The sequence below is a fragment of the Ictidomys tridecemlineatus genome, chromosome X (genome assembly GCF_052094955.1).
Source record: "Ictidomys tridecemlineatus isolate mIctTri1 chromosome X, mIctTri1.hap1, whole genome shotgun sequence".
NCBI lineage: Eukaryota > Metazoa > Chordata > Mammalia > Rodentia > Sciuridae > Ictidomys > Ictidomys tridecemlineatus.
The window spans coordinates 53,610,560-53,682,648 of NC_135493.1; the positions used below are offsets into that span (position 1 = coordinate 53,610,560).

A 72,089-nucleotide genomic window follows, 5' to 3' on the forward strand; every position below is an offset into this window, starting at 1 on the left:
CTGAGCCACAACCCCAGCCTATACATTGTTGTCATTATAAATTTGGGATGCCAAAGATATTTTCTGTCTTTAAGTTCCTTTGTTGATATTTATCCTAACAAAATGAAACTGAGGCTTATAATATTTTTCCTTCTATGTCTGTATTCAGCATGAATCATTCATTAACAGTGGAATGAATCTGATGAACTTTTGGATGTTGTGCATGGATATGGCATGGTAGGCCCTGACATTGGTGTATCCACAGGACACTAATTTTTAAAAAAAAAAAAATAGTAAACTGTAAAGGATTTAAGAAGGATGGGTGGAGTAGAGGGAAAGGAGGTGAGATGCGGGGCTGGGGGAGTACTGGGAACTGCATTGGAGCCAGTTGTGTTCCATGCTTTTGTGATAATATCAGGGTGTGTCCTGATACTGTATATAACTAAAGAATAAATAAAAATTTAAAAATTTTAAAAAGACATTTTTGCTAAGCATGTGTGAAACACAAAAGTATAATGCATAATTTCTGCCTTTAAAGACACAACCTCTAGGAATTCATACACATATAGCATTTAGGAGGGAAAAAATAATTACCAAGATATATGATACAGCAGGAGTTACAACAGAATTTGTTTTTAAAATGAGATTCTCATTCTCTTGAAGTGAGTCTTAAGGGATATTGGATTAAGTTGCATAAAGAGAAAGAGAATGTGTGAGAAAGAGAGAGATAAAAATGCATATGACAAAAAGAGAAAGAATGGAGACTGAGTTAGGTACATAGAAAGACCCTGATGGGCAGTACGGAAATATAAAGTTGGAATACATTTGGGTCTTATTTTGAAGGAAGTCAAATACTAAAGTGAGAAGTTCAGACTTAGTATTTCTTGGCTCAGTCTAGGCTTACAGTAGTAGTAGGGCAGAAAGGTTGAATTAAGCCTAGGGGAGAAAGCAGCATTAGGGTTTTCGTTCATTCATTCTAGCAAGTGTTTGTTGTGTGCTGTTTAATTGGGAGAATATTATGGGGAGTAAAGATTCTAAGATGGCTTCAAAGTTTAATATTTTAAAACAGAAAAAAGTGTCTATTTTTCCTGAAAATTCTTTTATTTCTTTTTTTAATTGGTGGATTATAATTAAACATAATATGGGATTCATTATTATATACTCTTACATACACATAACATAATTTGGTCCATTAAAGAAGTGTTTAAATTAGGAGCTTTACTCCACCTTCTGGTCCTATCAAATTTAAGACTCTAGTCCCCAACAGGTGCATGAGCCACATAAGAGGGATGGCAAAAGAGAGGAACCATATTTGTGCAATGAATGTCTGAACTGACCTTCAATTCCCCTGTTCTTTTTCTTGCCTTTGAATCATTCAGTTTTCAAATCTCCTTTCTTTCCCCACCTCCTTTTCTGCTTCACCTCTCCAACTTCCCAGCTTGTAGCTAGTAACTCTCTTTCTAGACATTGCTCACTCTTAGAGGTTCACATCTTCTTAGGGAAAGTCTAAGACATTTTTCCTTTTCTGGTTTGCACTGGAGGAAAAACTGGCTTGGAGAAAACCTAGAAAGTTTGAAATGGGGAAGTTGATCAATCTGACTGTGATTCCATTGATTTTGTAATGATAGTAGGATTCATTATTACAGACATAATTCCTGATACACAATTGAAAATATCAAATTGAACATGAAGGTACAGGGCTAGGGTTGTAGCTCATGGTAGAGCACTTGCCTTGCAAGCATGAGGCCTTGGGTTCAATCCTCAGCACCACATAAATAAATAATAAAGATATTGTGTTCGTCTACAACTAAAAATATATTTTTTAAAAAAGGAAAGTTACAAGGTTGTAATATAGATTCAGGGTCTTCACCAGTGGTAATTTAAGGTTTTCCAGAGATAGGAGTGTCCTTTGTCCTTACTCAAAAATGAACATCAGGGGCTAGGATTGTGGCTCAGTGGTAGAGCGCTTGCCTTGCATATGTGAGGCACTGGGTTCAATCCTCAGCACCACATAAAATAAATAAATTAGTACAATGAAGGTATTGTGTCCATATTCAACTAAAACATTTTTTTTTAAAAAATGAACATCAGTGGTGAGTAAAGAGGTCAAAGATATAATATTTATATACTAAATCTTATCCCATTAAAAATTTGTAATAACTCTATGAAACTGAGCCAGATATTTAATATCTCTTATGATTTTTTTCTTATTTTATCAAAATGATTGATGTTAAGTATAAATATCAGGATATATATATGTATATATGTATATATATGTATATATGTGTGTATACATACACACATAAATACATACATTTATTTATTTATTTATTTATTCAAGACTGATTTCTTCTCAGGCCCTGTATACATAGACCAATCCTTATGTTCATGACTGGTTTAATTATTTCTAAAATTGGCTGATTCTGCTGTCTTTCGCATCGGCATGTGCAGTCTTGCTCTCACAAATAACTGTGATTAGAAAAATTGCATATGTTAAAAAGAAGGCCAGCTTGAGGAAATTTGGTCTATAACACACAGATCTTCTACTCAGCTAAAAATAAAGTAAGTATGTAAGGGAAAGATTAAAGAGAAAAAGTCCTGTCATTCTCTGAGGGATGTGTTTTGAAACCACTGGTAACAATGCCTGATAAAACAATAGACTGTAGAAAAAAATCTACATTTTTATTCTTTTTATACTAATTATCTACTAAATATAACACTGTATTAGAGTTCTCTTTTTAAAAAATCATTTTTATATACCATCAAGCAGAGCCATAAATATATATCCCAGAGGATTTATATTTTCCCACCCAAGGAGAAATATGAATAAGAAAGGAGAAAATATGAATAAGTTTAAGGCATGGGTGGGAAAGGAGAAATATGAATAAGTTTAAGGCATGGGTGGGAAAGGAGAAATTTGAATAAGTCTTATTGACTCCTTTGGATCAGTGGATCATAGAATTACAAGGAAACAAGAAAAAATGGTTTAATTTGAATGAAGAAACAATGTCACAAATATTGTGAGAACTTTAAGGTTGTACAGCTGATAAATGTTGAAGTTCAACCTCAAATCAAGTTCTCCTGACTTGTTCCACAGTGTTACACTAATCATTGCATGTGGACCATGAATGAATTCAAAGCAATTATCAAGTTCCTATTATGTGCTTACCAATGTGAAATGTGTTGAAGAAGCAGCCAATGCTTTAAAAAAGATTTTTAAGTTTTAAGACACTGACTCTGTCTACAGGAGCTTTAAACAAGGGCTAATGCACAAGAGACATAAGCAGTTATTGAGTAGTATTAGGATTAATATATAATAAAGTGTTTTATCACAGTAGTAATGTTGACTAGTGAAAAGAGTAGACCAGAAGAATTAGATAGGACAGGAATAATGAAGAACCTATGATCTGCTCCAAAACTACTAGATATAGCTCTGAGGAGCAAGTCTTTGACAAAGCCATATGTTGCCACCAATATACCAGAAACAAAAGGATATTCTATATTCATCTTCCTCACAGGGTACCAATAGGAAAGTTGATGAGTGTTAAAGGTAGCGAAGGATTTTTTTTTTTTATTGGTTGTTCACAACATTACAAAGCTCTTGACATATCATACTTCGAACAATAGTTTCAAGTGAGTTATGAACTCCCATTTTTACCCCAAATACAGATTGCAGAATCACATAGGTTACACATTCACATTTTTACATAATGCCATACTAGTGACTGATGTATTCTGCTACCTTTCCTATCCTCTACTATCCCCCTCCCCCATCTTCTCTTTCTATCCCATCTACTGTAATTCATTTCTCTCCTTATTTTTCTTCCAATTCCCCTCACAACCTCTTTTATGTAATTTTTTATAACAATGAGGGTCTCTTTCCATTTCCATGCAATTCCACTTTTCTCTCTCTTTCCCTCCCATCTCGTGCCTCTGTTTAATGTCAATCTTTTCTTCCTGCTCTTCCTCCCTACTCTATTCTTAGTTGCTCTCATTATATCAAAGAAGACATTTGGTATTTGTTTTTTAGGGATTGGCTAGCTTCACTGAGCATAATCTTCTCTAATGCCATCCATTTCCCTGCAAATTCCATGATTTTGTCATTTTTTAGTGCTGTGTAATACTCCATAGTGTATAAATGCCACATTTTTTTAATCCATTCATCCATTGAAGGGCATCTGGGTTGGTTCCACAGTCTAGCTATTGTGAATTGTGCTGCTATGAACATCGATGTGGCAGTATCCCTGTAGTACGCTCTTTTAAGGTCTTCAGGGAATAGACCAAGAAGGGCAATAACTGGGTCAAATGGTGGTTCCATTCCTAGCTTTCCCAGGAATCTCCATACTGCTTTCCAAATTGGCCGAACCAATTTGCAGTCCCACCAGCAATGTATAAGAGTACCCTTTTCCCCACATCCTCGCCAGCACTTGTTATTATTTGACTTCATAATGGCTGCCAATCTTACTGGAGTGAGATGGTATCTTAGGGTAGTTTTGATTTGCATTTCTCTGACTGTAGCGAAGGATTTTAAATCCTCCCCAAATTAGCTGTATTCACCTTTTTTTAAAAGAGAGAGAGAGAGAGAAAATTTTTTAATATTTATTTTTTAGTTTTCAGTGGACACAACATCTTTATTTTCTTTTTTTGTGGTGCTGAGGATTGAACCCAGTGCCCCATGCATGCCAGGTGAGTGCGCTACCGCTTGAGCCACATCCCTAGCCCCTGTATTCACCTTTAATGTATAATTATTAAAATTTCTGCCAAAGCAAAAAAAGTAATTTCCTCAACTCTAAAATCTTAGATCTTATTATCAAATGATAAATATTATAGTCTACTTTAAATGGCACATAACTTTAGAAAAAATACAGAGTGGCTTTGAGCAAAAGATTTTATATAGGTGGAAATATTCAGTGCTGCAAATTGCTTTAAATTAATACTTACCACAAAAAGACTAAAGTGAAAATCTATACTTAGCACATGATTTAGGCAACCAAAAAGAAAAAGAAAAAATAGGCAAGTAACATTACTGCTTGCTTTTACTTATTTTAAACAAAATGATTACGCTGTGGTAAAGCTGAGTGGTAGAGTGCTTGCCTAGCACATAAAGGACTTGGGTCTGATTCCCCACCACAAATAAAACAAAAATAGAATAAAATGATTAGATCAAAGATATTAAATCTATAAATGGATAAAACTTGTTTCAAATAGAAGTTACATCACCTATTGAGAAATTTTAAAACACATTTTTTGTTGCCATTAAATCAATTTTTAGCATTAATATATCCATTTTTATCTTCACATTTTTTTGTGTGTTTAATTCACTGCTATGTTTCCTGAGGCCTATAATTATACTGGCACATAGTAGGAGCTCATTAAGTATTTGTTTAATTTTGCTACATCAGGCTCTTTTCCCTCTTTAAAAGTAATAACATTTAATTTTGATTGTTGCTTAGGCCACAAGGACTACACAAAGAGACTAACAGCAATGTGAAAACATACTTTGAAAGTCATTGCATAAACAATGCTAAAATTAGACATAGTCCTGTGGAAAAACGTCATTTCTCTTTTTCCTGTGGAAAAATTTAGGATCAAAACTTGCAAGACCTTCCAGAACTTCAATGTGGGTCAGAAAAAAAAAATGAGGGGGAGGGGGGAGAGAGAGAGAGAGAGAGAAGGAGGGAGAGGGAAACATGCACAGAGGGAGAGGGATAGAGGAGTAGAGGAAGAGGGAGAGGAAGTAAGGGAATGGAGAGGAAGTAAGGGAAATGAAGAAGAGAGGGGAGAGAGACAGACCCAAGAGACTAAAAAAAGACTACCAAGAAACAAAGTAGCATGACACAGAATAAGAGAATCAAAAACGATAACTCATTATCACTAACCTCCAAGAGAAAAATGAATAAAGAAAGCAAAAGCATCATGAATACTGTTCCCCAAATCAGAAAACTAAAATTGTATAAGGTTGTTGCCAACCAATATTCCTTACATATCTGTCTTGAAATATATTAGAGGCAATGGACTACATAATTATGCACACTGGCTTTGGAGTCAGGCAGATCAGGGTATACATTCAGTTCTGTATCTCTAAACAGAAGACTTTCAGGGTTAGTGTGGTATTAGAGATAATATTGATAGCAACTATTAATAAATATAGCCTTTTCCGTTTCTTAAATTAAATAGTGTTTAGATTATAGATACTCATGATGTATTTAGTCCTAAAAGACAAATTTTCTGCCTCAAACTAATATTCACATTATTGGCACTATGAACCTGGCAGTGAAATGTTTTTTTTTTTTTTTAGAAGAGAGAGAGAGGGAGAGAGAGGGAGGGAGGGAGAGAGGGAGAAAGGGAGAGAGAGAGAGAGAGAGAGAGAGAGAGAGAGAGAGAGAGAAATTTTTAATATTTATTTTTTAGTTTTTCTGCGGACACAACATCTTTGTTTGTATGTAGTGCTGAGGATCAAACCCAGCGCCCTGCGCATGCCAGGTGAGCACGTTACCGCTTGAGCCACATCCCCAGCCCTGGCAGTGAAACCTTGTTAGAATATTTTTTTAAATATTTTTTTAGTTGTAGATGGATACAATACCTTTATTTTATTTGTTTTTATTTTTATGTGATGCCAGGGATTGAACCCAGTGCCTTATGCATGCTAGGCAAGTGCTCTACCACTGAACCACAACTCCAGCCCCTTGTCAGAATGTTTTAAAGCTAAACTTTTATCACTAATAATTTTCCCCAGGTTAGTCACCAAAGACAACTACTATTAAGAGTATAACCTTCCAAATATATTTATACATATACATTGAATAGTTATAGCCAAATTACTTCCCTGAAAGGTATTGGCAACTCAAAACTCTCCTTGTGATAGTACTCTTACTCTAGCTAAGTGTCTAGTACTGTTGGCACATTTAAATTTTCTCTAATTGGATAATTGAAAAATTTTTTATCCTAATGTTACATTAATTTGTATTTTCTTGATGACTAAAGAAGTTGGGGATATTTCTACTTGTTTTTAGCCATTTTCATTTACCCTTATTTGTTATGCTTATGTATACCTCTTGCCCCTTTTTCAATTGGTCATTTTTATTTTGCAGAAATTTTGTATATTATTTTGAATTTATGATGCCTCTTTCCATTAAAGATGTAAAAAAGTAATATTTTATACATTCAAATGTTTTCCATTATTTATTTAATTTCTACATTTCTTCCATGGCTTAAGAAGCTTTCTTCAACTCCAGATAATAAAATACTCTCAAGTTTTCCTTTAAATTTTCTCTTCTATTTTTTGTATAATATAAATATTCTAATCATGTATATTTATATAGGGTACAGGGTAGGGATTTAACTTTGCTTCTAAATGGATATCCAAATTTACCAGCCCCATTAAATAATTTTTCCCACAGAACTCAAGTTTCACCTTTCTCAATTTATAAATTGTTATATTTCTATGAGAACCCCTACTGTGTTCCATTGAATTGTGTGAATATTCTTGCCACATTACCACTCCTATTTTTATTATTTTTAAAAAATTATCAACTCTTCTTTCTCATTTTCTCTGTCTCTTAAAATTTATATTCAGCCTGCCAAACTCTATAAAAATTTACTGTTGGGATTTAGTTGGAACTGTATAGTATTTACAGATTAATTTGGTGAAAACCAACATCTTTATAAAGTTGAGCCTTTCCATCTAGGAACATGTTTTGTTTCACTATTCAAGTTATCTTTTGTTTCAAAAAACTACTGATGTCACTGTTATAGTCTTTTGGTAAGACAATTTGGCCCACATATATTTCAGTAAAAATGGATGAATTTTATGACCCACTGATTCCTTATTAATCCTGAAGAAAATCCAGTTCTCTCTATAATAATAAAAAAAACCTTAAATGGTCATTAGTAGAAAAATAGATGAAGAACATATTACCATCCATACTTCTGAATATTATGCAACAATGAGATAGAATGAGGTAAAGCTAAATGTTTTGGCATAAAGCATAACCAATATATATTGGTAAGTAAACAAAGCACATTATGGAATACATACAACATGTATGCCTATGTAAAATACACACAAAACAAAAGCACATATTTCAACAAGTACATACATGTCTACAAATACAAAGGAAAATATTTGGAAGGATACCAACTATAATAGTCCACTTTTCACTAATATAATTAAATATCTGAGGCTGGGTACTTTAAAAAGAAAAGATAGTTGTTTAGTTCACAGTTTGGGGGGCTGAAAGTCCAAACAGCACATCATGGGCTCTGACAAGAGCCACATTGATTGCATCACATCATCATGGATGGCCAAGGTAGGAACATAGGAGAGAGAGATCATATAACAATACAGAAATTTAGAGGTGAAATGATTGGATTACAAGAGCCTTAACACAATCAGTGCATTAATCCCCTGATATGGATTAACTGGATGGTAACTGGAGGCAGGTAGGGTATGGCTAGAGGAGTGAGTCATTATTGGTATGCCTTTGGGGTTTATATTTCATCCTTGTTGAGCTGAGTTCTTTCTCTCTCTCTGTCTCTCCCTCTTCTTTCTATCTATCTATCTATCTATCTATCTATCTATCTATCTATCTATCTATTTATCAATCTCTTCTTCCTGGTGGCCATGTCCTGAGCTGCTTTCCTTCTCCACACTTTTCCACCATGTTGTTCTGCCTCATCTCAAGCCCAAATAGCCATCCATGGATGAACTCTCTGAAACCTTGAGCCTCAAATAAATTTTCTTCCTCTAAAATTGCTCTTATTAGGCCTTTAGGCCACAATGACAAAAAAAATCTGACTAAAACACTCACCCTGCACGAAAGTCACCTTGAAATGGGTCAAAGACCTGGGACTGAGACTGAAAACTTTGCAAATGCTAGAAGAAAACACAGGGAAAACATTCCAACATATAGGTACCGACACTAGCTTCCCCAATAGAACTCCTATAGTTCAGGAAATAATACCAAGAATCAATAAATGGGACAGCATCAAATTAAAAAGCTTTTGCACACCAAAGGAAACAATTGACAGTATGAAGAATCAGCCTGCAGAATGGGATAGAATCATTGGCAGTAACTCTTTTGACTGAGGATTAATATTCAGAATATAACAAAAAACTTGATACCAAAACCACAAATAATCCAATAAATAAATGGGCAAATGAATTAACTAGACACTTCTCAAAAGAAGAAATACAGCAAACATGAAAAAAATTCTAACATCTTTAAATATATGCAAATGCAAATCCAAACCTCATTGAGATTTCCCCTCACTCCAGTTAGAATGGCAATCATCAAGAAGACAAATATCAGGAGCTCCAGTGGCACAATAGTTTTATAGGCAGTACTTATAATAATGCAAATAATTTAAAAAATGCCAACAAGGATGTAGAGAAAAGGAACTCTTATGCACTGTTGGTAGGAATGTAAATTAATATAGACACTATAGAAATCAGTATGGAATTTCCTCCAAAGACAGAGAATGGAAAAAGCATATGATTCAGTATGTAACTCCTTAGAATGTACTTAAAAGAACCAAAGTCAGTATACTATTGAGATAACATGCATGCCCATGTTTATAGCAACACAATTCACAATAGCCAAGTTATGGGATCAGACTGTCAACAGATGAATGGATAAAGAAAATGTGGTGTATATACACAGTGGAGATTTATTCAAACTTAAAGAAAATGGAATTATGTCATTTGCAGGAGAATGGATGGAAATGCAAAGGATCATGTTAAGCAAAATAAGTCAGCCTCAAAGTCAAGGGTCATAGGTTTTCTTTCATATGTGAAAGCTAGAGAAAAAAGAGAGGAAAAGAAAAACAGAAGGGATACCAGTAGAGTAAAGGAAGGGGACGTGGAGAAGGAAGAGGGTAGGGCAAGTAGAAGTGCTAGGGAATGAAACTGATAAAATTATGTTATATACATATACAAACATGCCATAATAAAATCCAGCAATCTATATAATTGTTTGCCAACAAAATCTTTTTTAAAAAAAGAAGCAGGAAATAATAATGGAAGATGATTGCTAAATGCAAAGAGAAAGGAAGGAACTCCTTCTCTTGCCCATTCAGAATCCACTTTAATCTTTCTTGTATAAACAGTTTTTTTAAAAAAATATTTTTAAGTTATTGATAGACCTTTATTTATTTATTTATATGTGGTGCTGAGAATCAAACCCAGTGCCTCACACATGCCAGGCAAGTTCACTACTGCTGAGCCACACACACCCCAGATCTAAGAAGTTTTATTAAAAGACAAAATATTTCTTTTTACATTTTTTTTGTAGTTGTAGAAGCACAGCATGCCTTTATTTCGTTTATTTTCATGAGGTGTTAAGGATCAAACCCAGTGCCTCACATATGCTAGGCAAGCACTCTGCCACTGAGCCACCACCCCAGCCCCAAAAGACCAAATGTTTTTTCCAACACACACACACACACACACACACACACACACACACACAACAGAGTTGTTAAATTTCTGGAGTTATGTGTTTAAATCTTGTCTCTGCCATTCACCAGCTATATAATCTTCAACATACCTGTTACTTAAATTCATTGCTCTTTATTTTTCTGATATATATAATATAAATATCTCATAGGATAATAGGTAGAATTAAATGACAGTACTTGTAGAGTACTTAAGGCCATGTCTGGTGCAAAGCAATCATACTTGATGTTAGTTATTATTATCAATATTATTAGTTTTATTTCCATTCAACAAAATTGTATTAACTAGCCACCATTTTGTCAGTACTCTATTGACCATAAGTGATGCAGAGATGACTAAGAATCATTCCCTGCCATTGAAAAAACTCATTCAATGTGGAAGAAATAGATACATGTGCCCACAATGTAAATACAATGTAGTAAGCACTTTGAAAGAACAATCACTAGGTACTGTGAGTACACAAAGGAGACACATTTGTTCCAGCACTGGGAAGCCAAGAGTGGAAAAGCAGGGCATATTTTACATGGAAAATTCCAATAATAACTTTCTCTCCATTCCCTTTTCTCAATAAGGAAAAGTCCTTGATAGATTATTTACTCCTCTCCAAACCTAAAAGTGACCCACCAAAATTTATGTTACCACAAGCCTTTTTGATTACAACTCAAACTTGGCAACCAAGAGTCACCATTATGAGACATGACAGAGTTGTTCCACAAGACAAGTTTGGAAATAACCACAAATCAGGATGAAAACCTCACAGGGAATCAACTTTATTACACAGGGTGCCAGTCTCTCATAACATAGTTCCCATATCCAGTGAGCATTTTATGGTAAGTTTCCAAAAATTGTTTCACAACAAATATCCAAACCCCTTGCCAAGGACTTGAGATTATATGAACTCAAAATAAACATGAGTCAGCACTACATCTCTATCTTTTTTAAAAAAGGATATGACAATAGCTTATATTAATGAGAGCATATTATCTAGGAACTATAAAGAAACCCTCCAACACTAGGTCAAAATTTTAAAACATTCAGAATGAATACTTGAGAGAGAGAGACATCTGATACTGATTAAAAGACCAACATATAAGATTGCAATAAGTTAAAGGAATAAAGAACACTTTCCAACTAATTCAGTAAGTACTTCCCACTCCAAGACAAGCAAGAGATTTCCTGCCCATTAGAGCCCATGGTCTAGTCACAGAAACAAAATACACAGAAAATAGAATGTTGTCAAGTCTTATACAAGATGAACTTAAAATACAGGCAATTAAGCAAGTAAGATTTCAGATTTTTAGATCTTTAACAGGAATTACACATTCTTTATGAAAAACTTGTAATGGCTTTTCATTATCTATAGGAAAAATATGCTTTTTCCTAATTACACATTCTTTATGAAAAACTTGTAATGGCTTTTCATTATCTATAGGATAAATATGCTTTTTTCTAACTATATCCTAATGGTAATCCTCTTTTCTAGCTAGAATGGCTTAAATTGGATGCCTCAAGTTTCCCACCTGGAATACTTTTCTGCACAAATTCTAATCATTGGTAGCCACATTAATCCCATCTCATTCATGAAACCTTTGTAGCTACAGAATCCTATGCCCTCTCCTTCCACTAAATATTCCTACCACTTACAAACAGTCTACAGTCTAATAGCCTTTGTCAATCCCCACTGCTAGAAAAAGAAATTGGTCATGAATGAGAGAATATCTTACAGGCCTGAAAGTCTTCTCAACTATAAGTTGATTGCAGATATTATATTAACATAGTGTCTAAAGTAGAAAAGAGGTTGGTTTGGTCTAGACAAGTATGACTCAAAAGTGTGATCCTTGGACTGGTGCCCAGATGGAAACTGTTTGGTTTGGGTCCATGATGAGATAAGTACTGAAACTGGGAGAAAACAATTAGAACTTTTATTACAATTTGGCAGAGCAATTTTATATTAGTTGAATTTTAATACAAAAAATGAAGGCTTTTGCCTTTCTTTTTTTCCCCAGCATTCTAGTAATTTATTTTATTGTCCTTGAAAATGAATATTGGTTCATGATGGATCAGACTGGGGAAAAACTAGTCCTTCATCATACAGATTAAGAAGCACTCTTCTAGGACTGGGGTTGTGGCTCAGTGGTAGAGCACTTGCTTTGCATGTGTGAGGCCCTGGGTTCGATCGTTGTCACCATATAAAAATAAATAAATAAAGGTATTGTGTCTAACTACAACTAAAAAATAAATATTAAAAAAAATAAGAAACAGTGTTATACTGTTGGCCTTTACCACTTCTGTTTGTACTTATCTAAATCTGGGCCATTCAGTTATCCCTTAATCACCTGTCCCCTTAAGTCAAAGTTTTATGAACTTTTTCTGTAAAGGATCAAATACTAAATATCTTAGTATTTTCACTTCAATCTCTGCTACAACTACTCTGCTCTTCCACTATTGGTCAAAAGTAGTCATAGACAACATGCAAATGAATGAGCTTAGCTGTATTCCAATAAAAGTTTATTTACCATAACTGGAAGGATTGGATTTGATTCAAGGGCCATAGTTCACTCTGCCTTATCTTATCATTTAATTTTGTGAGATTAGAAAGTCTTCAAAGGGATTATTTAGTTTTTTGCAGGCAGTGTCTAAAAATTCCAACAAATACTTTTGGAGTAAATTTAAAAATGGTGATCATTAAACTGGAAGGATAGAAGAATATATTCTGAATAATGCAGATAGAATACATAAAGGTATAGAATTAGAAACATAAGTCTCTTATTTCCTTTGGGCTTGTATACCAAAATACCACAATCTGGGTAGTTTATAAACAAAAGAAATTTATTTCCCAGTTTTCAATGCTGGAAAGTACAACATCAAAGTACTAGAAAATTTGTTTGGTGTCTGTTCATAGATGGTGCCTTCTTGTTATGTCTTCCTATGGAAGAGGGGTGAGGGATCTCTCTCAAGTCTCTTTTATAAGAGCACTAATCCTATTAATGAGTGTTCTACCCTTCTGACCTAATCACCTCTAAAAGGTCCCACTTCCTAATATTATCACATTGGTGTTTTGGTTTCAATATATGAATTTGGGGGTATGGGAGGCACAAACACTCCAAGACCATATCAACAAGCAAAAATAAATTAACCAAAGCCAAGAATACTGAGGAAATTACTATTATTTTAAATAGGTTGTTGGCCAATTATTTTTCTATTTTCACTGAATATAGAAAAGAGGAAATAAGTTGTTGGCATATTCCCAGAAAGGATTTAGATGACACATAAAGATGAACTTCAGGTAATCTTTATACTGGGTTACCAAAGGAACTTGCTCAGCAAGATAATCTCTCAAAATAATATTAATATGAATTGGCCCAAACTGTTTGAAGAGATTATGGTGGATGTCCAAGAAATGTCTTGGAGAATTCTTCAAAAGTGCTTTTATTTTCAAGCCTATGAATTCACCAGATGACACATTTCCCCCTGATATAGACTTCATGCATTTAATAAAGAAGTTCTAAAATGGAAACATAATATTTTGTTTAAAAATAATTGATATTTTAAATTATATTTTTGTGCGCTGGAAAAACACACTGCCTAAAATAAAGAGTTTAAGAAAATTATACACTGTAATGTATGACTGAAATTTAATCCAAATTTGATGACTTTAGCCTTAGGTCATATAAATTTCCATGTGGGCATTAATACTTAAAGAGTTAGAGGAAGGAGAATAGGTTATAAATATTTCAGAGATGGAATATGAAGAATGTTAAATAAGTGAGTTGCCAGTATTCATTATAGCAGCAAAACTGTCATGTAAAGCCACATTCATGTATTCATTTAGTCAGTAGTTAGTACCAACTATGTGCCAAGAATTGTTAATCATAGGATGAATCAAACATAATCCCTGCCTTCTAGAAGCTTATATTCTAGTTAGAGTGTAATAAGGCATGACCTATGAAACAGCACAAGAGATCAGCCAAATGTTATTGCAAGTCAAAGACATTTTGGCATTTCCCAAAAATTACTCAAATAACTTTATTTGTTACTCTATCTCCCCAGAGTAGAATTGTTGTCTTTGCCAAATTAAAAAAAAAATAGCCCCTTTGGAGAAAAAGAAGGTTTAATTAAGCTAATGTAATTGCCTAAAAAGCACATCTAGTGGAAGAAATGTAAATGAAAAGTTTCAGGCCTAAGAGAATCATTCTGACTTATTCTGATCTATACTTAATGTAGAATCAGACCTCAGATATTAAATTTAAAAAATTAAGATTCATGAAAGTCACAGAACTCTAAGCAAAATTCTTGGCAGTTGAAATATTTACAAATGTAAAGTGAGTCATGTTGTGAATGAACTATCTGTAGCTTTCCCATTTAGATCAATTGCATATTGATCTATATTTTACAGCTGAAACAAAGTGTATGATAAGGTCACTCCTTTGGGTGCTTAGTGGCTTTATTCATCATAAAAATTACTATTAAAAGAACTTTTTTAAAGCCAACTTGATATGATAATTTTGATTATTTTTTAGACAACATGTTGAATTCTTTTCAGCTTTCACAAATAGGAGTACTTTGGTCTGATCCTAAGTTAAGCCAATTTAACATGTATTTGCATTTGACAGATCTCTAGATCTAACTCAGAGTCACTAAGAATTTCTGTCTATCCCAGTGCTTGTAATACATGAGGCCCAGAAGCCAGGCATAATACATCTTTTAAAATATTTATTTTTTAGTTGTAGTTGGACACAATACCTTTATTTTACTTATTTTTATGTGGTGCTCAGGATTGAACCCAGAGCCTCAAACATGCTAGGCGATATTATAGTATTAGACCATAGTGCTCTACCACCGAGCCACAACACCAGCCCAAGCCATAGTACATATTTTGATCATTACCCAAGAGGTACTTTATTATTCAAGACCTCTCACCAAAGTCTGAGGGCCTTGATGGATTCAACAATAGCCTCCCTGCATTATCTCTGTTTAAAAATTGTAGTCTGGTTTCTGATTTTTGGCTTTTGTTCTATGTTCCCAATAGATTAACAGAAACTAATGGGCCTTAATCATTACAGATCGTATTTCTCCCTGCCTTGTCTTCCCTGATACCTTGATTCTAATGAACCACCTTGCTTCCCTAAACAAACCTCAGTCTCTTGATTACATATGTCCCAATTTCTGCCCCATGGTATCCTGGTCAGAATCTTAATAATCAGGTTTACATTAATTTATTCATTTAACAAACATGCATTTACCTGTGAAAAATGCTCTCTTTGGTAATACAAAGATGAAAGAGATGCGATGCTTGTTTTCAGGAAGCTTGTAGTCTAATGGAGGATATAGAAAAATAAAACAACTATTGGAATCGAATGAGTTATAGACAAAGGGAGATATTAAGGAATATTTCCTGGATGAGATGATACATAAACTGAGTCTTAAAGGCCAGATAGAAGTTAACAAGACTAAGAAAATGAATAAGTAAAAAGGCAGGAAGGGTATTCCACAAAGAGGAAGCTACATGTGTAAATAAGGGCCAGCATGGCAGATTAGAGGAACCACAGATACTTGTACTAAATATGCCAAAGTGTACTTGTGATGAAGTAGTTAAATATGGGACTGGATGGAGTCACATGATGAAAAACTTCCTTGTACAATAATCTGTCCAGAAGGCTACAGGAACCCAGCAAATTGGATTAACTGGAGGAGAGCTATGATAAAGACATATGCTTTAGATTACTGGCCAGGGTTGTGGAATACAGACTAGAAACAGGTAAAAGAGGATGAACAGGAAGGAGACTTATTATAATATGGATAATATGCTATGAGGGACCAAAGAAAGATGGTAGCAATTGGAACTAGACAGGAGGAGACAGAATCAAAAGAGCAAGAAATGTTATAGTATTAGACCATAGAGAATCTGACAAACTACTGGGTATCTGGGGAAAAAATTCAAGCTAACTCTAAGGTTACATGTCTGACACATTAACAAAAGAAACTATAGTTGAAAGTTTGATACAGGGGCTGGGACTGTGGCTCAGCGGTAGCACACTAGCCTTGCATGTGTGAGGCCCTGGGTTCAATCTCAGCACTGAATACAAAGAAACAAAATAAAGATCTATCAACAACTAAGGGAAACATATTTTAAAAAAGAAAGTTTGATACAGAAGATGATGACCTCTTTAACAGTGCTGAGAGTGTGGCAATATATAAGCATCCAAGTGGAGTTCTTTAGCTGAGAGCTAGGAATTTCATTCTGCAGCTCAAAAAAAAAGTTGTAGTGGGGATAGATATGAGGGTTATCTGTACAAAAGTTGTAACTTAAAGGAATGAGTATACAGGAATAAAGAAAATCTGGAAATGTTTTCAAAGGAAAAATAAAATTCCAAATAAGGCTACAGTTCCTGTTGGTCTAGCATTTCTGACTGGCAACATGTACAGTGTCGAGAGGAAGGTCATTATCTTATCATTTCCTTCCTAAAAGGTTTCAATTATTTTTAAAGTATTTCCTCTTATCAAGTTTCATGTGACCCTCCTCACAAGTGCTCTGTAAGTTCAATAAGTCAAGTATTATCCCCTTTTTAAGAACTCCCTGGTAATCCTAGCACCTCTGTCCCTTCCCCTAGTCAGACTTTGGATCCCAGCCAAACCTAAAGACCTTTGCCCAGCTGTTGCCCATATCCCAGAATTACACTCATTTTATAGGTATAAAGGCAAGGGCACTAAGTGTTCAAGTATTAGCCAGAGGTCACACAACAAACTAGAATAGGAAGACCATTAAGAACTCAGGATTGCTGACTCCATTTCTGTGCACTACATTTTATCATGAACTTTCCAGGAATCCAACTATTTCACAAAGCAAAGCAAAAAAGTACTTGCTATATTGGATTTAAATATACAAATATAGTTATATAGACATTGAAATGTATTATTTATATACACATGACAAAAGGGGGAAATTTTTAACATCTCATAACTAATATTTATTTTCACTCTTACTAACATATTTTACTCCAAACTTGAAGTCAGTTCCCATATGAAACTGTTTTTCTTTCTCTCTCACATAAATAAGAAGTCTCATTAGAAAAATATGGTAAAGCTACTAGCAGTAAAGGACTTTAACATTTCTATTAAAGTGACTTAGTTTACTCTAAAAATAGCTAGAAAGTTTTCACAAAAACACAGAAGGCAAAAACTATAAAAGAAAGGACATCTGTCTGAAAACAAGGAAGTAAGATTTTGCAAGATTTTGTAAAAGGTACATAGACCAAAAAAAAAGGAAGTGTATATAGGCAATACTGAGATACCTTCTTATAAATTGAAAATTATTTTACCCTCTAAGAGTTAAAATATAAAATCAAGATCTAATGGACCAAGTCATACACAGGCAAAGACCCTTTAAAAAAATAGAATGTCTCTCAGGCTAGAGCAAGATTAACCAAATACATTAGCACATCTAAACACAGAGTGAGTCTCTGAGAAAGTGGGTAAGTCAGACAGGAACATTTAAGAAAAGGAGAACAAAGGCCTTGGCAAGACATCCTAGCACTGTCCAAAGGATAGACAAACAGGGCTATAGGGCACTTTAGTCCCTTTGACAGGTATAGATCTATTCCAGAAATGGACACATTGGTCCTTCAGTGCCAGTAATCATTACACATTAATTTCACCCTACTAACTGCTGCCTTGCTCCTTAAGCCACCTTTCTGTTTGGTGTGGCTTCCCAAGGGAATAGAACACTTTGCTCATATCAACATGTGCATCACATCCACTGTGAGAAATGCAACATTTTGTTGTTGTTGTGTTGTAAATCAGGATTTTTGTTTTGTTTTGATATTTGGCAATCTGAACTGTTTCTTGTGAACTTAGTCAATATGAGTTTATCTCTGAGCCACAGAGCCAATCTCCAGGTGTAGAGAAATCCAATTTCTGAGGCTATTCTGTTAACTAACCAACACCAACCTTAGAAAGTACCTTTTATTCACACTTGAAGGAGAAGAGATGTACATGATCAATATCTGAGTTTTTGCTATATGATCTGCACAAAAAGCCTGGATGAGTGATACTATAGTGTGTCTCATTGCTAAAAATGTAATACTAAGAAATAACAATGATTTTAGTGGGTACGTTTTTTTTTTAAAGAGTGCTCAGATATTAATTGATATCTTTAGGCTGAATCAAATTTCTAGGTATAGAACTTTGCCTAACATTTGCCTCAGATGTACATATACTGATAGCTCAATCTCAAATTCATAATATGTAACATTATATGAATTATTTGGATGCAGAGATTCTCCTTTTCTTCTCCTTTTCTCTCTGAAGAGGAGGTTAGTAGCACAAACAGTATTTAGAGTTAGACACATGTGAGTTTGAAACTAATAAACTAATATAAACTTCTCAGTCTTATTTTCTCTGTTCTTCAGTTTCCTTATCTCTAAATGGACATAATAATAAGTATCTCACAAAACTATTGAGAAAATTAAATGAGTTTATCTCTGGACCAGTATTTGCATGCATATAAAAATCAAATGTTTGCTTCCTTTCTATTGCTTCCCATGCCTTCACCTGTTCAATTTTAAAAAACACAAATATACACACACTTTATTCTACATGACTGTATACTTCATGAGAGCAGACATTACAGCTAATTTTTGTTTACTTCTCAATCCCAAGTATATAACTTTTAGGGAGACCTCAAATATATTTTGAGATATAAAACCAGATTAGTTAAGAAACTGAGATTCTGTTGAACTGAATTTCCAAGTTCACTTAAAGATCCCTCTTAGTTAATTTTTTTAAATCTACTACATACATTAAAAGCCTTCATATACACTAAAGGCTTTTATGACTTTTGATGAACTAATATAAAGTATCTTTTTAAAATATTTGCTTTTGTCTGAAACTTCAGACAAGTAATTATAATTAGTTCCAAAAGGCTGCTGAAACCAAGTACCACAATCTGAGTGATTTAACAGAAATGTATTGCCTCACAGTTCTTGAGGTTAGGAATTAAAACTGAAGTGCCAGGGGTTGGGTCTTCCTGGGGGCTGTGAGAGAAGGGTCTCTTCCAGGTCTGTCCTCTTGGCTTGGCAATGTCTGTCTATTCCCTACATCTCTTCACATTGTCTTCCCCCTCTGTGTGTCTATTTCTGTGTCCAAATGTTCTAATTTCCCCTTTTTATAAGTATACCAGTGACTTTGGCTTAGGGCCCACTATAATGACCTCATCTTAACTAATCCCAATTTCAAACCCCACTTCTAAATAAGGTCACATTCTGAAGTACTATGGGCTAGTTCTTCAACACAGGGTTATTGGGGGGCATGAGTCAACCTGTAACTGCAACTTCTGAGTGATTATTTTTAGGGCCTCTGGGCACAGCCTAACCCTTGTATCATGTTCTTACAAGTGCACAGAGGAAAACACTTGGCATTTACTGAATGAACACTTTAGGATATTTTGCCTATCCAACCTGAATTTGCAGCCCTGCCATGTGGTAGAGTCACTTAAATTGAGACACTATCTACCAAGCATCTGTATCTTTTTTTTCTTTCTTTCTTTATTTTTATGTGGTGCTGAGGATAGAACTCAGGGCCTCGCACGTGCCAGGCAAGCACTTTACCACTGAGCCACAATCCCAGCCCAGCATCTGTATCTTAACTTTTTTTCTACTCTCAAAGACTTCTTGTATGTTGAGGGAAAGAGATGGACAGGTGGGATGGTCTTCAGACTAGGATAAAACTTTAGCAAATTTTAAAAAGGAAGTATATAGGAACACATCTAAGAAATTGAAATGCAATTCCAGAGGAATAAAAATAAGATTATGACTTTGGGGATAGATGAACTTCAGTGGAATTTCAAGGACTTTCTGGATGTAAGACAAGATTAAGACTCAACCATGATTATATATTTTCACTAAAATGAATGTAGTTTGTCAATTGTTTCAAGGATCTTCACAATGGATTTGGATGCAGGTGAATTCATCCAAATATTGATCTTTAAAATGGTTAAAGTAATTACTTTTTTAGAGTTGGCAAAGAATTTCATTGACTGAAATCAAAATGGTTTCATTGAGCCTGTGTCCTGTTTTCCATAAGATCATCCAGATCAAAATATGGAAAAAGTTTCCTTTGTTCAGTTTGGGGGAATAAAGGTAAATGGATGTGATGGCCTTATGAAGAATAGATTTTTTTTCATAACTATGCCTCATTGTCCTTCAGTGTAAGTGGAGCATTTATGTGTTTGATATTCTGGAAATTATCATCTTTATGCTTTACTTGACTTCTAAAAACCTTAAGTGCTTTGGAAAGTCACATCTTAGTCTCAACTGTAAACTACTATGTTACAGAGGAATGAGTTTTGAATCAGGAGGGGAAAATCTAGATCCTAATCCAAGCTCTGCTTTGTAGCCTTGGGAAAGTCCCACAAGGATTCTTGCTCTGTCTAAGGGTTATATGAAGGGATGATATGCAAGTTCCCATTCAACTCAGAGGCTCTATAATCCCTTATATATATAATTATTGTATCTTTGTTACAATATTTTCACTCAGATATAAAGTATATCAATATAAGAGGACTTTTTGCTTGTGATAGGATGTGGGAACAGGGGCTATTCAGCTGTTCAGTCTGATTGTTTCATTTTGTACTTCATAAAGTGTACCCACGTAAAATGTTATATGCTTTTAAATATTTTTGACCTTACTCCAAAATACTAAATTCTCTTTGTTATTTCAACATTACCACAATACAACTAGAAGCCATGCAATTTTATTTCACATAAATCTTGGCAGACCTACCCTGGTGCCTTTGTCTTGGATAAGTACCAGGCGCATTTGTACTGGATATATACCAACTGCTCTTTTTATTTTAAAAGTTTACATGGGCCCTATATAATTTATTTTCCTACCTTCCTAATTACCCCTGATGATATTATAATTCTTTTAAATAATGAATTAGGCTATGATTAATTTTAATACTGATAACAAAATTTTAACTTGATCCTGCAATTTTAATATTGGCAATGTGATACTTGGAATGTAAATGAATTTAGCTCACTTTCTAAGTGTTTCAGTTTGTGACACTTATATTGAATAATAAAGTGTTCAATATCATTCAACATTTATAAATCTACTCTTTAATGAAGATGGGCCATATATTGATTAGTTTATGGGTAGAGTTTAATTTTTGAGATACAATATTTAAAAGATACAATATTTAAAGATTAACATTAAACAGGGATGAGAGGTGGGAGGGAAAGGGAGAGAGAAGGGAAATTGCATGGAAATGGAAGGAGACCCTCAGGGTTATACAAAATTACATACAAGAGGAAGTGAGGGGAAAGGGAAAAATAATACAAGGGGGAGAAATGAATTACAATAGAGGGGGTAGAGAGAGAAGAGGAGAGGGGAGGGGAGGGGAGGGGAGGGGGGATAGTAGAGGATAGGAAAGGCAGCAGAATTCAAAAGACACTAGTATGGCAATATGTAAATCAATGGAAGTGTAACTAATGTGATTCTGCAATCTGTATACGGAGTAAAAATGGGAGTTCATAACCCACTTGAATCAAAGTGTGAAATATGATATATCAAGAACTATGTAATGTTTTGAACAACCAACAATAAAAAATATATATTTAAAAGCAAAGATTAAATTTTAATATTTTAATTCACAAAGAAATCTATTCTATGACTTTATATCTTATTTCATCTTAATCTGACAACCAAAATTAAATGTTTTCATTCTGTTTTCTCTGTTGCCAAATATGATAGGCAATGACCTCTTACAAATGGAATTCTATTTTAATTTCTTAATGAGTTTCTTTTATATTCCCTGTTTGTTTTAGCGCCATTCAAATATTTTGTCATATATTAAAATAATCCTCTAATTGAACAGGATTCATTACAACATTTTCTCCAGTTCACATTTACCTGACTACATAAACTCAATCCATTTTCATTTACAGTATTTTAAATGAAATGGGATCTATGCAACTTGCTTTATCATAGCAGACAATAATAAGCAAGAAAAAACACTTTGTGTTCTGATATAAGTTCTCTGTGCCCTCTGTCCCCTCCCACCCCCTTTATACAGTATTAACATAATATGCAGCTTTTTTCCTTTAGAAGAGAGTTGCCACTTGTGTCCCCCCCCCCCCTAATTCCTACTATAAGTTGGGATAAGGCCAAATTTTAATGTTTTGTGAAATTGGGAAAGCCACAATCCATATTCTTCTGGGTTTTTTTTCACCAGTAAATAAAATGGTAATAATTATCACCTTGCCCATTGTCAGTTTCAAATGAGATAATATATATAAGGGCCCTGAAAATAAGTAGTATTGTACACATGTAGACTGATGTTGCTGTCATTCTTATAGCTGTTGATATTATTATTCAGGCATTAGGATCCCTGATGTGGGAAAGCAAATGAATTTTCCTAGAAAGTAATTCTATCTTCTTTTTCCCATGTGTCATAGTGAAATAGTTCAACATATAACAATACATACAGATTTTGAACTTCCTATATAACATCATATTAATTATAAGATTTATAGAGCATAAGGTCAATGAAAAGTGGGAAATATCATGATATGCACAAGCTTAGAAGAGAACCAACTAAGGGTTTCAGCAACTGAAGCCCATGAAAAAAGGAAAGGGAGCTAGTTAAGAACCATACCAGCTGTGTTATGATTCCCTTCACAAGATCCAGAAATCCACTGCAGTATCCATAGACTAATAACTTTTAAGAAATCCAACTGATGAATAGATCAGAACAAAAATCTAGTCCACTAGTTGTATTTCAAGTTAGGAATATGGCCCTCTTATGGTTCTTAACCATCAGTCTATATGTAATATCCCATCTCCAAAAGTCTTTTGTCTGTCCATACTTTACTCTAGATTAGATTCAGAAATCACTCATCATCGAATTATTCCTGAACATCATCCAGATTGTGTTTGAACCATTTTCTGTCCTTCTATACTTTGTGCTGGTCCACAACACATACTAACTATTCAGCCATTCATTCAACTGATATTTATTAAGCTTGTACTTTTTATTGGTCAAAAGTGTGCAGAAGAAGTATATGGAATTCAGAGCATCTCAACAAATTAAGGGTGTATTTCCCAACAAATCTCAGAGAAATGGTTGGGAATTGTGTGAAGACTAAATAATATAATAATCAGTTTGAATATTTATTGTCAGTTCTTTAAAGAGCAAAACAATTTGATGATTAAAGAGAAACAAGCTAATGTTTCAAATATTTTGAAGGCATGTAAAGAGTTTGTGCTATTATGTTCAGGACTTTACTTTCTCTTATAAGCACAACTACAAATTGCCTCCAAATAAAATATTCTAGTTTTCTATCAGATTTGAATACTTCTAACTTAAGACATTTGTGGAACTAATAGTCATACTAGCATAAAAGAATACTGACAAGGAAACAAAGCACTCAAGTCAAAATATTTAATTATTATTCAGAGTTTGAACATATGGACCCCATTGCATAGATGGGTTCATTTTAGTCAACTCAATTTAAGATCTAGAACATAGAAAGGACAAAAATGCAATATCTTTCAGGAACAGGAACATTAGTACCCTGCAGGAAATATATCTACCTTAGAAAATCATATTCAAATTTTTTTATCTGACTTTTCAGTAGGTATTGCTACTTTTTCTTTTTCTTATTTGAATTAATGAATATGCATAGCTAAACATCTTTAGCTGATTTTCTTAAGGTGTTAATGGGAAAATTCAAAGCCATAGAGCTATCAGCAGATGTGACTTTCTGATATTTATATTTCTTTCCCCTTCCTCTCTGCTTTCCTAAAGGAACATTCGTCAAACAACCAGAGCATACTGTGCACCATGAGGTCACATTTTCTCTCTCAACCTCCAAGACTAAGAACAAATGTTACGGGGCCATGAGTTTCCTTGTGAGCATCTTTTATTGTTTTCCTACTTCCATGGGTATACAAAGGAAATAAATGACTCTAATAGGGATGTGAGATTTACCCTACCTGGAAAACAATATACTACACAGTATGAGCACAGCCAATAGGTATAACAGATCTTCCTAGAGATGATAAGTGGTGTCTTCCCACCTATAAATCATAGGGCACACTATCCAATTTCCTATTCCTTGAATGATGGATTTCACAGGGTGTTGTCCGTCATATAATCTATATACTAGTAGTTCTTCCACTTTCACCTGAAAATGGAGCTGGCAAGGCCATCTGAAGTTGGTATTGAGAAAAGTGGACACAGAAAACATGCTGAGAGAATCAAGTTGCTAAATTTACATTAGTTGGGAAGCATGTTAGATTAATTGTCTTATACTCAACTCTAACCTCTATCAAATGTGATAAGTTTCTGCTGAAGGTAAGATGTATCAAACTGGAGATAAGCAAGGATCAGGAGACAAGACTGATTCATGAGGAAATAACAAATTCAAACAGTCACAGAGAGTAATGCAGATAGAAGGACAGGTACCCTCAATAAGAACCAGAGATAATAATAGATAAGATCCCTGAAAATAGGGCAAGTGTAACATTAGGAAAATATGAATTAGAAATTACATTCTGCTCTTTCTAGTAGAAACCTGAAAATTACTGGCTTATATGAGATTTTCTTTTCTTTCATGTAATAAAAAAGCTATTGGTTTTACACTTGGGCTGTTATGGCAGCTCTCAGTGTGTGATGCCCATTTTCAAGCAGGAGAAGTGCCTCCCCAGTCCCCCCGCCTGTGCTGTCCCTGAGAAGGAGGCCTGCCTGATGCCTTTGCAGTCCATGTGTGCTGCTATGTCCCCAGCTATAAAATTGCATGAAGAAATCCTTACCTACCTCAACCAAGGTCAGTCTTAGAAAATCCGACTACTGGAGAACCAGAAATGGGAGACTTTCAAGATGTGAACACAAAATAGAGCAAGAGCATCCTCTTCCCGATTTTCCTCAACTGGCAGCTGCAATACACTGAGTGCCAGGAACCAGAGGGCTGGTGGGGCATCAGGCCCAGGAATACACCTCCAACATTGATGTTCTACTCTCTGTGGTATCTTGGGTCCCAGGGCCACCACCACACAGCTGAAAGCAGTCTAGCTTATGTGGGTTCCTGCAGGGAGAGTTTGCATTCATTCAGGTGCATTGTATCAATAGAGAATTCACAAGGGGGAAGCACGGGACTAGAAGGGTGTGCCCTTCAAGTATAGATCAACAGTTGTAAGTAGTAGAACAGAGAGTACACGGGAACATGTGCACTCAATGAGCTGCCAGATCAAGGTGTTCAAGCTAAAGAGAGCTGACTGGAAACTAAACCACCTGGATAAATGCCCAACAGAAGAAATACCAATCATCCTATGAAACTACAGTCCTCATGTGGACTACTAGATAAACAATGTCCTGTCCCCAAGCTGAAAAGTTTCTCCAAACAGCTTTTCCTAGGGAACCCACCAGGTAAAGGCCCTGCCAAAGGCCAGTGACCACCTGTTCCTATCAGCCTGGATCCAGGATGCCCAGAGTAGTTCCAAGGTACCAGGTTCTCACAGTTTTGTCAGCATGTCTTTGTCAAATATGTGATTTGTAAAAACTTTCTCCATTCTGTGGGTTGTCTTCACTTTGTTAACGGTGTCTTACACTGTTAACAGGCTTACACTGTTGTAAGAGTGTCCAGCATATAGAAAACCCTAAAAAAATCTTGTTGAAAGAAGAAATGAATGGTTGAGATACAAACTATATGTGTCAAAGGAATCTGGGTGGGGGCAAGGAGAAAAAAGTGAGCTGGAGCAGCTACAGAAGATTTAATGCTGGTGGTAGAAATCGAACTGGTTTTTGAGGACTAGCTAGGAACTGGAGCTAATTGAGGTTATTCCAGGATGAGGATTAGTACAAGCAAAAACTTGCAATATTTTGAGGTAAGAATGTACATTGTGTATGAAGTAGGACCATAAGAAATCCAAATTGTTTGGTTGAGCTGCAACAGTGGGAGGGGCTAGGAAACCAGAACACATTCATGGTCAGTAATTGAAAGTCTTGAATGAGAGACATATTCCTAGTAGGAGTCCATGTCATAGATGTTAGTAAAGGTGGTAAGGAAAGAAGTCATAAAGAAAATCCATAAGTCTAATAATTAATGGCCAAAGTCTGAAAAACAGGCATCAGCTATTGGAAATCAGACAGCTCTGTCATATGTCTGAGAGTGGAAACTATTTGTCTACTTCTTCTCAGTCAGGACAGTTTTCTCAAGACTTTCCAATTCTTTCCTTCTTTATCTTAAAACCTTTGCCTGACATCTGACAGAAAAAGTGCATTTCAAAATAATTTGGAGATAATGTTAGAGAAAGAAAGGTCTGGTTTTTGAAAAGCCTCAGAAACCTGGAAGGGAAGTTTAGATTTAATGTGGTAGTAAACCAAGTATATGTCCATTTCCTAAAGGGGTGACAAAATAGAAGCCATGTTTTAGGAAAATTTGTCAAGTTATGAAATGTAGGATGAATTCATTATAATAGACTTTTCACTCTAGTTTTAAATTAGTGTTGGAGTCATATTAGCATTTATATAACACAGGAAGAGGTTATTTCCTAAATAACATGTTCATTTTTTAAAAAATAAACCACAAAATGTCAGCATTTTCCCTGTAATCATATCAAATTCAATATGTGCTCTTTTTACACATGAAGTTGGATTTTAAGTCAACAAAGTTATATATTAAAATGAGAAGGATATACACTACATCCATATTTCTTGTTTTACTTTATTCACAAATGTGAATTTATATCAAATTGACCTGAAGTACAGCAAATGTAGAAATTAAGAATTTTTTAAAAGTCTTTTCCATCTGTTTTGAGGGAAGAAGTCAAACCACCAGAGAGAGAAACTTTCTCTGAATGATTTAATCATATTGCATAGTATGGGAAAAGAGGCTTAGTAAGGACTTTAAAACTTATCTAACAGGGAGACCCATATTTAAGCCTACAGATTCTATAATAGAAATGTGTTGACTTTGATGGATTCTATAATTGCTTAGTTGTGTTCTTTTCTCCTATTTTCTAACATAAAAATTGTAATTTTTTAAAGAAAATAGATTCACTTGAGTTCTAAATTCAGGTAGTTAAGAGAAAGATTCCACATGTATTTGTAATACAAGCTGATTAAGAAGTTTTCTGTGTTTGGAATACAATACTATATCCAAATTACAATATTCTAATCATGGGCATTGTTAAATAGCTCCCGAAAAACCTGCTTTAAAGCAGAAGTGAGCATGTCCAAGTCCATAGAATCACACAACTTCCTAGATTTAAAGTGTAGATAGACATACTTCCCATTTATAGACATGATCAGCAGGACCAGAAGACAGAGAGACAGAGCCACTCCAAGTATTAATTTTACTCATTAAAGTTTGATGTATTTGCTTATTTCTCATTCTTGTGGGATAAAATTCCAGTTGCCAGAAGACAGTGTTGTGGGAGAGAGGATTTACTAGTACTCCCTTAACTATCTGCTACTTCTGATACCAGCAACTGATCACTAGTGAATCCCTTGCAGTTGTCAAGAAGTTCTGTGTGTGTGTGTGTGTGTGTGTGTGCGCGCGCGCGTGCGCGTGTGCGTGCATGCTTGCATGTGCCAATGGCAAAAGGATCCACTTCTGAATTTATGATCCAGTGCTAATGCAGGCCCTGCTATTTTGTTAGTGAAAAACTAAACACTATTCAATATTTATTGTATATATTCATGGGTTTTCAAAATCAACATTTAGGAAAATGTCTAACAGTGATTGTCACTCAGCTACTTTTAATTTATGCTTAATAAACCCTATTCAAAAGAAGGTACTATATGATTTCATCGAGCTTATCAGAGAATGTGTTTTGAGTCTCATATCACATCAGAGTAGTCTGCTTTAGGAAAATGATTCATTTTTATTTTTATATCCATGAGAGATTAATTGCTTTTTGGTATTTTTATTAGAAAAAAATCATAAAACAAGCACACTTGAATTTTTGCAATTTAAAAAACTCCAAGTTCATCACTAAACATTTTTAAATCTTCACAAATATGTTTCCCTCAAATATACATGATGATGAGCTCATTCCAAATGCTTTATTTAGTAAATTAGAGTAGTATTTTTATTTAGTAAATTACATAGAATCCTGTAGATGCTATCTTAGTTTAAGAAATGAATCTTCATAAGTGATTTGTGCTTTTTATATATCCCTACATTTTATTAAATATAATTAGACTATGTTCAAATATGAATATGATATTAAGACTTAGGATAAGTGACATGCCTTTCCCACTAGCATATTATTCAAATGATATACAGCCTACTGCTTTTCTGGTCAGAATGATAGATAATGACTTTGTACAAGCTAATTTGAAATTGGATCCTTAATTTTCATTCATTTAATTACAAAGCAGCATTATAAAATCCCTACCAAAATAGTTCACATAGCAGTTCGCAATGAGGAAGCTTTTATGTGAGAGCACATTGTGTAAGCTTGGTCAGTCGCCAAAAGTGGTAGGATTTTGCTGAGCAAGTCATAGCATTATTAGAGGATGCTGGCATAAACAGAAATGCAGATCAGTAAATGAAATGGAGGATAGAAAGAAACCAATAAAGATGGTGTATTAAAAAAGTTGAATGTAGCTTATTAGAATACACATTTAATAGTTCAGTGTGAGTAAAGACCTGAGGAAATGACCTTTCATTTCAGCATAAAAGAAATATAATTATAATTTATTCCAACTGTGCTCTTTTACAATAATACAGGATCATTTAGACTTACTCATGAAAATGGTTTTATTGATAAACTGGCACTAATAATAAAGTAACTCTTCGTAATACCAAAATGTTGACTGGTAGAGAACTTTGCAGAAATGAAGAGGAGACTTTTGAGAGGAGCTATGTGAAAAATAAATGTAAAAGATGGAGAAAGAGAAGAAGAGCTATGTCTTCCAGGAAAACACAATAATAGAGAAAACAATATACCAGGAAAAACAATCTAGCTAGTTACTGTGATATTTATAATATCTGTTGCAAAACTCAGATTTTGTAACAGAAATAGCATGACCATGAAATTCCTCACAACATTTTGCATGTTCAATTAAAAACATGATATTATTTCATTTTCTATTTATCTATTGAATTGTTTATAATCAGATACTTTTCATGAAACAGACTTCATCTATTGAATTGTTTATAATCAGATGCTTTGCATGAAACAGACTTCATCCCTATATATAATTGAATATATCACAGGACACATATGTTAGTTACAGCACATGAGAAGTGAGGTGGCTGGGATCCCAAATTTTTGAATCTAGATTCTATCATCCTGCTTGTCCTGTAACAGGTTCCTGAGGAGAATATATAGCACAGAGGAGACACTGCCAATTGAACGCTGCCTTCTAGCTAGAGCTATGGTTTCAAATCTTTCTATAGTCTCAGGTTAAATTGAGCTGGATCATGTATGAATGAAGATGGCTCTATTTATCCAACTCTTAGGAAGCAAAGGGAGTTTAGAGTCATTTTTCTAGATACTATTCCTTGACCTAACCCTTTCCTTTGCCCTCACTCTGATAGTGAGAGAGAACAGGTAAAGCGAAAATCTGCCCTGACAATCTTAAAGTGGTTGCTGAAACTGCCTCCTGTGCCTTTAGACACTGACCTTATGTGTTTATTTGGATTTACAGGAACAAAAGTATGGGGGCTCTCAGCTTGGAAAGGGTTCATCTTCCCACATCCCTTTCATGTGAATACACCTGAACCTTAAACTTTACTTTGTTTCTCACACCAAAAAAAAACCTCTCTCTTAAGAATTATGTGTTCTTTACCCTTGTTAGAGAGTTGTTACTTCCAAAAGATGGAGTTGTTGGGGAAATATTTGACCTTTCCCAGCAGTTAGAATGTGCCACTGATAATAATTAGAACTAAAAGTGAAGAATAATTAGACAACTCTTGTTTAAGTTATTCTTCTTAATTCAAGGACACAAATTCTATCTAACACTTCTTTGACCTGGTGCATATAAATTAGCAGAAACAGATTTTTTTTTCAGTTCTGTACCCATTTCCATCACCAAGTTGTTATTTTATAGTAAGCAATTTCTCTAAATAGGAATACACACATCATGGTACATATTTGGAAAAATATCAATTTGTTAATTGGTCTGGCTTTTGAAAACTAGTTTTGCAGTGATTCTCTGCCATGCATGTTCACTGTTTCTATCAACACCCATTTGCTGAGCATTGACCACTCATGTATATGGCTTCAAAATGGACTTCTAACTTAAAAAACAATCTAGTATTCAAGATCAACACATCAAATAAAAAACTTACACAACAGAAAAACTATGATAAATTTCATTATGATATATAGAAGGAATATTAAATGCATGTTAGAAATAAGAGCTATTATTTGGAGAGAAATGAATCTCTATATGGAAGAGGTAGAAATAGAGGCTTGAGACATGCAGGATTTCACAATAGTTGGAATTTCACAAATATAGTCTAATACAGTAATTGGCACTTTGTAGTTGGAGTATAAGCAACATCAGCATCACCTGGGAACTTGTTAGAAATACAAATCATCAGCCTCATCTCAGATGTAATAAATCATAAACTTTGGGGATGGAGTTCAGCAATCTGATTTATCAGCTTTCTACATGATTCTGATGCATGTTAGAATCTGAAGATAATTGGTCTAATCAGTCCATAAGGCTATACCCATTGACTGGCTTATGTAACAAGGCACAAAATAGACACTCAAGGAATAGACATAAATTTTATTATTATTATTATTATTATTATTATTTTAGTATTATAATTATTTTCAGTACTAGGGATTGAACTCAGGGCCTCATGCATGCCAGGCAAGCACTCCATCACTGAGCCATATCCCTAGCCCTCTTTAAAATTTTGAGATAGAATCTCACTAAATTGCTGAGGCTAGCCTTGAACTTGAGATTCTCCAGACTTAGCCTCCTAGAGTAGCTGGTCTGTGCCACCTTGTCCAGCTCACAGTTCTTATTATTCAAGTATTCCACAGTGGTGTATGCCATAATCCCAGCAACATGGGAGTTTGAAGCCATTCAAGACCCTAAGCAATTTAGTGAGACCCTGTCTCAAAAGAAAAAATAGAAAGGGCTGGGGATGTGTATCACTGGAAAAAAACACCCTTGGGTTCAATACCCAGGTTTAAAATTTTTTTTCAATAAAATTAGAGTAGCAATCTTAGGAGGCACCCTATGAAAGAAACCTCATAAGAGAAAGTCATTACTAAGGACTTATTTGAGGCACCCAAGTCCAACACCATAATGATAGGTAGATATTATAGAGACCTCCTACCTGAGTGGAGAGATCCAGGGTAGACAAAGTGGAGTTTTGCTAATTTTCATCTCTTTCCCTTTGTCAACATGGACATTTTCATTCCTTTGGTCCATATGGCAATCAGTTTTAAGAAATCAGAAAAGATACTAGATCAGGGAGCCAGAACAAGGAAATATAGAAATTATATATATATATATATATATATATATATATATATATATATATATATATAGAGAGAGAGAGAGAGAGAGAGAGAGAGAGAGAGAATATAGAACTAAAGAATCAGATATAAAATATAGAACTAAAGAATCAGAATAAAAGCCCTTTCATATGTCAGCTTTCAGGGAACAATAACACAAACAAATGGCCACTTCATTTATCCTGCTTTGAGTTTTTTGAGCATCCTTGATGTGTATATTTGTAGTTTTCATCACATTTAGAAAATGTTTGGCTGCTATTTCATCAAATATTTTTTTCTTCTCCCTAGGGTTTTCTAGCACTCCAATTACTGGGAAGTTAGACTATTTGATATGGTTACTGAGGCTCCTTTAAAAAAAAAAAAAAACTTCAGTGTTTTTCCCTTGCTCTGTGCTTCAGTTTGCAAAGTTTTTATTGCTATGTCTTCAAGGTCACTGATCTTTTCTTCTGCAGTGTCTAAGGCTATCAATCCCACATAAGGAAATTTTCATTCAGATATTATATTTGCACTGTTGTTAAGTTCTGTGTGGTCTTTTTTACATCTTGCATTTCTCTTCTCATTGTGTTCCTGGTTTTGTTTATTTTGATTTTTACTTCTATAAGTGCTGTGAAATGTATGTAGCTCTTTCAGTGTCTATGTTGGCAAATTCCATCAAGTTTCATTTTAGGATCTGTTTTCCTTCTGCTTATGGGCCACATTTTTCTGCTTCTTTTCATATATAACAATTATTTTACTGAGTGGCAGATATTGTGAATTTTATGTTGTCAATGGCTAGAATTTATAGTGTTCCTTTAAAAACCACAGGACTTCATCTTAATGCTTATGGAGCTTGTAGTTAAGCCATTTTTTTAGCCCTAGTACTAAGGTCTGATCTTCTGAGATCTCTACCAAATGCCATAGGCATTCAACCCCATCTCTCTCCTCTGGTCAGTTGGAACTAAAATTATCCCCAGACCTGTGTGAACTCTTGAAACTAGCTTACAGCTACTGTGTACTTGTTCTTTTGGTACAGTTGTTCCTTGACCAACCTGAAAGAGTATCAATCTAACAGATTGGTTTCAGCCAAAGACTAAGAGAGAATCCTGTGCAGATTTCTGGAGCCATTTCTCTGTAAATTCTCTTCTCTCCAATAATCTGCCTCACAAGTTCTAGTTGCACTGTGCTCCCTTAATCCTGATCTCTGTCTCCTCAACTCAGTGAGTATTCCCTCTCCCTGTTCTAACTGTCCAGAAGATGTCTCCAGCAGGAAATCAAGATTATAAAGCTCTCCTCATTTATGTCACTCCTCTCAAGGCTCAAAATCCTGCTTAACCTGTTGCCCAATGTCAGAAAAAACTTGCATCATATATTTGCACATTTTTCTAGTTGTTTATGGAAAGAAGGTGAATCCTGTAGGAGACATTTTTCAAGGGTATAAGCAGAAGTCCCCCACCTGAGCACTATAAAAAAACGTGTGTTATGGCTTAGATATGAGGTATCTCCCCAAAGCTCATGTGCAAGACAATACAAGACGGTTTAGAGGTGAAATTATTAGGTTATGAGAACCTTAACACAATCAGTGAATTAATCGCCTGATAGTATTAACTGAGTGGTAACTGAAGGCAGATAGAGTGTGGCTGGAGAAGGTGGGTCATTGAAGGCATGCCTTGGGGTATATATTTTTGATCTGGAGAGTGGAGGCTCTCTCTCTGGTTTCTGTTAATCATGTGAGCCAGTTCCTTCTGCCATACTCTTTCACCATGATGTTCTGCCTCACCTTGAGCCCCAAGGAATGGAGCAGCTGTCTATGGACTGAGACCTCTGAAACCATGAGCCCCCAGATAAACATTTCCTTCTCTAAAATTGTTCTTTTTGGGTATTTTGGTCACAGCAGTGAAAAATCTAACTAAAACAACATATAAGAAAAATATAGCCACAAATATAAAAAACTTAAGGATGGGGACCTGAGAGAACTGTGCTGATATATATTTGGTAAATATCTTTTGGAGTAGATAATTGTTTCCCACTGTACTCTGCTTGGTTTTAAAGTTCTGCCCCCAAGTGACTGAACATTCTGGACATTAATAAATAATTGCTGCAGACATTAAGTGCTTCTGAAGGAATGCCTAATTTATTCTCCTTATCTACAAATCAGATAAAATGTATCATTTGTATTATCTAGTAGATTTTTCTATTTTTATGAGAGCATTTTAATTATGAAATTTATATATGCTTCTTATTTAAAACTTCAAACAATACAGAAATATATATATATATAATAGAAAAATAAAATCTTTCAATTTTATCTCATTCACTGTTAGCAATTTAGTATACATATCTATACCTGTATCTATCTATTTATCTAATCTATATCCATATGTATCTATTAATCACAAAAGTAGACTTTTCTACCAGTGTCTGGTCCCACCAGAGAATTAATAACAGGACTTTTTCAACTATGCCACCACCATAACTCTGCCTTGGGAGACTTATCAGAGACTTGGGCTGTTGCCAAGGAGAATATTCACAAGGATAGTTTGGATAGGGCCCAGAAAGTCTTAGGGCCTAATTCTGGATCAGGAGCAGTGAGAATCACAGGTAGATCTTAAAGCAACATTTTTTCTCTCAGGTAAAAAATGACATAACTCAGAAGTGGTGTTGTACCTAGGAAAGCAGCTGAAGATAATTCTTTGTGCACACCATGGAGAGAAGCTCCAGCTCTTCTATAAGGAGGATGGGAAACTAATTTGCTGGTTTTGTGAACATTCTCAGGAACACTGCGGTTACCATACATTTCTCATGGAGGAGGTCACCCAGGAGTATCAGGACATGTTCCAGAAGTCTCTGAAGAAGTTGAGGAAAGAGCAGCAGGAAACTGAGAGGCTAAGAGCTATTATCAGAGAGAAGAGGGCATCTTGGAAGAATCAGATGGAGCCTGAGAGACACAGGATTGAGACAGAGTTTAATCAGCTGCAAAGGATCCTAAACAAAGAGGAGGAGTAGGAAGTAATGAAGTTGGAGAAGGAAGAGAGGAAGGATCTGAGTATTATAGAGAAAGCTGAGGGTGAGCTAATCCACCAGAGCCAGTCACTGGGAGAGCTAATTTCGATCTGGAGAGTTGATGCTGAAGCTCAGTAGTGGATCTGCTGCAGGTTGTAAGTAATGTCATGGAAAGGAGTAAGTTCTGGACCCTGAGGAAACCCCAAATTCTCCTGACCAAGCTGAGAAGTATGTTTCAAGTCCAAGATCTGAAAAAAGATGCTACAGATGTTTTGAGATTTGACAGATGTGCAGAGCTACTGGGTAGACATGACTCTGAATCCCCATATGGCTAATTTAAATCTTGTCCTGTCTAAAAATTGGAGACAGGTGGGATTCATGGGTACTAAGCTATCTGGACCTTCTGGTTTGGAAGAACATTGTGACTGTAGTGTCCTGGGCTCTTAGCTCTTCTCCTTAGGAAAATACTACTGAGAGGTAAATGTGACCAGTAAAACTACCTGGATACTGAGGAGTGTGCAATAATTCCATGGGACCTACCTTTTCTTTCAAGCCAGTTTGCTAAAAAACCAGAATGCTTATTCCAGACACCACCACAGAATGGATACTGGGTGATTGGGTTGCAGCATAAATGTGAAGAGGGAGCCTATGAAGAGTCTTCCATTTTCCTACTCCTCTCTAGGACTGTGCCCACTTGCCACATTGGGATTTTTTAGACTAGGATGACGCTGTCTTATTTTATAATGTCATGAATCATGACTTGCCTATCTACACTTTCTCTAAATATTACTTTTCTACTGCCATTTGTCTATACTTTAATCTTTACAACAATATAGTCCTAAGGACCCTACATCCCCTAAGTTTTTTGACATCCTGTGGCCACTACCAACAGTTAAGTAGTACCCTTCACCCTATGGCTTATCTGCATTTGAGTCTCCTTTCTGATCTCTTTTGTGTTCTCACTCCTTTTCTGTTGAACATTCATTCACTCAATAGTAGGGTAGTCACATGATAATAATGGTGAACATCCTTGACAGATGTTAAAGTAGGATGGGGGAGCTTTCAACATTTTATCATCAAGCATACATGGCATTAGACGGAAATATTTTTCATTGATGCATGGACCAAATCTAAGAATTTTTTTCTATTAATTGGCTACAAGTTTTTGTATTGAATGAAATATGAATTCAACAGATTTCCTATAATTATTGAGATAACTGTGTGTCATTTTTACTGTTATCAGGGACAAGTACATTGATTTATTTCCATTGTTAAATCTACCACAAATTCCTGAAATAAATTATTATTAATTGTTAGAGGCAAATAATTAATTAGGTTTTATTTCCATCGATGTTTATAAAAGAAATTGGCCTGTAACTTTACATTCTTGTAATTTCTTTTATAAAATGCAATAATGAGCAAAGAAATTACTGTGTAATTATATAAAGGATTGAGTGCTAAATAAAAACCATTGTCATTTCTATGGCTTTAAGTTCACATTAAAGGAAGAGCTTTTAACTTCAGGCTTCATTATAAACTCTACCACAACCTTCATCCTTGACCTTAAAAATGTAAGGGTGGCAAACAAAAAATGAAAAAGAAATATACTTTCCAAGTTAATTGAAGTTTAAAAAAAAAAGGAAAAAAAACTAAGCAGGGGGTGGGGGGACTGAGAAGAAAATGATCCATCCAGTACAGATTTTTTTTTTCTCTTGGAATGGAAGACAAATGCAGAGAGAATATGCTGAATGTACTTTTAGGAAGAGGTTGATTTATTCCAGCTTCTCCATACCCCCTTTTCTTTATGTCCAAGTACAAATAGCTGATGAATGAGTAGCTGTGATTTAGATGGAAAAGTGCCATATTCTTTATTTTTTGTTTTTCTTCTTCTTCTCCTTCTCCTTTTCCTATCCACTTTCTGAACCAACCAGAAAAGAAATTATAAAGTTGATGTGAGGATAGAAACTAAGATCAAGATGGCTGTCTAACACTGTAGCCAAGAGCCACCAGGGCTATTAAGTGCTTCAAATGTGAATAATTTGAATGAAATGTGCTGTAAGTATAAAATAAATACTGGATTTTGATTGAAAATTACATTAAATATTTCAATAAAACTTATATGTTGCAGTGATTATATTTTGAATATTTTGGGTTAAATAAAATGTATTACTCAAATGGAAGAAAGAAGAAAAAAAAAAGGAAACCAAGGCTCCTTGGCATAGACACACTCTCACAACTAGTTTGCTAGTATTGATAAAACTTTTGTCTCCCTCACAGTCCTCACCAATAGAGTACTTGGTGTCTTCAATGTGATTCTCTCCTATTATCCATATTGCCCTAGGTATACTCTATTGGTCTCTAATTTATGACCACCTCCAACAACTTGCCCTTCATACCTAGCTATACACAGACTCTCCTGCCCAAGTGACTCTAATCTCATCTCTTCTCAGGGCTAGGAGTTGAGTAGATAGACAGGATCCTTTCCCCTTCTATTTCCTTTGTGAGCTTTGTATTGCCATGAACTCAAAGTTTTGCTTTCCAGAGGGACTTTCCTCTTGTTTCTCCACAGACTCAAAGAAAAAACAAAATCAAAACATTAAAAGTATATTAGCTTTTATATAACAGGATAGTGTGTGTGTGTGTATATATATATGTGTGTGTGTGTGTGTGTGTGTGTGTATGCATGTATGTATGTATATTAGTATATTTCCCTTTTAATTCTTGCTATAACTAAGTCAATTTGCATCCAAACCATGTAGATGGCTCCAAATGACTGCGAAAAGGGTCAGGAATTTCAGAAAGTTGAAAAGAAGAAAAAGCACAAAGAATAAGTTCAACATCATATTCTGCAGTCTTACAAGCCACTAAAATATAAAAGTGCTTCATAATATTATCACACCACTACATTGTATACATTGCCATAATATAACTAACCAGTCTCTTATTAAGGCACACAATTAAAGGAAAAAAACCCTGGATCTGCACAGACATTTGTTTTACAGGAAAAATTTCTGAAAGTGAAGATGCTAGATCAAAAGATATATAATAATTATGTTTAAATGATATCAAATTGCCAGCCAGAAAGATTTACCAATCTACATTTTGATAAAAAGTATATGAGAATATTGATACTGGGTATTAAAATTTTTATCTATATTTTCCAATCTAATAGAATAAATGTCAAATTTTTAAAATTCTATTTTTATTAGTAGTAGTTTGAAAATGTTATCATATGTATAGGATACTTATACCCCTTCTTACATAAATTTTCCATTCATATCCTTTGTGCACATTTATTTAATTTGGTTGTTACTCTTTTAGTTTGTTAATATATAGCAGCTCTATATATGTGTACCAATATTAACCCTTTAGATGTTATATATTGCTTATATATTACAAGTATTTTTTGGTTTGACATTTGTATTTTCTCATTTATTTAAAGAAAGTCTTTTGCTATGTAAATATTATTTCATTCAACAAATGTTTATTGAGAAGCTACTACATACCAACCACTAGTCTGTGCACTGAAGGAGTTTATGTTCTAAAGGAGAAGTAGGAAAATGAACAAGTAAACAAGAAGGGTACAGACTCACTGTGTGATGAAAATAAATAGGGTGGCAAGAAGTAAATAGGAGAGAAAAGTCAGTTAAGGTCTTACCAAGATGACTGTTGAGGTACAGCCTGACATATGAAAATGAGGCAGGAAGTAAAAGATATAAGCAGTCGAGGGGCACTGTGGGCTTAGATAAAAGTTGGGGTAAAGTAACAATAATCTAAAGGTTCAAAGGTAGAAAAGAGTTTGAAAAGGGAAGGGAAAGGAGATGAGAAAAGGAAAGACAGTATAATGAATCAGATATAACTTCCCTATGTTTGTATAAGAATACACCGCTAGTGAAACTCCACATCATGTACAACCACAAGAAGTGGATCCTAATTAGAATAAGTGATATTCCATGTATGTATAATATATCAAAATACCCTCTAGTCTCATGAATATATAAAAAGAACAAATTTAATTTTTTTTTTAAAGAAAAGAGTTTGATATGTTCAAGGACAAAATGAGAAGTCTGGTCACCAGAGCCTAGTGTGGAACAGATAAAATGAATGAGGTTGAAGAGGAGGGTAGGTGTCAGATGAGGCTAGATCTTAGGCTAGATCTCTAAGAGTAACAGAGAGAGACCCAGAATAGCTAAAGCAATCCTTAGCAGTAAGAGTGAAGCAGGTGGCATCACTATACCAGGCCTTAAACTATACTACAGAGTAATAGTGCCACAGCCCGGCTGGCTGGGCAAACTAATGGGGGGGGGGTGACGAGGAACTTGTGTACATTGATACAGCAGGAGTGGGAGCCGTTTTTTGTAGGACAGGAGCAGTGTATATATATATATATATATATATATATATATATATATATATATATATATATATACACATTACACACAGCTTATCTTAATTAACATAAACTAGATACAGCAGTCAACCAATAAGGAATCTCCACACTTAATGGCTTACTGGCGTTACTTCACAAACCACTCCCTCTGGCAAAATGCCAGGCACCATCCTGACTTGTTTACAGACCTTAACATAATAGCAACAAAAACAGCATGGTATTGGCACCAAAGCAGACTGGTAGACCAATGGTACAGAATAGAGGACACAGAGACAAACCTACAAAATTACAATTATTTTACATTAGACAAAGGCGCCAAGAATATACATTGGAGAAAACATAGCCTCTTCAACAAATGGTGCTGGGAAAACTGGAAATCCATATGCAACAAAATGAGATTAAACCCCTATCTCTCACCATACATAAAACTCAACTCAAAATAAATCAAGAATTTAGGAATACAACCAGAGACCCTGTGTCTAGTAGGCCCTAATCTGCATCATGTGGGACTAGGCCCCAACTTTCTTAATGAGAACTCTGTGGCACAAGAATTAAAATTGAGAATCATTAAATGGGATAAACTCAAACTAAAATGCTTCTTCTCAGCAAAAGAAACAATCTGTGAGGTGAACAGAGAGCCTACATCCTGGGAGCAAATCTGTACCCCTCACACACCAGATAGAGCACTCATCACTAGGGTATATTAAGAACTCAAAAAGCTAAACACCAAAAAACCAAATAACCCAATCAATAAATGGGCCAAGGACATGAATAGACACTTCTCAGAAGATGATGTACAATCAATCAACAAATACATGAAAAAATGTTCACCATCTCTAGCAATTAGAGAAATGCAAATCAAAACTACTCTAAGATTTCATCTCACTCCAGTCAGAATGGCAGCTGTTATGCATACAAACAACAATAAGTGTTGGAGAGGATGTGAGGGAAAAGGTATGCTCACACACTCTGATGGGACTGCAAATTGGTGCAGCCAATATGGAAAGCAGTATGGAGATTTCTTGGAAAATTTTGAATGGAACCACCATTTGACCCAGCTATCCCTCTCCTTGGTCTATACCCACAGGACTTAAAAACAGCTTCTACAGGAACACAGCCACATCAATGTTTATAGCAGCACAATTCACAATAGCTAAAGTGTGGAACCAACCTATATGCCCTTCAATAGATGAATGGATAAAATAATGTGGCATATATACACAATGGAATATTACTCAGCAATAAGAGAGAATAAAATCATGACATTTGCAGGTAAATGGATGGAGTTAGAGAAGATAATGCTAAGCAAAGTTATCCAATCCCAAAAAAACAAATGCTGGATGTTTTCTTTGATATAAGGAGGCTGATTCATAGTGGGATAGGGAGTGGTAGCAAGGGAGGAATAGATGAACTCTAGATAGGGCAGAGGGATTGGAGGGGAAGGGAGGGGACATGGGGTAATTAATGATGGTGGAATGTGATGATCATTATTATCCAAAATACATGTATGAAGACACGAATTGGTGTGAATATACTATGTATACAACCAGAGATATGAAAAATTGTGCTCTATATATGTAATAAGAATTGTAATGCATTCTGCTGCCATATATAAATTTTAAAAATTACATAAAAAAGAGCAACAGAGAGCCAGTAAAGGTTTTAGGTGTGGAGTGGTACAATTTAATTTATGTTCTTAAAACTTCACTTTTTCAGCTATGTAGAGAATGAATTAGAAAGGAGGAAAAGAGCAAAAAGAAAGAAGAGTTAGGCTACTATTATTACAGAAGTCTAGGCCAGATTATAGTGGCTCAGATTATGGTAGTAGCCAGGAAATCAAGTGACAAGGGCATCTTTTTTTTTTTTGAGAGAGAGAGAGAGAGAGAGAGAGAGAGAATTTTTAATATTTATTTTTCAGTTTTCGGCAGACACAACATCTTTGTTTGTATGTGGTGCTGAGGATCGAACCTGGGCCGCATGTATGCCAGGCGAGCACGCTACCGCTTGAGCCACATCCCTAGCCCCGGCAAGGGCAATTTTTAAGCAATGCAATCTTCTATTCTCCCAACACATATAAGATACCTTCATCTTCATATATTCTTCTCTTATAATGGTTAGTGCCAAGGAATGAGGTGCTCCATCTGGTTTTTAAGATAAACCTCTCAGGACATGGCAAAAATTGTCTATGCAAGAAATCTTTCTTGAGTCTTTTGATTGTGTTAAGAATCACTTTCCTGTGCCACCAGAGTAATGTATACAAATCCTTACCAAAGTATTTAACACATTATATCTTACATACATCAATCCTCATCTGTGTTCTTATTAGACCATAAGGTCTGTGAGGTAGATGACTGTATATTACTCCTCAATATGACAAGATCCTGGCAGGTAGTGATTCTTAATTATTAAGTAATCTGGAATTGAAAGAATTAGTACTAAACTTTACCTAATGTATCTGTGGATATGCAAATTTATTTTAATCAATTGCTATTATATATAAATAGTTTGTCTTAGAAAAAACTGTAGATTTTTATGTATTAACAATTAATTATTTCCATATAATACCAAATTTAATCTAATCTTTTACATAGTTATTTCCCATTTATACTTTTAAGTGATGTTTGTATATATTGCTCTCATTTGGGGATCATAGTCATGCTGACACTGAAATATATGTAAGAGGTACACTGGGAGGGTTCTTAATTTCAAGCAGCAGAAAATGATTCTGGCTGATATAAACAAACAGGGAGCTTACTGGAAGGAGATGAGATATTTCACAGAATTTGTAGGAAGTTTGAGGACCAAGGATCCAAATGTGGGAATTACAGGAGGCTAGGGATCAGCACCACAGCCTATATCATGCCATGGACAATGTCTGTCAAGCAGAGTTTAGAATTGCTACCACTGAATATTGGCTATTGCAGTCAATATCTACTGTCAGTAGGAGAAAGTCTTTCTTGTTCCTGCTTCTTTGTTTTAGATTCCAAGCCACTAATGGGACAATCTTATGGCTTTGGCCTAGGCCATGTACCTATACCATAGGGTTGGAGGCAAAAATCAAAAGGTACTGACCTTTTCAGTTCCTGTAGTGGAAGGCAAGTCCTGCCTTCTCACACTTATATTCACACTATAGAGAGTTCCTCAAACATAAAAAAAAAGAGAGAGATTCAAATGCTGGATGTCCACAAAAAAAATATGCAGGAAACCCTCCCTCAAAAAAGCATAACAAAAATTGAAGTCTATTCCAAATGATTGCAATCATTTTGATGAATTTGAATAGACTGCATTGTATGAGAAGATACCTGTAAACCTGCAAAGGCCAAGAGAATTTCCTGGGAGAAATTCTTGATACTCATGTTTTGATTTGGTCTATGTTCATTGCTTTTCTTAGGTTGTATATCTTTTCTTAAAAGTTATTTTCTAAATGTACAAGAAATACAAGCACACGAGTTAAAAAGCCAACTATTTAGATACACAGTAAGAAAGTGACAGCATCTCTTATCCTTTCCCTGAGGTAATGGCTTTTAGCCACCATTTCTCTACATGTTTACACAGAGAACTTGTATATACATACAGAGTATGTTGTCCTGTTTTTACAAAAATAACATTATCCTGAATGTATTAACCTGATTTCTCTTCATTTAATAAAACAGCAAGATCATCTTTCTATACCATTTTATATAGCGATACCATGTTATTTTAAGGGCTTTATGATGTAGATTGTATGGATTACAAAATATATTTAGCCAATAGTAGCTTTTAAGTTTTTTAGTTGTAGATGGACACAATATCTTTATTTTCATGTGGTGCCGAGGATAGAACTCAGTGCCTTACACATCACATGCAAGACAAGCACTCTACCACGGAGCTATAGCCCCAGTACAATAGTATATTGATATATATTTAGTTTTCCAATTTCTTGGTATTACATGTTATAATGCCATATTCTTTTACTCACATTTCCATATTTTAATCTACTTGAGAGTTAGAGGCTAATGATAATATGTTAAGCTTTTGTAATTCTGTTTCTGTCCATTTCTCTTTTTATTTCTAACATTATGATTATATGCTTAATGAATTTTGTTGTTACTTTTTAGTGCATAAAATTCATGGCTAAAATGTCTTCATTTTTATTATAGTTTTTAATCAATGTAAGCTTGTTTTAACCCATTAAATATTTTTTTCTTAAATTATATTTTATCCAACACCAATATTGACATTAGTTTTCATTTGGTATGTGATTGTCACACATAGATTCAATCACCTACTCATTTTTGTCATTTTTAGTTGGTTGTTTTGGAGAATATCTCCGATGAGATACATATGTTTGTATGGGTCATCCCCTTGAATCACTATCAGAATTTTCTTCTTCTAGTAGTTGGGAGGATCAGCTCATCATAACAGCATCCTTCTCAAAAGAGATCTGTACAGAGTAGACATAGCACTTTTTGATATTTAAAAATGCTGAAATAAAAGACTTTTTTTAAAGAGAGAGAGAATTGTTTAATATTTATTATTTTAGTTTTCGGTGGACACAACATCTTCATTTTATTTTTATGTGGTGCTGAGGATCGAACCCAGCACTCCACGCATGCCAGGCGAGCACACTACCGCTTAAGCCACATCCCCAGCCCAAAACAAAAGACTTTTTAAATCACTTGGCCAAATAATTGTGGGGAATAACAACACCATAGATTGAATCTATCAGGCTTAGTGCTTTAACAGTACCTATCCTATCCAAGGCCAATGTCACAGATGCCTCACAAAATATTGCTGCCTCTATATTTTAACATGTAATGGTAATATTTTCTAGACACCTTCTGTTTATTTATAGATACTGGAGATTGAACCCAGGGGTGCTTTACCACTGAGCTACAACCTCAGCCCTTTTTATTTTTTAGTTTTCTTAATTTTGCAATGAGGTCTCACTAAGTTGTTTAGGGCCTCACTAAATTGCTGAATCTGGCTTCAAACTTGTGATCCTCCTGCCTCAGCTCCTCAGTCACTGGGATTACAGGCATGCGCCACCACACCCAGCTTTCTCTTATCCCAACTCTCAACATGTTTCCTCCATCTTGAAAGTCTTCTAATTGCAGTAATATTGCTTAACTCCTGCTTTTTACTTCTCTACCCTGCTCCTTTGATTAAGCTTTTTATAAGGATCGTTTGGTTCACATATAAGCTTTGTTCCCATGTTCCATGCCCTTTCCACAGATCATAGACCAGATTTACAATTCCTTCCACCATGCCAAGACATAGCTTAACTGAGGTTCCTTAGATCTAAGATCTTTCACATAAAGATTACCCAAAAGATCCAAAATTTTTGATGTTTATGAAAGTATGCAAGAAATCTAACAAAGAATATAACCATCTATCTGTCCTGCTTTCTGATCCAGGCAGGACTAATACTGACTATACCAACAGACTAGAATACAAAAATGGCCCCTCTACCACTTGGAACCTAGAACATGAGAGATTTCATGTCATTACTCAGTATTATTCCTTAACTTCTCTACAATTTGGATGCTATTTTATAGTTTGGGAGCATTTCACTAGCTTGCTCCTTCACTAGCTTGAAATCTCCTGTGACATATCCCCTTTTCTATTCCCTACAAGGCCTAGTAGAGTGTTTTAAATGTATAATAGTGTAAAATAAAGAACTAATAAAACAAGCTATGGGGTGGGGGAGAGGAGAAATAATAGTAGGGAGAAACTATTCAAGAGTTGTGTTTTCAGAAAATTGGGATATGATAAATTGAATTCAGATTTGTCTAGGATGGTTGGGCTTAGTAAGTGATAGAAAACTAATAAATATCTGTAACATAGTGTGTAACCCTTAGACTACATAAACTCTACCAGTGAGGGGGGAGTAAGAGAACAGAGGTTTGGTCTAATTCCCAATAATAGTAAAATCAATTGCTCAACCTCCAATAGCTTAGTTTCTGAAATCCAATCCTCCTGATTCAAGAGGGTGGAGCAGGTTCAGGGAGTGACTCACATGGCTTCCTTCTCATGATATTCGTCATCACTGACTCTACTGTTCCACAACTGTGTCCTAGTGGCAACTACTGCTTCCATAACACCTCTGGATGTCAGCCACAATGTTGTAGCCTTAGCTGCTTTTCCATTCCACTCTGACAGTCATCTCTGCCCTTAGTTGTATATCAGTATATTACTAAGACATAAACAGCACTGCTTTGTGCTTTCAAGTTCTTAGGATGACTCTAATGCTAGAGCTCTTTTATTTGGCCTATTATCTATTGTAACATTGCACTACCACCCTGACATGTGGATGGATGTGCTTGACTCAACCACCCCTTCCTCTCCAATACAGACCATTTCCCCCATGATCAGTCCAGTTTGCCTCAACAATACCTCACCACAAAGTTAGTTTCTTCCCTGAGTCTTGTTCAAGAGAGGGTTCTTATTCTCTCAAAGCTCAAGGAGAGACCTTAACGATGGGGGCAAATATTAATTTCAATTTGTCCAGTTAATATATCTCAGATCAGAGTCCTCAAGCCTCTTATAAATAAACCCCCTGATGGGCCTGCCCTGCTAGGCACCTAGATATGCCTGGACATGTTTGAATCCACAGTGGGTATTATCACAACTTAGCCTCTCACTCCAGGACTCCTGCTACACTTGAATAGCTTTTATAATTAAAAAATAACAAATAAACCTGTGAGAAAAAATGAGCACAAGCATGTGAAAGTGCTTTGCAAATTGCAAAGTGCTTTGCAAATGCAATGTATTACAATGAATTCCTCATTGTTTGTTTGTTTGTTTAATAGAGTTCCAAGGAAATGGGGGAACCGAAGCCACCAATCGGGGAAGGTTAAAACATAAAAAGACAGTAATGATGAATTGAGGGAGAAATCAAGTTGATAAACACAAGGAAAGGAATTTAAAATCAATGCACTAAATAGAATGTTGGCAGACCTGTCTGACAAATGAACAGAGATGAAAGTTAGAAGATGATCCTGGAGTACCTAAAAAGGATTAATACATAATTTAGGCAATAAAAACCTAAGTGAAGCTATATGCAGCATATAGAATTACAAAAGTTGAATACACAAGTCCACTACCTGGGTTTAAATCTGGGCCCAACCACTATGGATTCTAGGTGAATTTTGACAATTTAGTCTCCATTTCTCATTTGTAATAGAGATATAATAGTAGCATTTCCCATTGAGTGTTTTGCCAATATTCTAAGAGTCCAGACATATAAAGCACTTACTATCATGTCAGGCACATAGGAAGTTTTCAATATGGACAAGTTTTACAATTCATTTATTTGTACCATTGTTTTTTTCCACAAAAGTAAATTGAATAGGTCTATAATTCACCAAAATTTTAACTAAAGCAGAAATTTAGGGACTTGTATTTTTTTAGTTAAGCAGAATTTGGTGAATGTTACCTGTAATTGAACTGAAAATTATTTCTTTGATTTTTATAAAAAAAGGTGAGGAGTAGCCTAGGATATTCAAGTAGCTTTAATGACTCACATTATATAAAACTAGCTCATTTGCCCTTTACTCACAAATCAGGCAAAGGGACATGCTATCATGGGACAAGATCAAGAAATAACTGTTGATATTAAAATGATTAAAAATCTCATTTACTCAAAACAACTACTATAAATGTAGATTACTCACAATTGCTGTAGAAAACATAATTAATATTCATGTGCAGATACAGTTTTATTTACAAATAAATATCAGATAGTTTACAGTGTACTTTGTTTTAAATTACTGCCGTAAATGGAAATCACTTTCCTTACCACTATAGAAAGCTGCATTAATAATCATATGTAGATATAGTCAAAGTTCTGAATATTAGTGAGTGTATCAAGTAATTTGTCCTAAAGTACAGCCTTATAAAAAGAAATTACTTTCATAACCATCTGAGAGCTTAATTACTAATCAAACATAGATACAGTTTTAGTTACAAATATTAGAGTTTATTGTGTAATACTTGAAAATAATTGCACTCTAAAAACATTTATTTTGAACAATTCTTGAAAACCAAATGCTTAATATCAACCACAAAATGTTCACCATAACAATACTTTCAAAATGCTATTTACTAAAACATGAATTTGGAGCAATAATAAAAAATGATTTGGATACCAGAAATGCTTATATTCTCTCCCAGAAAGGCATGGGAGTGAGTCAATAGCATTCCCATTGGTCTAAATGCACAGATGTCTGCCAGAGACCTGACTCATAAGCAGCTTGTTGGTCATATTTAGCAGAGGAGCCTGCAGTTGATTAGCTATGCTCTGACAATAAATAGCCTATCATTGATGCCAATGAAAATCACTATGGTATGGAGAATTTCTAAGACTATCCCATAATTCATGTTAACCAAATTAGACTATGCACACGTGAAAACTCTTAATATGAAGATCTGGTTTCATGACATATATCCTTATGGAATTTAGTTGGATGATCCTCACTGCGGTCAACTCAACCATTTTGAGGCTGATTAGCCAGTTTCTGGATTACCCATGTCCTGCTTTTTCTCCTACAGCTTCTTTGGCTGACAGCCTTTTGACCATTTCACTGTTCATTAGCACCTGCAAAGGATAACTGAAAGCAGATGAACTCAAACCACTTAATTATGCTTCTCATTAGCAATTCTACTGAAGGGCTCTGTCCAGGAGGTGGTTACAACTATTAGGTAAAATTAGGTTTTTGAATTATCAGTGGATTTCAATTATCCACGTTCTTCTGTCCCTGGTGACCCTGCATAATCTGGAGTTGGCCATATATACATTATTTGCCTTGCTATATGGAGAAACAGGTGACTCTTTCATGGAAAAATTAAAGATACTGGCTTCCTGTTCTTTTCTGTCAATAATTTTCTCCCAGGTTTCTCTTTTTACAGCTAACTAAAAAGTACAAAGGCTCTGTGCAAATACACACTAATTATTTGTTTAATTGTTACTATAATTGGCAAAACCTTGAAAGTTATCTTATGGACATGTGGATATTTAGCCACATTTCTCACATTTGTAGGGTTTTATGTGAGTGTTTTAAATACTTAATTTGGCTCATTACTTATACTAATCTCAAACAGAAATATTGTAATCAGGGAGTGCCAGTAATAGCATGCTGTGAGAGGTTTAGCCTATGATGCATGCCTTAAAGCGAGTATGTCTCCTGGGACAAGGCTTCTGTATCTTTCTAAATCACAAAATATTTTATTGTAACCTTTATTGCTCCATGCATTTGACCATTTGTATTATAAAAGTATTACATGTTTATTTTAGAAAATAGGAATAACCATAAAAATTCTCTATAATCCTACTAGTTATCACCAATTTCCATTTTGTGGTATACATTTTCAGAACAGTCCATAAATTGACTACCCCATCATGTTCCCAGTAGGGTCAGATGTAATACTGTTTTGTTTTGTTTTAGAGGGTACTGGGGATTGAACTCAGGAGCACTCAGCCACTAAACCACATCCCCAGCCCTATTTTGTATTTTATTTAGAGACAGTGTCTCACTGAGTTGTTTAGCACCTTGCTTTTGCTAAGGCTGGCATTGAACTCGCGATCCTCCTACCTCAGCCTCCTGGGATTACAGGTGTGAGCCACCATGCCCAGATACAATACTGTTTTGTAAGGATTTTTTTGGTCAATATGTCAGGTAGGTTTTTCTGTGCTAATACATATACTTCTATAACATCCTTTGAAATGGCTGCATGATATTCCATTGTATGAGTGTACCACAATTTATTTAAGTACTCTAGATTTGGATATTTACAATGTTTCTGAGTTTTGTTATTGCTATGGTTTGGGTAGGAGATGTCTCACCAAAACACCTCTTTTAACACATGAGGTGATATGATTAGATTATGAGAACCATAACCTAACCAGTGGATGAGCCTATTTGTTGGATTAATAATTTGAATGGATTATTGGGTAATAACTGTAGACAGGTGGGAAATCGCTGGAGGAAGCAGGTTACTGTGGGAATGCCTTGAAGATTATATATTTGTCCTTGGCCCCTGGAGCTCTCTCTCTCTGTACTTCCTGGCTGTCAAGAACTAAGCAAATTTTCATCACCACACACCTTCCCATGATGTTCTGCCTCACCTCAGGTCCAGAACAATGGAGTCAGCTGAGCATGGGCTGAGACCTCTGAAACCATGAGCCAAAATAAAATTTTTGTCCCCTAAGTTGTTCTTGTTGGGTATTTTGGTCATAGCAACATAAAGCTGACTAGCACACTTATTATGACAAAGTCAAGAGAAACATTCAGAGAGGTAAAACTTTGTGCATGTTCTTAATATTACCATGAGAGAAATTAGTAGAAGCAGACCTCTAGATCAAAGGAAGTGGCTGTGTTTCCATTTTTTTTTTGGCTTGGAAAATACCCTAATTTTAACCATACTGAGATTGTATTGATTTGTTTTAAAAGACTGAATACAGCAACATATTCCTTAGGATTTAACACTCAGAAAGCAGTGTTAAGTTCTGAGGGGTATATGTGTAACCTTATTAGTTTAATATGGTGCAACTAATTGCCACATTGATCTTGTTTTTGCTAGTGATTTCTACCTTAAACACATATGGATATTTAATCTTTACAGTTTACTGATATCTATCAATTTAAAAAGTCAGCTAGGCACCCTAAACAATCTTGATTTCTCTTGGTGAATTATCACATTAAGATACTGAGTTTATTTTAATGTGTACAAATAATATACAGTAATAAAATATATTACTTTTATATATTATTATGAACAGTCTTTGCACTCCATTTAATCCTCAGAAATTCAAATAAGAACTCAAAACATCCCTATATACAATTTTGTTTACTTAGCCAAACAATCAAAAGTGAAATGAATAGTAACCTCCCCCAATTTCAACCAAAAGGAGAAATATATTATCTGAAAACATATTGAAATCTCCAGTATTTTTTGACAACTCTAATCTTCCAACTTCTCAAGACTTTTCCATTTCATTAAATCACATCTCCATCTTTCTGTTTGCTTGAGCCAAAAGCATTGGTGTCATTATGGACTCATTCTCCTACTCTTCTGCCCTATAACCACCTCATCAAGAAAGTGCCTATAGTTAACAATACTGTACTATATACTTAAAACTTTGCTGAGAATGTAGATTTTTTTTATACCATGGATTGAACCTGGGGTGCTAAACCGCTAAGTCACATCCCCAGCCTGTTTAATTTTTTTTTTTATTTTGAGACAGGGTCTCACTAAGTTGATTAGGGCCTCACTAAGTTGCTGAGGCTTGCTTTGAACTTGCAATCTTCCTGTCTCAGCCTCCCAAGTTGGCAGAATCACAGGTGTGCATCACTATGCCTGGATGTACATCTTTTAAGTGTTCTTTATAAATAATAAAAAGGAGGGAAGGAGGAAACGTTGGGAGGTGATGAATATATTTATAGCATAGATTGTTCTGATAGTTTCATGAGCATATATTTATCTTCAAACTCATAGAGTTCTATACCCCAAATTTATAAAGCTGTGTGTGTGTGTGTGTGTGTGTGTGTGTGTGTGTGTGTGTGTGACTGTAGCTTCAAAATAGATCCTGAATGTGACCAGCTCTCAAAACTTCCAATGCTACCATCCAGGTCCAAGGCACCAGCAACTGTCCCTTGAATTATCATATTGGTCTCTTAACTGATTTCCCTGCTTCAGCCTTTGCATGTATACACTTTATTCTTCACACAAAATCCAAAGAGGTGTCTGTTAAGTATAAATTAGATCAAGTCATTCCTCACCTCAAAACTTTCCAATATCAGTCCACCTCTCTTTAAATCAAAGCCAAATTCCTTACAATGGACAACAGAACTCTTCAGAATAAATTGCCTCCCTTACCCTTCAATGTTCTCTTTGAACCCTTTTTCTTCTCCCCCTTTCTCATTCCATGTTAGCTACTCTGGTCTTCACCTTAATAATTTTTATAATAAGTAGCAGCCACAGAGAACTTGTACTTTGACATTCTTTATGGTTATAAAAGTAGTAATCAATGAAAATTCCATGGCAATATCCCAATGTGCTTTACATCATACACTTATCCATTCTAGAAAAACCCCTCCTTTTTTGTTTGTTTTTTCCTGGTACTGGGAATTGAACCCAGAGCTCTACGCATGGCTGACAAGTGCTCTACCATTGAGGTACACTTCCAGCCCTTCTCTTGCTTCCCTTCACTTCCCTTCCTGTCTTATTGCTTCTTCCTTCCTTTCTTTCCTCCCTCCCTCCCTTCAACAGGATCTCCTTAAGTTTCTGAGGCTGGCTTTGAACTTGCAATCCTCCTGCCTCATCCTCCCAAGTAGCTGGGGTTACAAGCCTATGCTACCTGCCCAGTCTCCTTATTCATTTCTTAAACACTACTCACCTAATTCATTCAGTTAGTCAATATTTATTAGAGCTTATTTTTGTTCCAGATACTGCTCTACATTCTTGGCATATGTTAATGAACAAAATAAACAAAACTTTTTACTGAGGATTTCGCTCTACAGGGCAGGGATTATGTAACAAGTCAATTGTGAAGTATGTTAGAAAGCAATAATATTATGGAAAAATATACAGCAGGGATATGAAGTTTGGAGTGTTTGCATTTATTTATGCATAAGTGTGTGTGTGTGTGTGTGTGTGTGCGCGTGTGCGCGCATGTGCGCGCGCGCACACGCATGTGCCCAAGTATGCAGTTTCACGGTTGTTTTTTGCTGCAATGTCATGCTTGGATTTGATATAATTCATGGACTGCATTTTGAATAAGTGAGAGAATCTGTGTACATGTGATATCCTAGTTTCTGACATGGGTTCCCCCATAACTTGGCTATTATGTGTGGTGATCTTCCTATAATTTACAGCATAACCTCCTGTTTCTTTAATTTGCTCTTACTCATTCCTTTGCTTAACATCTAATGCACTTATCTTGCTGCCCTCTGGGCCGGTGGTTGAAATAATGGCTGGCACCTTAAGAATTTATTGGTTATCTTCTACCACAACCCACTTTTCTTCTTCCTTTTGGTCTTCTCTCTTGTTTATGCCTCAGGCCTGCAAGTGGCTGTCAGTGACACTCACGGGTACTCCTTAACCTCAAGAGTTTGATTGAAACTGCCATAGTCAGAAATGAATTACCTGCAAGGAATTAGACTGGTTGAGTCAACTGGTTATATTCTTAAAAATATGACAATTCCAGTCAGGACCATTGTTCTTTAGTTTTACATCAGTCCATTGCTGATCCTGGAGATGTTCAAATAGCTGAGATGATTCTGGACTCCCTTAATTTCTCAAGTCTGAGACTTGGGCTTATTGTGGAACAATGCTTTAGGTTAGCCCTAAAGGTTTCAGGAAAAAGGAATTTTTTAATCTACTGAACAGCCTGACTATTCAGATAAGAGGAATTTAATTGGCTTACCTATTTAGGTGATTCTGCTTAAAGATGAACTATGGCAAAATATAGCTCCACTATGAACTTTTCCCTTTTCTCTCCTTAAAACTGATTTTCTCATAGTCCAGTCCAGCTCACAAGGGTTTTAAGCAGATTAATTAGTGCTTAAAAAGCACCTTTATAAAAAAGTGGCAAAGTGGGCTGGGGATGTGGCTCAAGCGGTAGCGCGCTCGCCTTGCATGCGTGCGGCCCGGGTTCGATCCTCAGCACCACATAGCAACAAAGATGTTGTATCCGCCGAGAACTAAAAAATAAATATTAAAAATTCTCTCTCTCTCTCTCTCTCTCTCTCTCTCTCTCTCTCTCTCTCTCTCTCTCCTCTCTCACTCTCTCTTTAAAAAAAAGTGGCAAAGTACTAAGAAAATTGTTTAAATTCTGGATGTTTGCCTTTTTTTTATTCATACCACAGTTTTAATTTCATACTTTTCCCATAATGTCACCAGATTATAGGTGAACTCCCAAAATAGACTGTTACTAGGACTAAAACTGTTGTATGACCCAATATGCAAAACAGCTCTGGGAAAGGAATGCTGAAATTGACTTGACTGTAGCAATGGCCTATTCTTTTTCAAGGATTCTTGTTTATTTTATGTCATCACAAACAATTTTCTAGGGATTTGGAAATTGGAGCATTTTGTATTTGGTGAAGGGCAAAAAAAACTATGTATAATAGTCATCACAGATTAGCTATAATGCTATAAGAAATTTTGTTTCAAAATTCAGGCTTGGAACTTGAGTTTAGCAATAAGTCAGATTAATTTTCATGAAAATCTTGGTATTGTGAGCCATCTTCCTCCTTCCTTAAACTTTTCATTGGATTTTTACAAATAAAGCTTAACAGGTAGCTTTGAGATATTTCTCTCTGAGACATTGAAAAATATTCTCTTATATTTAGAAACAAGTATCTACAAGAGAAACAAGTCAAAAAATTAAACCTACAGGCAATGCAGAAATACCATTACATTTTAAGAATTTTCTATTTTATTTTACCTTTCCACAAGTATCTTGCCCAAAAAAATGAGAGAAAAAAGAAAAAGAAAAGACTGAGGCAAAAAAGAAAAGGAAAAAAAGAAGCAAAGAAAGTAAGAAAGAACAAGCTGATAATATGAGCTGAAGCTACCAAGATTTGAAACAGACAGGTTACTGAAAGGTGGTTGAGAGTGTGGGGGTGTATCATTATTTCTAACTTTGAACAAGCTTAAACTTTGGTAATTAGTTACTTTGGTAACTATAATTAGTACATAGATTCTATAACAAAGAAAGTCTTGTTAGTTTGATATATCTACCAGAACATAATGAGGATCTATTGTCATCCATAATACAGAAAATAATAACTTAATGGTCTTCTCAACTAGCTCTATGTATATAATATTAAGCATAACAAAAACTTAACTGCCATGTCTATTAATTTATTAATTTTCAAACTTTGATCTTTGGAAATAATGCCTTGGTTTTGCTCCTCTAGGAATTCTATAATATAGTCTCTGAAAACATAAGTGATCAAAATTGGTATGTTATATCACAAATGAAGATATATACATTAAATTCTCATGTAGGTTTCTAAACTATTGCTACATAAAAATGAGTCAAACATTTTTGCCATAAAGTTTCTTATGAATACATGTCTTAAATGATAAACATGTCAGATGTATTTAGTTGGTTAAGGGAACAATAGTTAATATATGACAAGATTTGGAATACTGGAACAATTATTTTTTTTTCTTTTCCCCCTTTTTTTTCAGTTCCTGTTGTGCCCATCAAGGAAGAAAAGGCTACTGTGAGGCCAATCCAGGAAAACAATATTTTTAATGAAAAAAATTAGAGAATAGTCATTTGTGATATTGAACAGGTAAAATAAATGTCTAACCACTAAGGTCAAAGTGTATGCCTTCATGAAAACAATAGTATTCTCACATCTTTCAATGCTGGCCTATAATAATCAAAAGGTGAGCACATGCCACTTTAACTACAGAGTATAAAGTATTTAAGATCTGGAAAGCTAATAATATAAATAAATGACCAATTTTCAATGTGTATTAAAGGTTAATAGGGAGGTGCTATAGTCCTATGTATGACTGGTAAGGTTGCAGTTTTATAAATTTATTAGGAATCCAAAGAGGGATGAATAGTAGAACTCGTCAAGATGGGGGGTGGGTTTAAAATACTCTTGGGGAACCGAGCAAATGTTATCATGGGCAACAGATGAACAATGGCAGATACAATTTAATATCTCTGTGTACAAGTCAATGCACATTAGAAAATGTTAAACTGCCTGCATATTCTTAAAGATTCTGAATTATATCTTGCAGAAGGAAAAAAAAGACTTAAATGCCCACTACAGATTGTTTAGTGAAATTGTCTGCTCAATGTTCAGCTGTGGTCAAATTCTGAGCAAAATATTTTAAAATATCATAGAAAACTGGGCACAATGGTGCATGCCTGTAATCCCAGAGACTTGGGAGGCTGAGGCAGGAGGAGCTTAAGTTCAAGGCCAGCCATGGCAATTAGTGAGATCTTGTATCAAAGTTAGAAAAATAAAAAGGAGTTGGGGTATACCTCAGTGGTAGAGAATCCCTGGGTTCAATCCCTACTACTACTACTACTACTACTACTAATAATAATAATAATAATAATAATAATAAAACGAGTGAGTGAAATATATTCATAATACCCCCACATACATATATAAGCTTTGCAACCATAGCAGACATATACTATATACATAAAATAAATGAATGAACAAATAATCATTTGGCCTTGCTTAGAGCAAACAAATATCTTTCCACTTTATTTTTGGATCATGAAACAAAATTAAGAATACATTTAGTAGTTCATTGTCCCTTGGTATTATCAAATACATAGGAAAAGAAAATATACAGAACCACAGCTTTTTAGCATAAGTAGATAAGAAAGAGAATATCTAATCCAAACAGAAGATAGCACAGAATAGTAGATATGAGAATGGGCTTTGTTATCAGACAAATGGGAATTCCAATTCCACCACATCTTTTAAAATGAAATCCTAGACTGGGGTTGTAGCTCAGTGGCAGAACACTTGCCTCTCACATTTGAGGCACTGGGTTCAATCCTCAGCACCTCATAAAAATAAACAAAATAAAGATATTATGTCCATCTATAACTAAGAAAATTTTTTAAAGATACTTTTTTTAAAAAGGCAATCCCTACCTCAAGAGATTAACCTATTTTCTGACACGTAGTAAATTTTCAGTAAATGAAAGTTTTGAAAAATGTAAATTTCGCATCATAGATATTCTTAGAATTTTGGTGTTTTTTTTTTTTTTGTAATGGGGATTGAACCCAGGGATATATAGCCACTGAACCACATCCCCAGTCCTTTTTTGAAAATTCTTTATTCAGAGATAGGGTCTCACTAAGTTGCTTAGGGCCTCACTAAATTGCTGAGGCTGGTTTGAATCCTCCTGCCTCAGCCTCCCAAGCCACTGGGATTACAGGTGTGGCACCTGGCTCTTACAGCTTTTATAGAACTCAATAGATAAAATTGGCTCAATGATTAAATGCTCCTGGGTTTAATCCCTGATATAAAAAAAACTAGTTTCTTTAGTACAATGTGTATCAAAACATAACATACATTCAAAAAGTACACAAGTCACAACCATACAGCTCAATGGATTTTCATAGAAAAAAAAATCTGGGTAACCATCACCCAAACTCAAGAAATAAAACATTAATCAAACTCAAAATGTACCTCTCCCCAGGGGACTAAGGGTAGGTAGGAAAGCGTAAGAAGCTTGAGGTACTAGGGAGAAATTGACCAAATTATGTTATGTGCTTGTATGAAATCCACTATCATATATAATTATAATGCATCAATAAAAAATGAAAAAAAGCCCCTACTCTCCTTCCCATTTATTAACTCCCTCCTCTCCAATGGTGAGCAATATTTATTATCAGACATCAGTTTTGTAGTTTTGAACTTGTTAAATGACATCAAAGAGTATGGGGTCTTATGTATCTGACAGTTTTCACTCAACATGCTTGTGAGATTCATCCATATTGTTGCCTGTGGCAACAGTTAGTTCATTTTCATAGCTGTGAAGTGTTGAGTTGTCTGAATACACTTCAGTTTATGTATCCATTTTCCTTTAATTAACATTTTATTTTTTCTGTGGCTCTGGTATAATGCTGCTGTGAAATTTCTGGTAAACACTTCTTGGTAAATATATGTATGCATTTGTCAGGTTTGAATTTTCTGGATCATAATTAAGCATATATTTAGATTTAATCAAAACAGACAAGCAGTTTTCCAAAATGATTATACCAATTTACACTTCCACCGGCAGTCATGAGAATTCCAGTTGCTTCACATCCTAACCAACACTTAATTTTGTAGATGTTTTTCTATTTTTTTTAAATTTCAGTTATTCTTGTGAGCATAATAATTTATTATGAATGCTTGTTTCCAGATGTCTCTTATTTAAACAGAAAAAAAACAGATAAAACAATGGTGAGATTCTTTGATTATCCATATTAAACATAATTAGGCAGGTTAAGCAGAATTACTTAGATATACTTCTACTTTCCATTCCTTTTCTCATAATTGAAAGTTTTAAAAAGCAAAGAAAACCTCAGCAAGCTATGTTATAGATACTGACAAACTAATTCTAATAATTACATGGAGAGGCAGAAGACCCAGAATAGTCGAAACAATATTGATGGAGAGAAACAAAGTGAGAGGAGTGACACTACCTGACTTCAGGAGTTACTATAAAGCTACATTAATCAAGGCAAAAGTCAATCATTGGAGAAAAAAATAGTAAAACAGATCAGTAGAACAGATTAGAGAGCCCAAAGTAGACCCACACAAATACACTCAGCTGAACTTGAAGCAAGAGCAAAGGCAATACAATGGAGAAAAGATATAATCCTTTAAACAAATAATAGTCTTTTCAACAACTGGGCATACACATGCAAAAAAAACCTCAACACAGACTTTATATCCTTTACAAAAATTATTTAAAGCTGGACCATAGACATAAATACACAAATATAAAATGCAAAATTATAAAACTCCTAGACGATAACAGGGAAAAATCTAGATGATCTTGATATTGGTGATGATCATTTCAGACACAATAACAAAGGAATAACCCACAAAAGAACATTTTGTTAAGTTGGACTTAATTAAAAATCAGAACTCCTGCTCTGTGAAATAAAATGTCAAGAGAATGAAAAGGCAAACCACAGACTAGGAGAAAATATTTGCAATGTCCAATAAAAGATTGGTATCCAAAATATACAAAGAATTCTTAAAATTCAACAATAAGACAAACAACCCAATTTAAAAAATGGACCAAAGATCTGAAAAGATAGCTCACCAAAGAAGATACATGAGGTAGCAAATAAGCATATGAAAAGATGCTCAACATCATATGTTATTAGGAAATTAAAAATTAAAACGAGATCCATTGCATGCTATTAAAATGGCTAAAATCCAAAACACTGACAGAATCAAATGTTGGTGAGGATGTGGAGAGAACAAGATCTCTGATTCACTGCTGGTGGAAGTGCAAAATTTACAGCCACAAAAAATTTGGAAGAGAGTTTGGTAGTTTCTTATAATACTAAACATAATCTCACCATATGATCCTGCAATCTTGCTCCTTGGCATTTACCCAAATGGATTGAAATCTCCTGCACACATAAAATACAAACTTGGATATTTAGAGCAGCTTTCTTCATAATTGCTCAAATTTGGAAGCAACCAAGATGCTCTTCAGTAGGTGAATGGATAAATAAACTATGGTACATCTAGACAATGAAATGTTATTTAACACTCAAAATAAATGAGCTATCCAGCCATGAAAAGTTATAGAGGAATCTTAAATGCACATTTCAAAGTGAACAAAGCCAATCTGAAAGGCTGCATACCATATGATTCCAATTACATGACATTCTGGAAAAGACAAAACTATGGAGACTGTAAAATGATCAGTGGTTGCTAGGGAAAGAGGGAGGAATGATTAGGCTGAACATAGATGACTTTTAGAGTAGTGAAACTATTCTGTATGATACTTTAATGGTGGATATATGTCATTATTCATTTGTTCATTCCCATAGAATGTACAATATCAAAAATGAATCTGAAGTATGGACTTGGGGTAACAATGATGTATCAGTGTAGTTCCCTTGATTGTGATAAATGTACCTCTCTGGAATGGGATATTGATAGTAGAGGAAACTATGAATGTATGGGGTCAAAGGGTGGGGAGAATGGGAACTCTCTGTACATTTGGCTCAATTTTCCTGTGAGGCTAAAACTGTTTTAAAAATTAAACTCTATTTTTAACATGTAAAATAAGCTAGTGGTTCCTGGGGAACATATTAAGGATACAGCCATTGTGAACTTTATTTAATTAGAAGGCCAGGATTGCAGGAATTTTTAAAAGCATGCAATCTTTCATTTGGACCCATCAACACTCCATTAAAATGATGTTTTTATTATCTCCATTATCGTATAATGGGAATCAAAACTGGGAATACACTTCTGAGACACTATTTATTCCCTACCATATGAAGTAGAGGTACTTTTTTAGGTAGGCAACTGAACTGTGTGGTGAGATACAATTCCATCATGGTATCTCCTTGTTTGACTCCCCTGACTTTAAATGAATCCTTCCTACTTTTCACTTTTAACATCTACTATCTATCCCATTCATAGAATAACATTTAGAAGGTGTTCTATATTTGTTGAATAAATTAACTGATTCTGTTTTTATTTTTATTCGGATTTTTTAAAACAACATCATATGATCCCTGCCATCTTAAAAAATGAATATTTTCTTTTTACTTTTTAACTTGTTAAACCCAAGTTCTTTAAGCTTGGATATCTCATACCTTTCTTTTGAACTAGTTTATTTACTTTGTTTCTTACAAGTGCAAATAACATGACTTTTAAACAAACAGACTCTCAAAGTGGGTTGAAAGTCCAGTTGATTTTGAATTCATTGATGTTGTTAACCATGCTCCATCTTCTAATTTCCATATGTGGGCTTATAAAGTGTACATATAAATGAAATTTATTCATGCCTTTTATTATATTGGTTCTCCTAATAGAAAAATTAGATGACAGTCTAGATGGCTCCAACTTACAAGAAGGAAGTTAGAGCTCATTTCTGTGAGTTCAGCTTTATTTTTCTTTTCCTTTCTGTTATACTTATCTTAAGGCATAAATACTTCTTCCTGTATCTTCACACGTCCACTCAAAGTGGCATCAGTGTGGATCTTCTGTCATTATGGCCACTACTTACCACCTGGTCTGACTCCAAATCACTATAATGCCTTCATAGACATATACCCATTTCTTCTCTAGCTTTGTGATTGCTGGGCCTTTGATTCTATACTGACATATAGCCAAACTGCTTTAGAATTTAAATAGTTTGGGATTCTGCAAAGTACACTAGAAAATGAAAGGGAGAAACAATAATTGAGGTAAATCAAAAAATCACACATTTGTATGAAAACCATCTGTGAGGAGGTGGTAGAAAAAAAGCTAAAAGCAAAATGAATATTGTCCTTCTGGATATAAGATGAATGTAATCTGGGATCAAGAAAAAAATTCCCCTTAGAGTGTTTTATTATCCAATCCCACAGAGTGGGATTTATGCTTCCCCTCTGCTATTGAGCACTGTGTCAGAAGTTCATAACCCACTTCAATCTAATGTATGAAAATATGATATGTCAAGAGCTTTGTAATGTTGTGAACAACCAATAAAAAAAAAAAAATAAAAAAAAAAAAAAAAAAAAAAAAAAAAAAAATAAATAAACAGATGGCTAAAAACACACTTGATGCCTAGGTCTCTAGGCCTTGAAATGATAATTTAGCAAATCCTACCCTAGTGTCTGACTTTACTCCAAGGAGTGTTTTACAAACTCACTTATGAGCATAGTCTCCAAAGAAAATAAATTTTGTAAGGTAATCCTTTAAGTTTTTCCTTTGAAATGCCAATAAAGCTCAAGCAATCCAGTCAACAACTTCCTAATCTTATTTCTAGATAATAAGAGCCTGGTTATTGTCCAAATATGTCATTCTTCTATCACATCAGTATCTGCCTGTGTATTGGAAGCAGTCTTCCACTGTTTATGAACAGTAGCAGCACATATGTAGTGACAGCATCTTTTCTAAGTCTTTTAAAGTGCCCCCTCTAGACCCATTTGATTCTAAAGCAGTATCATTAAGCCAAACCCTACCCAGTTGAAACAAATGGTTACTGTTCTATAGTTACTTGGTTCAAATATGGGATCCTGGTTTATACAATCAAGTCCAGAAGTTTAAGCTCAACCAACCTTTTCCAATCATTGTTCTCAGCTGCAGACATCAGCATTTTCACTGTAGCAGGTATGTGTCTGAATAAGCTTCAAATGATAATAATTTATTTCCTTGCAAGCATTTGTGTTACACATTTACAAGTTTACTGTTACTCCTAGGGAAATTGTTGGGTTATGAAATATAATAGATATGCTGTATATATAACTTCTAAAAATTATAGTATAAACAGAAAATTTTACATGTAAATATATGGAACTATTGTATAATTAATAACTACATGTACACATGCACACACACACACACACACACACACACACACACACACACATATATATACACATATACAACTGCAAAATAAAAACACTAACAGATGGCACCATCACCTTATTAAAATGATCCAGAACATGAATAAATATTTTACAATAAAAACTAAGTTAAAGGTTAAAAAAAAAAAAAACAAGTGCTAGCCTACTCCATACTTTATCCAGGCTTGGCCTAACTAAAGAAAGAATGTCTAAATGGACAAGAATGGAAGTAGCTTTCATTCCCTTTGCCTTTGCCAGGGCTTTATGTTCATATTCCCTAGGCTGGATTGAAAGAACCCAGACATTGCAAAAATATTTTAATGAAAGTATCAAGTAAAACTCAAAATTGTATCATTACTTAGCAATGCCTTGAGCCCACATCTCCCTGCCACCATTATCACAATGAACTCATAAAGGTGTAAAACTATGCAGAGCTATGTCAGACACATTAAAATAACATCTGCTAAATGTCTTATGCTTTCCATTCATCATTTTCTCCTTACCTAGTATTGAATGGAGCTGAAATAAGAAACAAATTGAAACTTTACCTTGGTTTTTGTAGTACAGCTGTTTTACTAAAAATCTTTGCATACTTTTTTGTATCTATGCTCTCAAAAATATTAAAGGACAGCACATAACTAATATTGTTCAAAGATAAAATATTGTTTCCTTGATCTCAGTCTACTTGGGAACTTCCTAAAAATAATAAGTATATATTAAGTGTCAATTTTACATGTTGAGGAAGTATCATTACTACTTCAAAGAGACACCTTTTTGTTACAGTTGACAAAACACACATTGACTTTGGTTATCAGATATATCAGAGTTTGGATTACTTCACTGTCATCTCCTGTATTTCCTATCTTGGTGAACCATCTGGTCACCCAAGACAGAAACCTGTGACTCATCCTTGAGATGTCCTTTCCTTTAAATTCCAATATCCAATCTATATTGATCCTACCTCTTTTTATTTTTATTTTATTTTATTTTTTTAATTTTTGTCACTAGGGATTGACCCCGAGGGTCTGAGCTACATCCACAGCCCTTTTTATTTTTTATTTTGAGACAGGCTCTCATTAGGTTGCTTACAGCCTTGCTAAGTTACTGAGGCTAGCTTTGAACCTGTAATCCTCCTGCCTCAGCCTCCTGAGCTGTTGGGATTACAAGTTTATGCCACCACACCCAGCTGATCCTATCTCTTTGATATATTATGAGTCTGTTCTAGGGACCAGTAATTAGTAATTCCAATCTTTTCTATCAATTCCTATTTCCACTATCTTTGTTTGGTTTATAATCAGCTGGATTATTCTGTGTCCTATCTATTCAGCCCACCATAAAACTCTCTTCTCCCAACCATCCTAAATATTCTAGTAAAATGATCTTTCTAAAATGCAAATATTAGGTCATTTAAAAATTTATAAGTGATTCACCTTTCAACTTTACAGTGAAGCCTACATTCCTTAATATGGGATATAAAGAACTGGCCTTCACTTCCACTATAAGGAACTGGCCTTCACTTCTCCAATTTCATCTCTGGTCACTTTGCCTGTATAAATTCATGCAGTGTGGTCTACTTACAACTTGTTTAGCTTAAACACTTCTAACTCCATGCTTTTGCATGTTCCATTATTTCCTATGCCTGGGGTGCTTCCCTTGAACTCTCTACTACCAAACCCCAGTATTTTTTTTATTATTTCGCACTTTAACAATACATAATAGACACGATAGAAAAGTGACCATAGTGACTTGAACAAATTCCAAGTAAAATAGAAGTTGCATGATGTCATCAATGACCCAGACTCCTACTATCTTATTTTACCATTGACTATAATGAGGCTTTTGTTCCCAAGGCCTTAAGATGGTGGTTCTGTCTCTGGGTTTCACATCTGCATTCTAAGAATGAAGAAAAGGAAACAGGAAGAATCGGCCAGTTTGGTTTGTTTTTATCAAGGGGGAAAAATACTCAACAAAACCTCATCCAGTGGACTTTCATGTATATGGTCATTCATGAAGGGGTAAGTAATTTTGTAACTGGTCACATGCTGCCTAAAAAATATTCAGGGTTCCATTTGTGTGCCAGAAGAGAAAAATAAATGTTGTTTGCCACATCCTTTTACCTTTGTTACTGCTTACAAGATTCAGATTAAGCTTAACCTTCTCTTGGTAAGTTGGTTTATGATGCCACAAATCTAGATTTAGGGTCATTCTCTGATTCCCAGACTAGTATCTGGTAAATAGAAAAGCATTCAATACATTGGTTAAATGAATCACAAATGAATGAATGAATAAATAAAAGTTACCTCTAGGAGCTGGGGCTATAGCTCAGTGGCAGAGCTCTTTGCCTAGCATGTGTGAGGCACTGGGTTCCATCCTTAGCACCACATAAAAATAAATAGATAAAGTAAGGGCATTCTGTGCATCTACAAGTACAAAAAAAGTTACCTCTATTCTCTGTGCTTTCAGCACACTATTCTAGAATCATCAGTTTAGATAATTTTTCCTTCATGGACCTGTAAGTTCTATAAGGCTAAAGGCTGTGTTTTATTCACCTTGATATTCCACAGTATATAATATATAACACTCATTTGATAAATGTTTGTTGAGTGAGTAAGTAGAAGGACACATTTTAAAATGAGATTTTATAGGCAAGTGGAAAAATTTAGAGATGCAAAGATTAATTTTTTCCTGAGTTGAGGAATGGTAGGAGGCATCTATCTTAATAGAGGTACCATAGGAATATATTAATCTTAGTATCCAGCATAGAACTCCAGCCGCTAACTAGTACCAATAGCTGAAGCCATTGAATTTCCTACAGATACAACTCCATCCCCAATACTGGAAATGTAATCTCCAATATCAGTACTCCTATCTTTATTTTAGATGTCCTTCTGACCTCCTGTCTTATTATAACCAATCTTAGTTTCATACCTAACCTGAAACTCTTGTCTAAAACGTCTCTTTCTTTGCAATTAGAATCTGTTTCAAAACATATCTTCATGATTCATCTCCTGCCAATATCTTGCAAACCGCCTTTTATACCAATCCTTGGCCTGATTGGACCTCAACATTGTATCTGGGCTCTGTATCTGGCCATCTTCCTGATGCCTGCTGTTAGGATCTTTCCAGACTATCTGACTACTACCTGTAAGTCTGACTTAAGTTCTCAGCCCTATCCTCTTCCTCTCTGGACATTCTGTCAGTAAGACCAAAGCCTGGTTTTGACATTTGCGGGTGGGGTTGTATTGACCTAGTGAGCACTTTATCAAAATAACTGCAGTCAAAGAGGGAAGCAGACATTTGATAATAATTCTGAGAAATTACTCAGAGAATTGAATGAAATCAAATTTTTATTAAATATATAATTTTCTGAACTAATTTGCACAATGCTTTCTGTTTCTTAAAGATCTTAGGAAGCCAACAAACATTTTTTTTTCTTTTTTATGCAAATGGTGGCTCCCATCAACCTCTCTATTTCTGATTTAAGGTTATTGTCATAGAAAAATGTAAGTTTAGTGTTTTTCACAGCTGCCAGAATTACCTTGTTTTTTTCTACCAGCAGTTAGCAAAGAAGTGTCAATAAGAATATAAAAAATCTGAAATATCTGATTTTTATGAAATATCACTATTTCTACAAATTATCTATTTTATATATGATGACTTTAATGCCATGTCCAGTGTCTACACAGAGGAGTGTTTCTCTTTGTTCCTAATATGTTTTTACATAGATTCACCTGAAATAATAGGTATGAAGTTAGATAGCAGGTAATTCATATCTATACAAATATAATGGAAGTGAGTAGATTTGTTTAAGTTTCTGTAACTTATATACTGAGGCCTATAGATACTAGTTGTATTACTACAAATCATAGGGATGATTCCTTTCCCTCAATTTGTAAATGACACCTGCCAGTTTTCTTAGTCTTCCATTTATTTTGTTAATATTGATTCGGCTATAATCAATCCTACATACTGCCATTTTAGGGGTGCAAAATATAAATAGCAAATGCAAGAGCAGATTTGCTAAAATTTTACCATCCCTTGCCCCATGCTGCTCTATGTCATAGGCCTCAAGCTAAGCACAAAGTGGATATGTGGAATTCTTTTATCCCCATCCTATGTACATTAAATCTTTATTGAGAGTCCACTATGGACACCATCCTTTGCTAGATGGAGGAATAAATAGAAATTTGAGACAAGGTGCCTGCCCTCAGGAAGCTTACCATCTAGTTGATTGGAAAAGGTGATAATACTCTTAGCAACAGTTAATAGTCAAACCTGATGTGACAGTGCATGCCTGTAATCCCAACTACAGAGGAAGTTAAGGCAGAAGGATTCGAAGTCAAGACCAGTCTGGGCAACTTCGTGAGTCCCTGCCTCAAAACAGAATAAAATGAAAAGAGCAGGGGATACAGCTTAGTGGCAGATCACTTGCCAGTCCCAGTACCACAATCAATCAATCAATGAAATTAATAGTCAAAGACTAAAATAGCAACAGAAAATCACTGTATAAGTGAAATCTCAAATTCAGATTAACTTCCAGTAAAAGCTATGCTCTCTGGCTCCCCCATTAGTGAAATAGCAAACCAGCCCTATGTTATATGGATTTTCACAGTTGAAGGACATTTACCGTAAAATAATGAGATGATTTCACAAAATGTGTACCTTGACAATACAAACATTTCCTTCATTCTTCAAATAGCACTGAAAAAAGGTTTATCCTCCACTTCTTAAAAAAGTCTAAATGCCTTTTCAAATAGTGTCTACATTGTACACCTTGTTCTTGAATTTCAAATGCATTCCTAACATAATTTACCAATGAATAATAATTCAAGAGTCAATCTGATACTGTTATAGAGGAAACTACTTAAAGCCTGAGAGAGATAAACAAGAGGAGTTTGAGAAGTCTAAGGAAAAGTTCTCATATTTCAGATCTTTCCTATTCTTTTCATCCTATTCTCCAACTAGAAAAGAACTTGTATCTGCCAGTTGGTGGCCTGACCTTAGACCAGGTTTAATTAATTAGCAGTCTTCTCCAGCTGTCATCTGGCCTCATTTGCCTAGGCTGTAACCACAGCTCAGTATATTACTGAAGCTAAGACTCAAACCATGACCTTTTTGGTCCACTGAGCTACAGTGACTCAACAGCTAATCAGATCTACTTCCTCCTTCCGCTGTGCTCCAAACTTCTTCACTCATGACAACAGAGACTAACTTTAATTTACCCCATGTACATCAGAATTTCTCAAAGCATGGTTTGGACTAGTGCTCTGTACAAAAATGTGGGTGTTATAAAAATGCAGATTACAAGGTGCTGTTCTCTTAGGTTCTGATACAGTAGACAGGGGATGAGGCCTGAGAATGTGCATTTTCAAAAGTTCCCCTTTGTGACTCTCATGCTGTCTAAGTTTTAGCCAAACTGTACCATTCCTTCTTTCCTAAACATGCCCCTTGTTTTCCTTGCTCCAGGTTCTCACCAGCTCTGTTCCCATTGTTTGAAAATTCCTCCCCCCTCCATCTGTTAAGTCCTTATTTATCATTCAGGATCCAGCTCCAGTACTACCTCCTTCATCCTGCAACTGAATGTATTATTTTCTTCTTGGGATAAAAAAAAAAGCATCTTGTGTTTTAAAGCTGCTTATCACACTCACACTTCCACCATTTAGGGGATGGGAAACTTGTATTTCCACAGAGCCTTTCCCATAGCACTTACTTTAAAATTGTGTAAAACAAATAAATTACCTTTTCCATAGCAGTAGGGAAATACACCAAGTGAAGCCTACTAGTATAAAGAACAAGAGAAGCTTTCCTCCCAGCATATGTTCTGGGTTCGTCTTTGCTGAGTCTTTCTTTATCCCTATGTGCACCCTTAACTCTATGTCCCTATTCTCCCCATCTTTGTATTTCTCTCTGAGTCTCTTCAACTCCCTGCCTCCTCTATCTGGCACCACCCGTCTTTCTCTCAGCATCTTTTTCATAGTCTTTTCCTTGTTATCCTTGGTATGTCTTTGACTTGTTTTGTTTTCCTCTATTTGTGTGTTTCTCTGACACCCATCCCCTTCTAACCTGGAGTCAATCTGTGAATCCCTCTCTTTCCAAGGCCTGCTTAAACTGTAACTCAAAGTAGAGTGTTATTGGGCCTTTTCAAGTTGGAACTTAGAGGCTAAAGTCTAAAAACATTGAAATTGCAAAGCTGGGGATGTAGTTCTATAGTAGAGTACTTACCTAGCATGTGTGTAGCCTTGGGTTCAATCCCTGGTACCAGAGAAAAAATTCTCCATCATGAAAACCTTGTAATTGCAAAAAAAAAAAAAAAAAAATCAACCTCCCAGACACAGGTGACATCCAGTTTCTGTGATAAAGGGTATGTGATAAAGGGTATGAATTGGAATCCTCAGACACTCTGGATGCTTAATTTACATGATAAGACTAAAGATATAAAAGATGACCCACAACAGCTAATCACACTAACAATGCTAATTTCTCTAACAGGTTTCAAAGATAAGAACATGTTAAAGAGGAAGAAAAAAGTTCTAGAAAATCATGGACCATTTTGGCACCTTGCCTGGGAGACTCAAAGATTCATATGCAACTATGAATCAATTGAAATTAAAGAAACTTAATAATAATGTTAACTATTCTTTTTCAATGCCCACTCCAAGACAAAATGTTTTACATACATTAACTTATTTAATCCCAAAACAAAATTTTTAGGGATGGAAACTGAGGTTGAAGGTAGTTGATGAACTCCATGATCAGTCATCCCCAAAGAGGGGAACTAGAATTTGAACTCAGGTATCCTCTGATAACAAAGCCTGGGCTCCTAACCCCTCCAGCATTTCTCAAATTTGCAAGCTCTTAGAACACTTCTGGGTGCTCATTAAACCTTCAGATTCTTTTTTGTTCTTTTTTTTTATTGTTGGTCATTCAAAACAATACATCTTTCTTGATATATCATATTTCACAGTTTGATTCAAAAGGGTTATGAACTCCCATTTTTACCCTGTATACAGATTGCTGAATCACATCAGTTACATCAATTACATTTCCATTGATTTACATATTGCCATTCTAGTGTCTGATGAATTCTGCTCTCTATCCTATCCTCTACTATCCCCCCTCCCCTCCTCTCCCCTCCCCTCTTCTCTCTCAACCCCCTCTACTGTAAAACATTTCTTCCACTTTTATTATTCTTCCCTTACCCCTCACTTCCTCTTGAATGTAATTTTGTATAACCCTGAGGATCACCTTCCCTTTCCATGCAATTTCCCTTCTCTCTCCCTTTCCCTCCCCCCTCTCATCCCTATTTAATGTTAATCTTCTTCTCTTGCTCTTCGCCCTACTCTGTCCTTAGTTACTCCTCTTATATCAAAGAAGTCATTTGGCATTTGTTTTTTAAGGATTGGCTAGCTTCACTTAGCATAATCTGCTCTAATGCCATCCATTTCCCTCCAAATTCTATGATTTTGTCATTTCTTAATGCAGAGTAATACTCCATTGTGTATAAATGCCACATTTTTTTTTTACCCATTCATCTATTGAAGGGCATCTAGGTTGGTTCCACAATCTTGCTATCGTGAATTGTGCTGCTATGAACATCGATGTAGCAGTGTCCCTGTAGCATGCTCTTATTAGGTCTTTAGGGAATAGTCCAAGAAGGGGAATAGCTGGGTCAAATGGTGGTTCCATTCCCAGCTTTCCAAGAAATCTCCATACTGCTTTCCAAAAACCTTCAGATTCTTGAGCTCCATCCTAAACCTACCAAATCCTAGGGGAGGGGTCTGAGAGTCCACTTGTTTAAGAAATGACTCAGGTGATTCTGATGGTTAGACCTGTTTGGGAAATACAGCACTACACTAATAGCTTCCCTAACCAGGATATAAAGGAAGGGAGAGTTAGAGTTTCCTGTCCCACCTTCTGTCACTCAGTGGTTTTCCTAACCTCTCTTCTCCAGAGAATCAAAGATTAGCCTTAGAATCTTCATTTAATCTATTGTTTAAATCCATAGAAGTATCCACCCTGGGACCAGCTGAATTTTGAACGAGGTCAATAGAGAAATGGGGCTTTAATGGTAGAATGAAATTGAGTAGAAGAATATACTGTGTTTATGTGGGGAGAGGCGGGATGATAGGGCTAAATCCTCTTGATAGTCTTAAAGTTATACCAAGTAGGTGATTGTTCATTTTACCTTTTAAAGCTCAACCCTTATTATATCATGGATTTTTCTTTTATTAATAGAATGGACCTGAAACTAGTAATAGTAAACAGCAAGAAAATGTACAGGCTGAAAATACAAAATATAAATTATATATGTACAAAGCATTAATTGTTGGGCCTTATGCTTAGTGATTTATAAGAATTCTCTCATTGAATATTTACAACAATTTTGTGAAGTGGTGTATTAGTTTGCTCTCATAGGGAAATGCCTGGGGAAAAAAAAAGACACTTAGAGGAGGATAGATTTATTTTAGAGGTTTCAGAGGTTTTAGTCTGTGGACAGCTGACTCCAAGGAAGAAACATCATGGCAGAAGGGCTTGGCTGAGAAAAAGTTGCTCACCTCATGGCAGCCACAAAGCAGAGGGAGACCGAGATAGAGACAGAGGGAAGACAGGGCCAAGGACAAGACATAACCTTCTAAGGCGTGACCCCAGAGACGTATTTCCTCTAGTTGAGCCCTATCTCCTACAGTTCCCACCACTCTCCAATAATGCCATCAAATTATAAATCCACCAATGTAACATCCACTGATGAGGTCACAGCCCTCATGATCTGATCACTCCCTAAAAGCCCATCTCTGAACCTGGTCACACTGGGGACAAAGCCCTCAATACACAAGCTTTCTGTAACAAGTAGCTACTTTATCTACATTTTTACAGATGATGAGACTGAGCCTCAGGAAAATTATTTGACCAAGACCTAAGATTCCAACTCATTTGTTTGACTGCAGTGGGTGCCCATAGTGCTCTGCTGTACAGCTGCCACTACAAATAGGTCAAAAATTTTAGGTCTCTTCAGTGATTGTAGATTCCTAATGAGATATGAAAAGATGTTTTAGGATAATCAGGGAATTTTGAAAAATATTTTTGAGGTTATTACTTTGGGGAAAGCACAGAATCATTCCACAAAAATATACTATGTCTCTTGTAAATACTGATTTGATCCAGTATAGCATTTCCTGAATTCTTATCATTTGGGGTTTGTTAGCAACTATTCTGTTACTCAAGTAGTACACCATTTGAATCAACCCTTTTTAATTTGAATTCACTATGAATGCTTTTCCTGAATTCTCAGAACCTCAAATTTCCCAAATTTATCACTTTAAGACATACATTTGATATATTTTTCCTCTATGATTGTCAAAAACTCCCTGAAAGTAGAAGAATGAGGGGAAGAGGGATGAAGATATTTTCTTGATTTCTCCCCTGTTCCTGAGTTTTTCTCCCCATTATGTAAAGAGGGATAATGGTGATGTAGCATATAATAAAAGTGCCTTTCAACCAGGAGTACAAGATATTTTATATATATGTACAAGTAGCTTGTCAACAATTCTTTTCAACTCATAATGCTGTACCAAAATTATATATTCTTGAATAAAAGCCTAGTAGCTTTCAAATATCTGAGTGCTTACAATTTCCAAATTTAGAATTCCTTTCTTCTACTCAAACTGTACAAGTAAGAATAAATCAGAATTTTTTTAAAAAAACTTCAGCTTTCAAAAAATGAGTGATTATCAAAATGGCTAACTTTATTGCTCTAATCATTATCTGACTTATATAGCTTAGTGACTTCAAATAAGGGAAGAACATTTTTAACCTATATAATGTTGACTTCTTAACCCATATTCTACAAACTTATTTTTATTCATAACAAAGCAATACACAAACTGGGTACATATTTAACCAGTAAAGAATGGCTATTCCTTTTTTCCCATATTTTCAATATTAGTATTCAATCACTTTCAAATATTAAGATTTTAGTTCTTCTGTGTAAGCTAATAACTAATATTCCAAGCTAATAATTTTTTTCTATAATAAAGCCCATATACGGATCTGGGATTGTAGCTCAGTGGTAGAGTGCTTGCCTAGCATTTGTGAGACACTGGCTTAGATTCTCAGCACCACATATAAATAAATAAAATAAAGGTCTATCAACAACCAATATATACAAATGAGCATTGGTGCCTTATCTAGATCCCCCCATTCCATTTCTTTCCCCTGGAGTTTCTTTTCTTTTTTCTCCCTACTAACCAACCATTTCTTAGGGCCAGGGATCAGGTATATCTTCTAGCTTTACTCTCAGCTCTCGTATACCTTGTCCACTGCCTGGAAACTCTATATTTCCTCTGTTGTTTGCAGAGGAAACTGTTTATATGGCTAGGAACACAAGAGAAAATGCGGAATCTGTAATATTAGGTGGTCTTTTAAATAGCATATATTAGTTTTATATTTTTACTATAACTAATATACAATGAACTGCATATATTTAAAATGTACATTTTGAAGGTTTAAAATATGTATACACTCATGAAACCAATACAAAGTAATGAATGAATCCTTTGACCCCAAATGTTTCCTTTTCTTTTTCTGTTCCATGCTGGAGCTTGAACCCAGGGCTTCCCACTTACTCAGCTTGCACTCTAACACCAAGCTAAACCCTTGGCCCCTCCCTAAATATTTTCTCTCTAAACCCTTCCCCCAATCTGAAATCCATTGATCTGCTTTCTTGCATTATACATCATTTTCAT

The 72,089-nt window shown here is 35.1% G+C and overlaps 2 pseudogenes; both read left to right on the top strand.

Annotated features, from left to right (window-relative positions):
- Window positions 1-25,109: 25,109 nt before the first annotated feature.
- On the top strand, window positions 25,110-25,985 carry LOC110598789 (transcription factor CP2-like protein 1 pseudogene; annotated as a pseudogene).
- Window positions 25,986-28,863: 2,878 nt separating this feature from the next.
- LOC101967876 (tripartite motif-containing protein 6 pseudogene) lies at window positions 28,864-35,918 on the top strand (annotated as a pseudogene).
- The last annotated feature ends 36,171 nt before the right edge of the window (window positions 35,919-72,089 follow it).